General features: G+C 45.1%; 2 protein-coding genes across 3 annotated transcripts; one reads left to right on the top strand and one right to left on the bottom strand.

Moving 5' to 3' along the window:
• The first annotated feature begins 11,680 nt into the window (after positions 1 to 11,680).
• Positions 11,681 to 22,282, top strand: ADPGK (ADP dependent glucokinase). Of its 2 annotated transcripts, none has more exons than XM_059823850.1 (7): positions 11,681 to 11,895; positions 15,013 to 15,238; positions 16,520 to 16,582; positions 16,851 to 16,971; positions 18,817 to 19,013; positions 19,859 to 19,957; positions 20,967 to 22,282. In XM_059823850.1, exons 1-7 carry the CDS (start codon positions 11,681 to 11,683, stop codon positions 21,513 to 21,515), a joined length of 1,470 nt encoding a protein of 489 aa, XP_059679833.1. In that variant the 3' UTR covers positions 21,516 to 22,282. The 2 variants fall into 2 exon arrangements, with proteins under 2 accessions (XP_059679833.1, XP_059679832.1); XM_059823849.1 differs by having other exon boundaries at positions 20,964 to 22,282.
• An 8,687-nt stretch (positions 22,283 to 30,969) lies between these two features.
• On the bottom strand, positions 30,970 to 70,058 carry BBS4 (Bardet-Biedl syndrome 4). Its single transcript, XM_059823986.1, is given in 16 exon segments — positions 30,970 to 31,202; positions 32,611 to 32,818; positions 33,199 to 33,340; positions 37,107 to 37,176; positions 37,650 to 37,821; positions 37,953 to 38,105; positions 39,347 to 39,415; positions 40,917 to 40,971; positions 42,789 to 42,916; positions 44,755 to 44,808; positions 46,706 to 46,778; positions 47,404 to 47,515; positions 48,312 to 48,375; positions 52,426 to 52,505; positions 69,888 to 69,956; positions 69,959 to 70,058. Coding segments are annotated over 16 exon segments (1,701 nt in total). The 3' UTR covers positions 30,970 to 31,050.
• Positions 70,059 to 71,522: the final 1,464 nt, after the last annotated feature.

The following is a 71,522-nucleotide window of genomic DNA, read 5'->3' as shown; positions in this document are numbered from 1 at the left end:
CACAATTGCCAAACATTCCTGTGCTATTTAGAGGTATCTTTGCTCTGCTGATAGCAGTGACATGAACAGGAAAGCCACTGCTCTCCTGCCACTCCATTTATTGGCAACAGATGACACTGTCACCTCTCAGTTCGTACGGTTGTACTATGCATTGAGAGGTAAGACCTGCTGTGGTCCAGGTGCATCACGTTGATGTAAACGTCTCCGTAACAGTTGTCTCTTTGGTAAGGCTAACTAAAGGCTTGCAAATATTTGAAAGTTTTGAAAGGAATCTGGAGTTTACACATCCTAATGGTCTCTGAACCGGCTTATTATCAGCAGGCAGGCAGCACACACCTTTCCAGGGCCAAGTCCCAACCTCAGGAAGCCCGCATGCTATTACAGCAAACTAGAATTTCATTTTAAGTTTATTCCCCCAGCTCTTGTTAGCAGAGTAATGAGTTTGTGATTATGATCTGCAGCAGTTTCTGTCTTGAAGACGTCTCTGCAGCTGTCTGCAGAATGTCATTGGGTACCACGCCGACTCCTGCGCGTCCTATTAACGTGGCTTGCTGCGGCGCTGATATACTGAATAATCTGAATGGGAGATCCTTCCCTTGGCGTGAAGGATAGCGTCACTCCCCTCATTTTACAAAATGGTCAAGGGGAGAATTCCTGCAGGCTTCTGCTGGCCTGGGAAATGAACCTAAACCCCTGCTCAAAGAGATTCAAGTTTAGCTCCTGTTCATAGCGTTTGCCAAACAGGATGTGCAGCACCAGCCAGCCCTGTCTGAAGCAGGGCAGAACCTAAGCCTGCCTGTCCCTGTTACTCTCCTACCTGTTACCCGTGAGCAGCACAGGGCTCACAACTGTTACTCGCTGCTCCGCGAGGCAAAAGTTGCTATTTCAGTCGAAACGTTGAAGGCTGATGAGAATCTGACAGTCCGTGTTCAAACCGCAGTAGAGTGCCAGCTGGGAAGTGGGTGGAAATGAATCTTTTGTCAAATAGTTAAACTCCATTTTCTCAAAATTAATTAATTCACAAAGAACATATCCCTTCATGGATTTCACAGTTGAAAACAAAGCCAGTCTTGCCTCCCCCTACATTATCTGTCAGTCATACCACAAAGAACAGAAGAGCTCACTCAAGTTGTTCCTCGTGTGATCAAATCATGGCGGAAAGAAGAAAAGTCCCTGTGTTGGCTTTCGGTTTACCTGAGGTTCTGAGCTGCCCGACACCTATTTTTCTGCAGTTACACCCAAACATCTGATTCTGCCTTTTGCTTGGAGCTGATCTACAGGGCTGTGACCTCAGCCTCCAGGGAGTAGCCAGAAGCCCCACCACAGGCTCACTTGCCTGGCAGTCAAGGCACAGCCCAGTTCTATTTTCAGACTGAATTTACCTCCGTTTGTATTAAATGCCAGGTGTCTGTTTGGTATCTCTGCCGCGGTGGCGACTCTCAGATCACATTTGGTTTCCCACGGACAAGATCCAAGGAGTGACGGATGGCTGGAAAGGTGCCCGGCTGAAAGCTCAAGAGCCTAACAGTGAGAAGCATCTCAGCACCTGTGTCTCCAGCTGAACCCGACGGAGACAGTAACATGCACCGCCACTGAAAACCCAGCTGTCCGCAGGCTCCTGCTCCTCATCGGGTAGCACGGCCTCAGTCAGGCTCATCTGCTTTGATAATCTCTAAGTCTGGCCATCAGGTGCTTTGTGGATAGCCGTGCCCTTTCCCAGCTGAGTGTCCTGTGCAGCTGCCCAGACCTGTCTTTCTCACCTTTGGCTGCCAGCTAAGTGCTAAATCGGTAGCAGTCTACAAAAAGTTATCAGCTCCTTTCCTGTAAGGGAGCTCTGTTTGGGAAAGGTTTTCTCATACACCTCCCTGTTTGGCACCTCAGGACTTCACTTGAAGTATAACCACGCTCAGTAACACCTCTCCTCTCCAGAGCAGAACATATGACAGTCTCGGCACGTCCGACTACAGACCCACGCAGCCCATTATCTCATCTCTGACAGCAGTGAATAGCGTGATGCCTGGGAAAGAAAGACCAAGCCGTCATTCACTGGTCACCCTCTGGACACGGAGGACTTCATAGCCCGCTGCGGCATTGCTCCAGAGCATCTCTGCTCAAGGCCGAAGCATTTCTGTTTATTCAACTTCTCCTTGTACAGAAGCTGGTCCAGATCGACAATCATCCCCATTGCTCTTCCCTGGACATTTTTTATACCTTACAGTTTTTGAGGTTGACGGGCGACCGAAACTGCTCTCGTAAGCCTGTGTTTGGCTAAAGCAAGTGTTCTGTCAAAGAGGGTGTAGCAGGTTACTTTCTCAGGAGCAAGTCACTGAAAAGTCTAAGCGTTTCCTTCAGAGATGAATGACCTCCTGTAGGTGGCAGATGGAGCAGTCACTCACTGTCGAGGTCGTCTTCTGCGTGCGTGATGTTTCAGCTAGAGGCAAAGCGGGGAAGAATAAAGTGACGCGATAATCTACCTTGGCCACTGCTGAGAAGGGAAATTTCACAGCAGTCATTTCTGAAATCCAGAAAGCAACAGAGGTAGAAAAGGATCAGTTTGCTTTCTTCCATGCTTTTGAAAAGATGAAGGAGGAAGAGTCTTTCTCAGTATGTCCATCACGGAGAGGCTTTTAGTGCATTCTCTCCTCTCTTTAGCCCGTTTGGCTACGGGACCTTGTCTTCCAGAGCACTGCATTGCGGGCCATCAGTGCTATGGGTAGAACAGCGATTTCTACAAGGGAGATGTGCTTTGCTCCAAGGCAGTGAGAACAACCACCCAACCACCCAAATTAACCTGAAGATACTGCAGGAAAGCATTCAATCCTGCAGCATTAACGAGGCATAATCTCTGAGCTCATAGAATGAAGACGGCATAAATCACACGCAGACTTTCAAAAGGAAGTCTCTGGAGCCTGATTTGGTTGGTCACCCGTACGACCACAAAGCAATTTCCCTGGGAATCTACCTGGTTTTCAGTTCAATCTCTTTTGGTTAGCTACCTCTCCTTGTCATACACATCGCCTAGCCTAGAGGCAACACATCCTCACAAGACTTACAGGTGCCACAAAACTACAAAGGAAAAAGGAATTTCATGCTCATAGAGCCTCAGCAATATCTATACGCTCACATAAGTAAAAACAGAGCTCAAATAATATTTATAACAGGACAGACGGTGTTCTGGATTTCTGTGATTTCCAGTGTTTTACAGTTTTATTTCCAGAGCATAAGTGATTTCCTTTGAAATCTTGTTCAAGCTCTTCCCCACACAGTCAGTTTCACCACCCCCTTGCTTCTCCACCTCCTCTTTGTTTTAGAAAACATTTTCTGGGTGTTCTGACTGTGCATCACTTTTCTTGGCCAGCAGAAGGTTCTACTTCTCTGCTCATTGTCTCTTTGTGGAAAAGGTTAGAGACCTCTTCTGCCAATTAAGACAAATCTGGGTCCATGTGCAGTCACAATTACTACCACAGGCTTCATTTTATACCAAATACTCCACGCCTCACACCTCCTGTCATTCACACAGGAGGAAAATACTAGGGACAACTTTGCCAAAGTTCTGTGGCTAAAACCTCTGTAGACGGATCTACGGAAGACAGCTTTGCTAGGCACCACTACTTATGCGTTGTGTCGGTTAATATATGACATGGGGATGCATGCGAGTAGTTTACAATACGAACTACACAAATAATTCCAGCAGTCTCACTGGTGAAATTCTGAAACAACTGCCTCTCAGTAAGCCAATACACCAATTTATTGCAAAATCTGATTCAGGCCTTCGGTTAGCATGTTAAGATGTGCCTCGCTTACAAGATTGCGTAAGACACATCCTATCAGTCAGCAGATCAGCCATCCGTGAGAAAGCAGAACCGTACGCCCGATTGCTGCAGCCTTGAGTTCCTGTTCTTTAAGTCGCAGCATAGTCTGCGCTCGCCTTACTGGAAGGTGCTAACGAAGAGACAGGGCTCAGGAGGGCGGAGCAAAGGTGGCCCTGGGGCTGTTCTGATTAAGCAGACTCTGCGGTAACGGCCCACCCAGGGACACGCCATAAGGCAAGATCTACAAGGATGAGCAGCACACAGCTGATGTAGCCATCACCTTACGTTGCCCCCACCCAACACTATTCTTCCACAGTTGCGTGTGTGATTGGAATGGCAAAATGGCAGCCGAGCCAGCAGGAGAGAACTGCTCCCAACAAAGACACAACCTGTGCCCAAGAGCCCAAACTGTGGCTATTCCAGACATGCACAGGATACACACTGAATAAGAAACAGGGGAAAAAAAGGCTATTTTCATACAATACTAGTAAGAGTGTATTTTTGCTGGTAAAACTGCGTGGCTCTCAGCCAGACATTATGCCTCTTCCCTCCCTCATGCTCACAGAAATCTGACCTAAGGCTATCCTGCCCGTTGGCAAAGTACCCTCAACAGGCCCTCACGTACAGCACTGCAAGCACACGGACCTGAAGGACAGCAAATACTTTGGCTTCTCGATTCTAGTCTCTCCAGACCTGCCTAAATCTTTCTTCCACAGTCTTCTGCCACAGCAAGGGCTTCAATTACAGCCTAAAGAGATCAGAGATCCAGCTTGCAGGAGTTTTCTTGAATGGGCACAGAAATAAGTGTGGCACTTCTGACATAAAATTTTGCTGATGGGGTTGTACTACGCCAATTTGTTAGTTTGGGGTACATGATGATGTAGCGATGACGTTTTAGCAACGCCCTTTGTATCACAGTAGTGAGGTCAGATTCGATAGACACCGAATGTTTCAAGACACATTCACTACCAATGACACCGGCACTGCTGTTAATGTGAACGGAAATTACAGCCTACATAATAAAGAACCCAAAGTATATATTACGAGATGCAATCCACATTAACACTCACCAATGAGTATGTTAAGTTGGACGGAGTTAGGGGACTAAAGAATATTTTGAGAGTTTTGTTTTCAGAGTTCCTTTCCAAAGATAAGATTGGGCATCTGTCATTCGTCTTCTACCTTGCCAAAGAAGTTGAGAATACAGAAAAGCACTTAAAGCATTGCCCTGTCTATATGCACTGCTCATATAAGATATAGAACCATCCTTTCTTCTGGACAGTATACAACGCCACCTGTAATACTGTGGAAGAATTGCTGGAGGTAACTTAGGAATTAAATTTATATTAAAGGTACAGCATTGAATCCATCCCACAGGAGTTCCCTAGGCAACCTGAGATGTTGGCAACACCAGGGGAGCTTGGTGCGCTGACTCTTAAGAGAAACTACACGGAGGGTGGAGCGGAGTGAAGACACCGCAGCCAGGCTCTGTGATAAGACGGGAACTGGAAGGTACTATGGAACTGACAAGCTGCATATTTACCACCCTGAGCTGCATATTTACCACCCTGAGCCAACAGTCTGTCATTTTTTGACAAAACACTAGCCTTTGGGTGAACTTTGCTCATTATAATCTCATTATAATACCAGAAAACACACCTCCATCCCAAAGCTACCCACCTCCAAGGTGTGACCACTGAGCTTGCACTCTGGATTTTTCTTAGTCTATACCTTTAAAAGTAAACCGAGAAACTTGTACACCAATTATAAACAGAGGTATGTATGACTAGAGTCACTCAAGCTCCACCTATAAGGACAAATAATATAAAAATGGCTTAAGAGAGGAGGGATGCCAGGGAAGATACCATTGCAGACCACCTCTCACACCTGGGATCAGTCAACGGGCTGAGCCTCTCTTCCCCGCCACAGGGATGCCTTTGGGTAAGATTCGAACACTTGGTTATACCGAGTGCTTCCCCGGGAAATTTAGAAATCTCTATAGAGTTGCTTTATAACCTAACATGTTTGTATCCAGGCTATATTACTCATATTCTTGGTATGTGCACATGCTTTGCAAGCAGTAATTTTATCACCGGCAATCCAAAAGAACTTGTGTATCTGTTGCTTCAATAAACTGCACTATTCACTAATCTAGCCGTGAGAGTTCTCATTGAACGCCACCAAATCCCTTAAGTGTGGCCATGCTAGTTCATGGAACGCGACTAGACTGAAAGTGTATGGCGGTACGAGTCTATCCGTAATCGTGACGGTTCAATACATTGAACACGACCGGAATTGTAACACAGAGAATTGGGCATCACTCAGAATCTAAGCCCAGTGGCCCTCAGCCCCTCTGATATCTGAGGACAAGCTGGAACACAAGGGGGTTTATTTTCTGCCAAATTGCCTTGCCCTTTAACGCGACAAATACACCTAATAACTCTCACGTGACTGTTTACAGGGCCAAACCCGACAGATGAATAGGGGTTTAGCTGGCCTGTTGTTCTGCAGCTCTCAGCACCTGCCAGTGTTGCAGTTGGTGCAGCCGCACTTGGGAGTCTCACAGGGGCAAGAATGGAAATGCCATCAAGACATCTTGCCAAAGTTTTCTCACTTCTTTCTCGACAATAATTTCCTAACCCGCCTTCTTCCCACAGAGTTTTTAGCTCTCCCGTTTCTGTTGGTCTGAACCATTTGCTCCAGAAACAAGGCGATTGTTCCTGAGCTCAGGCAGTCACTGCCACGAACTCTAATTGCTCAGGGTGTTCACCAGCACACGCGGTGGCACACGCTTGCTCCAGTTCCTGTGTATTCTGCTGAAAGCCAGGCTGATCACCGTGGGGTGGGAGCCCTCAGCGCTGCAAAATCCAGCAATTTGGCTCAAATTGAAAGAAAGGCATAATTTTGGATCTGGATGTTCCCAGCTCCAGCCCTGGTGTCTCAGCCAAGATGGAAGCCCTTCCACCCCCCACTGCTGAGTTCTCAAGAAAATGGAAGATGGCAAGGCCTCCAAGGAAGGCAGATTTATAATCATGAGACAGGGTGGGCGAGAAAAGAGATTCTCTGCACAGAAACCCTCACTTCTGCAACAGCAAATCCCTCTCATGTGGTGGTTCAGATTTTGCAGAACATCCAAACAACTGGCATCTGACAGCTTCATACTAGGCATTTCCTCCAAACTCTAATTCTGGGTATAGACTCCGCTGATACTAATTAAGTAATTTAAACTGGGACTTGCATCTTTCCTGTGCGATTCTACTTCTGAAGCACTGCACTATCGAGCAGTGTTTTGCAACTGCCAAGACATGAAAGTGTGTTTGTTATTAACACATCACTATATAATTAGGGGACTTAGCAGGGGGCTGGATATTCACATGTTCTTTTTCCTCTGCTGCTGACAGTGCCAGATGAAAATCTCTAGGTATCCCGTTAGGTGACAAGCAAAAATGAGTTCTGCGGCCAAAACTAAGCAATTTGGCAAAATTTAGTAGAGGGATGGAGTTTTCTGCTCAAAAAGGGCCCAGAATTGGAACAGCAGGAGGTGTTACAGATCAAGATTGAGATGCGCTGGCCGAGCTGAGTGGGTGTCTTACAGAGCAGAGCAGCAGTGGGTGCTGAAGTCCAGGATTGAGATATGTTGGCAGAGCTCAGATGGGGAATGTTGCCCAGTTTCTGAGAACAACACAGAGTCTGTGTTTTAATTAGAGTTCCTCTGCTCATCTGCATGGCTCAGCACAAACTTGCATCTTCTGAATTTTCCAAGCCTTTATTAGGATCCATCCAAAAGGCCTATTTTCTACTTTTTTCTACTCCTCCCCCAGCAAAGACATGCCAGTAGCGACCACTCGCACCCAGGTATTCTGCTGTTGGCTCTCATTAAATGTCACATGTCGAGCATCAGAAACGTACGCACTAATTTCATGTTTATAGACTGATAGTGGTTCCTACAGTTTCCAATTCAGATTAAACAAGGCCTGTAATAAAGACAGGAGGCTGTGGGATTTCAGGGAGAGGTCTGATAGCAGAGAAGGCATAATGACACGTAGACGAGTGAGTTGGACACACAAAACCTGAATAATTGACTTCATGAAGCCTGGGGAACGCAGAGAGAAGCAGTAATAGGATGGGAGTGTTGGATAGGACAGGAGGTAACAGGATTGCAGGCACCTTGCAATGCAAATCCTGCCCTGAGTACTGCCTAAAGTTTATTAGGTACAGCTAAAGATTCCATCCCAGGCATCACAGATTCGCATGACCGATTCCAGCAATAGTAAAGGAGTTTATAGTTCGAGAAAAACTCCTCCTCTTTCCCCATTGTGCACGGGCCTACAGTTTAAGCTGGCCAAAGTAGGTCAAAGGGAATGAGTTCATTTGAACATGTAAATTCAACTTAACAAGGAGTGAAGACAATTGCTTCAAGCTTGGGAGTTGAAACTGAGAAAAACAGGCCTTCGTAGCTCCTTTGGGAAGCTCTGGCTTTCACGCCTCCTTGCTATTTCCTCCCCTTGCCCGTCTTCGTCCCCTTTCCTCTCGCCTCCTGCCTAACAAGCACCTGGCAAACCCACCATTTCTCAAAACCGAGCCTGTGCTGCGGGAAGCTAACGCAGTAAGGTCATTAAAAAGCTCACGTGTAAAGGTTTGTGAGCTCTGAGTGGCTGCTGAGAGCATGTGCTACATGTGCAACTCTCCATAGCTAATTTTCAAACAAGCAAGAAAACGCATCTTTTGTCTGCCTCTTGCAGACAAAGTCTCTTTTCCTCTTTTCCCTTTTTTTTGCTAAAGGGAACAAGTTCCGTTTCCAATAACTGAAGACTGATTAAATCTCCTGTCCCTCCACCACCACCCCCAGTCACAAGCAGCTCATACCATGAAACAGTGTCAAGAAAAGGATTTCTTATACAAAGAACTTCATATAACCAGGGAGAAGAAACAAAGGAAAATTGTTGACATTAAGTTTTGATTTAACTCTTTCCATTCTAAAATCCACTAACCCTTACCTTCCTCTTCCTATGCTTTTATTAAAAGTATTCCAGCGAAAACCCTTTAAATCAGTGTGTCGTATCTTTGAAATAACACATAGCACTGAACCAGAAGTAATCAGCTTGATATTTCCATAATTCAACAGGTATTTAATTAATACCTTTTACTCAGCCTGAGTCAACGCCTATGAATCCAACAGCCCTGTGCCCCTCTCTGTTACCTTTAACTAAAATTTGTGGGGCGCGAGGTGGCTCAAGGGAAGGAAATAAGGAGCCGAATTTCAGCTCTCAGCTGACCATTTCACCTCTAATTTGGCTGTTTGAGGCAAATCTAGATCTGCAGTGGCTTAGAACAAACGTCAACCAAGAAATCGCTGTTTAGCTCTGTAACCGAACAGGTTCTCCGAGAGAACCTCTTTTCTTTTTCTAAACCTTTTACTTTTGTTGGCAGGAATGAAGAACATAAAACAAATCTTTCAATTACCTTTGCAGTCTCATTCAAGTCAACTGACAAAACTGTTCATGGAGATTGAACACCAGCAGTTTACGGAGACGAAATAGCAGTGGTTCCTCCTGAGCAGCTTCGCTTTTGTTGATGTGAAAACTGTACCTGTTCTGGGAGTAAAAAAAGACAACTTCAGTCTTCAGAGCTACAACGCAGAACATTGCATGAGCATCAGATGAAAAACTAATCACCCCAAAATGGAGTCGTGGCTGATTCCCCCAAGTATTAATGTATTAGATAGGTTATCTGCTTGCAGCTTAACCCTCTGATGACACAGTACTAATAATGGGGTCCCTGAGCTGTGACAACGCTATGGGTTGCGGCTGCCTTATGGGCACGTCTAATTATGATGTTCTGTGACAAGGCTATAAATACACACGCTCCCACAGGTGAAGACCTGATTGTAGCGAGCAGCAAGGGGTTCTGGCAGGGTATTTGCTCTTTCTCGCGCAGCATAGCATTGCCTGCTTGAACCGGAGGGCTGTTTATAACTGCAAGAGCCTCACAGGCCTATACCCCGGGGAGTTCAAGCGTATGGAACAAGCAAGATTTCATAATCACATATAGATCAAACGTTAGCGGGAAAAGTGCCGAAGGGAAAAAGAGTAAATTTGTTCAAATGAAAAAGTTTACCGACAAAACCCAAAGACTACCTGAGCAAAGGAAAAAGGGGATTACACATTAACAGACCAACTCTGGTGGGCTGAACGTAGGCCTGAGAGGAGATGAAGATAATCACTTTTTTACAGGGCACTTACGCAGGCAGTTATTTGAGGAGAAAGAACCGTTTGAAGGATTTCTTGAAGAATAGGGAAGGTGGCGAGGCCTCTAGTTTATTTTCGGGATTCTGTTCTTAAAGATCGTTACAATATCGTAACGCTTTAGGCTTATAAAAACAGTCAGTGCCCCTGCACACCACCTGCTGCCAGGTGAGGAGGCTTTTTTCTCACTCTTTCCTTCCCTAGCACTTCTGGCACCCATCGTCTGCCTGTCCTGACCACCTTTGCACCCTTGGTCTTCACTTGCTCCTAGGAACAGCTCCACACGAACAAAATACATAAATAAATAAATGAGAAAGTCCTTTTTGATAAGGACTAGCAAGAAAGGGAATCTGATGAGCAGCCAAATGACCCGAGAGCCAGTCACGAATTCATGATAACGGCTGCTGTAGATGAGCTATTGCCTGAATACCGATTCTTGCATCCTAAAAAGAAAAAAATCAATAAACAGCCTTCTGCTATCCCAGCTCCTTTACTGTTTGTTTTGTCGGAGTCAAAGGAGATGACAATCACTCACAACACAGAGCTGAATAAGAAAATTATCAGCTGCCTCAGCCAACGCACTGCGGCACGCAGTTGTCAAACTCTTGCAAATTTTGTCGCAAGTCTTAGAGCTAATGTTTCTATGATTTCTAAAGAAGCCCAGAAAAACTCCCCTTCATTAAAAAGGGGAAACCTCCCTTTTGACTTGCTACAGCACCTCTGTGATGGGATGAAACAGACAACAAAGGACGTTCTCTCCCACTGCTCCCAGCACAGGCTGCCTCAGGAAGAGCGTGGGCAGAGACGGGATGAGGTAACTCACCCTGGAGAAGGCATGAAAGAGGCTGAGACCAGAAGCTACGCTACAAAGGAACAGAATACACACTAGGGCCAGGGATTAGCTTCAGGTCAGCGACTGGTTTGCTGGACAGGAGCCGCTTAGACAGAAGCACTGAGCAGGGGGCTGGGCAGCCGCAGTGACAGGCTCGGGGCACACAAGAGTGGAAATAAAACACGCAGACCCACAAAGGTCCTGGGCACCCAAGGACCAAACAGGGGCACCGTGAGGAAGAAACAAGGGAGGGGAGGGTGAAGCAGTACCACGTACAGAGGAGTGTGCGGGGCCGATGCCCGCAGCGGGGCTTCAGCTCAGCGCTGGTAACACAGCGAGGGCCAGGCCCCGAAGCAGGCCCAGCCGGCAGCAGCAGCAGGGCTGCGCTCGCCGCAGTCTTCTCGCCCCAGCACCGGCTCCCCGCTGCCCGAGGGCCCGGCTCTCCCGGGCCGGACTGTCTCCCGGGGGCCCCGGAGCACGGCGAGGCCCGTGAGGGAGCCGCTCCCCCCCGCCATTTCCCCTCTCGAGGCGCCGCCGCCCTCGCGCAGCCGCCGCCTCCGCCTTATTCCCGTAGCTCAGTTACGCAGGCGGCGCCGCCGTACCGCCCGGAGGTACGTAGGTTGCGCTGTGGGCGAGGCCGCGCCGTTCGCGTAGGGCCCGCCTCGATTCCCGAAGCGGCTTTACGACAGCTGGCGCCCGGCGGGGGCGGGGCGCTACGGAGGCGGCGTAAGGAAGCCCCCGCCGCTCGCGTCCCTCCTCAGACGTGGCGGGGGAGGCGCGGCCGCGCCGCGATGTGGCAGAGGGCGGTGTGCGTGGGCCTGCTGGCCCTGGCGCTGGGCTACCTCTGCCTGCTGGGCCCCGAGCTGCCCCCCTCGGCGCTGCGGCACCTCTCCGCCTCGCTGCTGGGCGGCCTGCGCCGCGCCCGCTCCCTCGAGGGCCGCATGGTGGCGGCCTGGCAGGCGGCCATCGTCCGCCCGGCCCGGGGATGGGCGCGCGTCGCCGTCGGGTAGGTGCCGGCAGCGCGCGGCGGGGCAGGGGGGCGGGGAAGAGCGCCCCTGGCGGCGGGGCGGGCAGCGGCGGGGGGGAAGAGCGCCCCTAGCGGCGGGGCGGGCAGCGGCGGGCGGGAAGAGCGCCCCTGGCGGTGGGGCGGGCAGCGGCGGGGGGGAGTAGCACCCCTGGCGGCGGGGCGGGGGAGGCGCGGGTGGGCGCCCCTTCCCCTGGGCCGGGCTGTGTGTCTATATATCTATAGGTGTGCCTGTGCGTATCTATGGGGGCCTCACCTGCCGGGAGGAGCGCTCCCGCCGGCAGCCCTCGGCCTCAGCGCAGCCCCCCCTGAGTTACGCCGAGGTCCCGAGTTACGGGGGGTGGGGGTCCCGCTGCCCAGCGGCGGCGGGGAGAGACCTCTGCTCCTCTGGAGGGGCGGCTGCGGGCGGGCAGGAGGAGAGGCTCGTCGTGGAGCGCCAGGTGGTGCCGCGCTGTGAGACCTGGCGTCGTGGCTGCTGGGCGCTCGCCGGAGCTCCTGCCCGTTCGTTACGCCTCCCTCTTCGTTTTCCAGGCCTGTAGTTTTCCAGGCGAGGAGGTTTCCTGAGAGAGCCGCTGGCGAGCGTGGCAGCTCCCTGCTGCGTTGCTTAACCGGAGGTGGACCCCGGCTGGGGGGGATTAACGCTCCAGAAAAGTCCCGTGTTGGTGATTTAAGTGCGCTGCACGGTTCAGACGCGGTTGGCAAGCCTGGCTCCGGAGACCTTATCCCCGGCTTGCTTCCCTGTAAAACAAACTTATATACGGAGCCTGAGGGCCGTGGAGCTGCTGGCCCATCCCCAGGAAGGTGGCAATCGGGGAGCGCAGCCCGGCGATAAATAGGTACGGGAGACGCGTTTATAAAGCGGGGACGCCAGCGAAGCCTTCACGATAGGGGAGGACTAACGGAGCCAAGGCGGAGATGCAAAGGACAGAGGTGAGGGAGAGGAGAGGAGAAGGCAAGAGACGCTGAAGACACCTTTGCGTGCACAGGGAAATCCAACCTGTGCGTGCACAGGGAAATCCAACACCCTTTCTCTTTTTAAACTGGAAAGAAGGCGAGGGGAAAGTTCAGGAATATCACACTGATCTTAAATGCTGGTTTTAAGTCTGACCATTAATCTTGCCGTTATATATATAGCGCTTGACTCACTTTCTTTTAAATATAAGGACATGACAGGATAACTTGACTTTGACTAGACGATTCGGCCTTCAAGCGTTGGAAGGAGTTATTCCGCCTCAATGGCCATGTAGTCGATACGGTGTTAGCTGGAGTCCGTCTTGCTCTTCCATTACGGTTGATGCAGACTTTCTCCCGTGAATACCTGACAAAAGCGGTTTTCCAGTGCCTTATTTAGTCCTCTTTTGCCACGCCTTCACTGGAAGAGAGCCGGGTATCTTCGGTTTATTCCTTGCTTTCTTCTTTGCTTTAAAGCAACTGAATATATATATATATAATATATACACACACAAAGTTCAACAGCAAAAGCAGTTCGTTAGTAGCATATCTCTGCCGTTAAGGGAGTTTATTAAAACCATGAAGTGTGTTAGGAGAGGAATGGCAGAGAGGGAGAAGAAAGACAGTTGGCAGATGATTAGAGGTGTCTCACTTGAAAGAACTGTGACTCGGTTTAGTCCCCTTGCATCTTTAATGACTCATTAAAATAGAAAATTGCTGACCTTTTGCCGCAGTGAGTTTGGGGTGAAAACGCTGCTTGAGTTTCTTGTTGCTTTGGTTTTCTTTTCTCTGCTGTGCAAAGGGATTTGTCTCTCCGTAGTGTAGGAGACGATGCACAATACAGAGGACTTCCAAGCTGGTTACCTCGTGTACTGAAAAGCCTCGGGGTTTTTAATGTCCTTTATTTTGTGTGATGCAGCCTTCACGTGTTGCGGCCCAAATCACGCGTGAAAGGTCGCTGACAAGGAGGAATACTAAATGGCTCTGCATTTCACGCAGACATGTACACAGGCGTTGGCATTTGGAGTGTCATGTGGATAGACACGGAGTAAGTCAGAGATCCTGCAAAGGTTTTATAGATTGTTTGGATCCCTGTCAGGGAGGCGTGGGGCAGAGGAACAGAAATTGCACTTGACAGCAGTTCCAGAAGACGCTTTAGTAATTGCTGATATCATCTCAATAAATATTTGGTATATATTGGTATCGCTGTTAAAGCAAGGAGTAGAAACAAGGGCAGGTGTTCATCAACTTTCTTCCTGGGGGCCTGGTTCCAGCCCAGAAGCTTTCCTGTTCTCTAGTCTGAATTAGACTCTGTTTAAAGTGATGTCATTGATAAGAAATGAGCACTGGAAGGTTTGAGCCGCAGGTTAGACTTCACATAAAGCCTAGATCTGCTGAAATGGTTCTTATCGCTTCCTAACTACTGCAGAATTTCTCCTGTTTCCGCTATTTGAGAGAAGGCGGCATGCTGTTTCTGGGAATTTGGGATGGTCCTTTTGAAATTGCAGTTTTCAAATACTTCAACTGGCAGATCGCTCTCTTGACTTCTTACAAACAGAACCAACCTGTGTGGGGTGTTTGCCTGTGTGGTTTTGGTTATTAACAATAACCAAAAGTTATTGTTGTCGTAGTAGGAGTAGTTGAAACTCCAGAGGCTGATCTAGTAGACTTACATACTTTCAGTTTTGTTTTTATCGGTTTTGAATTGCATGTACATTTTAAACCCGAAATACGTACTTTTTTTAAAGCTTCTTTATTTTAAGTATTAAAAAATCTATTCTTATTGTGCCTATTCTTTTTTTGAGCAAGCCTAAGGCAGCTAATGGAGTACAACACATACTGCAACCGCGTTTGGACCACGCAGCTTACTCTTTCTCGTTTTAATTCAGCAGAATGTTAGAAATCCCTCTGTCCTCTGCAGTGCTGGAGCGCAATAAAAGCATGTCAAAAGGAGAACGCTTTAGTAGAGAATTCCAGGAAATTCATATGCCTTTGTGGGTTTTTTCATTTCGTTGGCTTTTTTTCCCCCCTCAGCATGAGAGCTGCGAACAGCAATCACTGGCTGGGAAGTGATCTCGTCGTATTGTCTCGCAAGTGCCCTAAGGTACGTGTGGTTTTCCCAGTACGCGTTTTCCTTCTCTCTTCCAGCGTCAACGCCTGCGTAGACGTGGTTCTGTCCGGTGTGAAGTTGTTGGAGGCGCTCGGTCTTGAACCTGGAGATGGAAAAAATCACGCGGTACTGAACTCTGGGCAGGACCTGAAAGAAGCATTCGCTCACTTCATGGAAAAAGGGGCAGCGGCCGAGCGCTTCTTCAGCGACGCCGCGTCTTTCCATCACATTGCACGGACAGCCTCCGAGCACCCTGGTGCACAGGTATGTCTTCCACCTGAAGATAAGCTTTGAGAAGCGTGTTTCTTATTTTCCGCGTCGTTGGTGACTTTCGTTCTCTCTGTAGTGAGAGCGCAACTCGTTCAGGAAAGAAACTTCGGGTATAGCTTGAGTGTGTTAATGACTTGCTACAGAACTCTGCACCTGCTGCAAATAGCGGGGTTTTACATGGTCTATCCCCTGCTTACCTTCCCAAAACGGCAACGTCAGTCCAAGATGCCTCTGTGAGAATACTGTTGTATGGGAGCCAGATGGGGCTGGTGCTGTAGAAGAGGCTCTAACATCTTGTAATGAGGCAGGAATTGAGGAACTAGATCCAAGCATTAGGAGTTGTAAACACTCCCATCAGCTTCAGCTACTTAACGCAGGATTTAAATTCTCTCTAGGAGTGATGAAAAGGAATAAATATTTTTCCTGAAGCCTCCCTTTCCAAAAGCAAGGTTTTGCTGCTCTAATTTATACCGGGTCTTTTGAATCTTGAGACCTTGCTTGGCAGTTAGCTAATTTCTACAAACCGCTTAATGCCGCCTTCTAGGCAGTTCGCCGGCCGCTTTTGAAAATGAGGAAGACCTCTAAATGTTTTCTGTTGGTCAAGACTCTCCTATGTTGACTTGTTTCTCACCACGTTTGCTACATTGGCCTTTTGGAATCACCTGATTATTAGCTGTATCCTTCTACTGCCTGTTTTCTGTCACCTCTGAGTGCCTGTGATCCTCGTGACAATCTATATTCTTTGGTTTCAAAGCTCACATCAGAGTTTTCTTTCTTGAAAGTTTGACCTTTCTTACCTGAAACAACTTTCACGGTTCCGCTCACTTCATGTGGGCGCAGGTAGCAGGTTTAACCTCGATTTCAAACTGGGTTTGAAATTGTTGCATTGTTGTTGCATTTGTATTGCTGCAGTTTTTAAATGATTGCTTGGCAGCCTTGCTAATAAAACACAAGTTACCAACTGCCACAGAAAAGTTGCCTGGAAGTAAGGGCTGTTTGTTATGAATGGATTGATTTGTATAGGGCTGCGAATTACCTGAAGGTGAGTATTTAGATTTTAAAAAGTCATAGAACACTTAACTTGTTGAGATTTGATGGAGAATTGTAAAGAATTGTAAAATCGTTTTGCCATCAGCCCCAATAAGCTTTATTAACCTCTGTGATGCTAGACCCTTTTCTAAAAAGCTAAAATCTCTAGCCTGTACTGAGGACTAAGCACGTATAAAGCCATCAAAGCAAGGGAATGCCCATACCTGCCTCTTATTTGTTTTACAGCTTTATGTAGGAGGAAATGCCGCTCTCATTGGTCAGAAGCTTGCAACAAATCCAGACCTGAAGGTACGCGTTCCAAAAGTTTCATGCTACTTGCTTGACTTTAATGAGGGTCACATTACTTCCCTGTAGATTTTGAGGGTCTTGCAGTTATTTCTTAGGTTATGGTGGAACACATGGTTGGCTTTACAAGTTGAAAAGCATAGCTGGTTTTCTAAAATTGAATTAATTTATTATTTTTTTAAAATCAGTTGTCTAGGTGATGCTTAAATGCACTGAAATGGTGGCAAGGGACATGGCCAGGGATCCTTGATTGTTTTTTCTCGTTTTCTAGATCCTCCTTTGTGGCCCAGTTGGTCCTAAACTCCATGAACTACTTGATGACAATGTGGTTGTGCCACCTGAGTCCATGCAGGAAAGAGATGAATTCCATCTTATCTTGGAGTATCAAGCAGGTACCTTGCCAAAGGCTGGATGTTGGATGGGAACCCCGAACATCACTAACATAGGCCTGGTTTTAAAGTTGTTTGGTTTTTTTTGAATCGGTTGATTCCAGAAGGACTGTGTAAGTTATCAGTACCGGCAGCTGCCACTGGGCTAATGCGGTAATTCCTTGTGCTTCAGGGAGCTGTGAACAGACATCTAAAAGTCTTTTGAAACTTTTTTCCTTTGTAATATGGTTACTGTCAATACTGACTCATGCCGCTGTCTTGCCATCCCCTTGGTTCTCTACGCTTGTACGCTATAACCTGTAGAAACCAAGTGGGCTTTTCATGGTGTCAGGATGCATAGCCTAAGCAGCCCTGGTGGGTGTCATTCTAAAGCTGTATGAACACTAAAATAGTCTGGTAATTTTCTCTGAAAACAGAAAGGTATCATTTAACCACGTGCAGATGAAATTCAGGGTAACCCTAATGTAGTGGCTGAAACAAACATATGTGTATTTTCTTGCTGTTTTCAACCTGAATCATTCCACTGGTCCTGTCTCAATATAAAGCTTCAGAAAGAGTTACATTGGTGTGATGGAAGAGGGAGTATTTGGCAAGGAGGGAAGGCAAGAACCACCTTAATTAAACTTTTCCAGCAGCAAAACTAATGTGGAGCAGCACCCAAAGCATGTGCTGTGATGGACTTCTGGCTGAAACAAGGTTACTATAACTGACAAGTGCTGTTACACGGTGGCACTTACAAAATTACACTAATCTCTAAGTAAATCTTAATTCTTCTTGCTCCTGGAAGCATCTTTGGTAGATGATACATTAGTATATGCTGTCTCCTTCTCTCAGCATCTCTGTTCTCAGGTGAGAACTGCCCTCCTGACGCAACTCTGGGGATCTTTGTCCTAGACAGAACTTTGCCATAAGTCTTATCTTAAGAGGAGGCAGCACTGACGGCTGTCGATGCTGTTTTAGTGGCTTTTCCGTAAATGCGGGTCCTATTCTCCATAGTATAACCAGTACAGAGTCTGGGAGAGCTGAGTGAACAAGTACGCAGGCTGGTTCTAAGATGGAGATTCTGCCTATAATAGCCTCAAAAATGCTTGTGTCTCAAGAGTTTTCTGTTCAGGCTGCCCTTTGTGACCTGTGTTTATTTATTCCCTTACATTTCTTTCTGTCCAGTTATCGTAACTGGCACAAGGAACTTCCTTGCTGCCTGAAGAAAGGTGTGTGTACAGCCTCCTCTCTAAGCTCGCTCTCGTTACCCTGTTTTCTCATGGTTCAGTGTCCCGGAGGTGGAGCCTATTTAATTTGTGATCTTATCCAGGAATAAAACCATTTACACATAACAGCACTGATGCAACTCTATTCCGCAGATCATTTCTGGGAGTTGCGCAGTCAGGAACAGTAAGAGCCGTGAGACTTTTCAGGGTGTACCTTCACGATACAGCTGGAGTCAAGCTAACAGGTGGTCGTTGCCAGAAGGGGAAGGTGTCCCGTCTCTTCGCACATCCCGCACACTCCAAATGTTTGGCTTGAGCTGGCTGTGACGCTCTCCTAATTGCATGATAGACTAGTACAACCGATTAAAACATCACAGAGCTTGCAAAACCAACCAAACAAGTATTGAATTTTCCTTCTGAGCAGACAAGCATCTAAATGAGGCAGAGGGAGTGAATGAAGAGGATGAACGAGAAAAAGAGCAAGACTTCTCTTGTGGCTGGCAGTAGCTGTTAATGGGGCACAGTCACATTGTGAAACCACGCTTTCGGATTCCAGCAGGACATCCCAAAACAATCTCCAGATGCGTGGTTTGATTTGCTTCTCTTCTGAGTTAACTCGCTTCTGTTTGTTTCACCCTAGGTGAAGAGTGGGGACAAGTGAGAGCGCCCAATGCCAACCGCTTTATCTTCTCCCATGACCTATCAAATGGCGCCTTGAATATGCTGGAAGTGTTTGTGTCCAGCTTGGATGAATTTCAGCCAGATCTTGTGGTACTTTCCGGACTTCACATGATGGAAGGCCAGAGCAAGGAGATGCGGCACAGACGGCTCATGGAGGTAAGATACTTGAAGACCAGCGTCTCCTTAATTTCCATTCCAACAAATGCTTCGTGGAAAAGTCTTGGTTTCCCAGGTTTGAACTTGTAATTAGGCTGTGTCTTCAGATCTCCCACAAGTCTTTTCAGTATTGCACGCTAAAAGAAGAATGTGAACTGTAGGAATGGCAAAAGTCTACGCCCGTAACAGTAATGTGGCTTAGATTCAGTGGGTTGTCTAGGGAGAAAAAGGCATGGTCTGGTTGTCTGGCTGGAGTACATTGTCATAGTTACTGGAGCTTATCTGGTGGCTAAATTACACTTTTTCTATCCCAGATACTAAGATGATCAAGGTTATAATCAAGACTTGCATTCTTTAAGCAGCACCTGTGTTAGATAATCCAAGAGGCAGCTTTCTCATCTGAGCCCAAAGGAGCTACACCAAGTTTTCTTTTTATTTACAGATCATTGCCTGTCTTACAGCTGAGTGCCCCTCCTGACGTAATGCGCTAGCCTTTTTTTTTTTACCTTTTTCTCTGTTCCAGGATCAGCTGTTCTGCAGCTGCTTTGGATTTGTGAGGTTTCTGAATTAGTCCATTAGAAAAGTGCTGAGTTGGGTGCAGGTTAGGGTTAGATACAGTTTTGCCGCTCTGGGATTCTGAAAACTAGAAGTTGTTTTTATTTCTTCCCCTTAGCAGTACGTTCCGGCCCTTGTCAGACATCTCATTTGGAATTGTGTTTAAATCCACACACGAGAAGATTAAAGGATGTGTATCTCCAAGTCAAAACCCCGTTGTTCTTTCTGCTTCTTAATGAATATGTGTTTTAGGGTATTGGGTTTTTTTTAATTTTCCTGTACCCCTGTAGGCTGTGGCATCCATCTCTGATATCCCTACCGACATCCCCATACACCTGGAGTTGGCCAGTATGACTGATCAAGATTTTATGAGCAACATTATGCATCAGGTAACGAAAATGCAAAGGCATGCTCTTCTTACCGGTTTCCTTTTCTTCAGTATCACAATGCACAGACTGGTAGATGAATATAGAAATGACAACTTAAAATTAGGGCTATCCCTTTGAAGATAAATTGAGAACCTGGGTTTAATGTCTGCTATTGCATTCTGAATGCGTCTGTTTTCTCTGCTGAGCTTACCAGAGTCTCGTCTGTGCAGCGAAGGAGAACTGTAACGACTTAGCAGAGGACAGATTTGTTTTCTTCAGCTGAGAGAGAGTATTCCTTTTAGAAAGGCCTCTCTGGGAAGTTTCATTTAGGAGGTATCTTACAATGCTCTCAGTTGATCATCAGACCGTTTTCACCAAGGAGGAAGGTTTTTTTTGCAGATCTGAGTTTATTCAGCAAGTGTATTCAGTAAAAATACCGTGCAACACAGCTGGGCTCTATTCTCTGATATAAAGATTTTTCACAATCACGGGGGGAAGGTGACCCAGGAGAATACTCACAACTCCACAAACGCAAGTAACTTTTTGATTTAGGTTTAGCAGGCCTGCAGATTTCTAGAAAAAAAGAGGATTTGAATTTGAGCTGAGTTTATAATTTAAAAAAACCTCTATTTCTTTGCAGAATTTCTTTCCTGCCGATCCTGATAGTTTCTTGTTTAGCTTGACACAGCTCTAACCTCAGTGTTATGAGGGTTTGATGTGGATTTGATGTTTCGTTACTCATCAATGTCAAAGTGTGCATCTAGAAAACTAATTGCACAAAATGAGCATGGGCCCTTGGCATGAAATGTTTTCTTGGCTAAGTAATTCTTGCAAACTTGTTGAACTGGGGAAGGTCGTGTGGCAGCTTTGGCCTGCATCTCTCCGGGAAAGTGGGTGCTCTCTTCTGCTGAGCACGCTGGCGACAGAGCCAGTAACACAGTGTTGTCACAACAATGCCCTAAATGAGAAAGACCGAAGTCTGAGTCTCTCTCTGAAGGAAAAAGTGTTGTTCCCGTGTTTCTGTTAGCAGGTCTTTCCCCTGGTGAACTCCATTGGGCTGAACGAACAGGAGCTGCTGTTCCTCACGCAGTCTGCCTCTGGTCCCCACGCCTCCCTTGCTTCCTGGAGCGGAGTTCCCGACGTGGGCGTAGTCAGCGACATCCTCTTCTGGATCCTGAAGGAGCACGGGAAGACCGCGGAGCGGGCCTCTGATCTCACGCGGATCCACTTCCACACCCTGGCCTATCACATCCTTGTCACAGTGGATGGGTACTGGGGCAACCAGGTTGCCGCTGTGGCTGCCGGAGCTAGAGCAGCAGGGACTCAGGCCTGCGCGACCGAAACCATCGACACCAGCAAAGTCTTTCTTAAAGCTCCTTTGGAGTTTGTGACCTCCCAGATAGAGGCGCCTGCCAAAATCTCTTTAAATCCAGATGAGCCAGTGGTGCACTGGCACAGAGAAGGCATCTCGTTCCATTTCACTCCCGTTTTGGTGTGTAAAGACCCCGTCCGGACCGTGGGACTTGGGGATGCTATTTCAGCTGAAGGACTGCTATACTCCGAAGCATATCCTCAATAGATGACTAAGACCCTCCTTTTTCTCCGATACTGTACGGTGTCTGAGGAACCGTGGTGTCCTCGTTAGGATTTCAGCCAGTGATGGTATAGGAACAGAATCAGGGTGAGGTGTGTTTTCTGTAACTGAAAAAGAGCCAAAGAATAATTCCAGGTATAAGCTGTCAGATACATTCCAGTCACTTGGCAGCGACTCGAATGCTTCACGTTTAGGTGCAGACATTTTAGTATTTAATGTGAAAATTGGCTTTGCTTTGTCTTAAGCGTGCTGTGAGGGAAAGGAGTATCAAAATCCCTGTTTGGCATAGGTTTGCTGTTTGTAACTCTGAATGGGTCTTGCCTGTCAGTGCTGGGAAGTACGGCAGCCAGGAGGATTTCCTGCGTGTGGATCCCGGGGAGAGCACGGCAGTGCTCGTCCCGGTCTTGCCTCTGATAAATTAAAAATAAAAGGCTCTTGCGTGATCTCCTCACAGCACACTGCTAAGTGGCAAGAGCAAACCTTCCGCTTGCTTGGTGTGATGATGAAATCTTTTACTGATGAAATTATTACCTCTCGGCCTCGGTGCCCCCGGCATTGGAGGGAGTCAGAGTCCCGAAATGTGATGCACACCGTACCTGCTCCTTAAATGCACAGAGAAAACCTGACTCAAGGCTACGTAGATTATTTTGAGGATCTGTTGTCTCTGTGACTAAAGGTATTCAACTGAGCCCTAGTAGCCCGCGCTTAGTTTTTGGGCAACTAGAAGTGAAGATAATCAGGGTTTATTATTAGGGGAGACAGCTTTATTTTCTTGCCAGGTAAACCACAAAATGTTACCTGTGTTTGCTGTACACTAAATACCAGGAGTTCCAGCCAGGGGGGCTCACAACTGGTGTTCTTTGCTAACAGTGAGTGCTTAGATCTGGTATTTTACAGAAAAGCTATTGAGTGCTGGAGACTAATTTTTTTGTTTGAGAATGGCTGTGCAATTTTCTTCCGTTGCCCTGCCCTCCACTCAGAAGGGTTAATTTATTAGGGGAAGGTCCCTCCAGAGGCTCAAAAGCTGCAACAGCGTTCTCCAGGTAAGACTGAAGTGAGGAGGGCTTTGTTACGGTTTGGGTTTGTTTTTTTTTCTTTGACTAGAACACCGATAGTTTCTTTGCTCTGGACAGCCTTTGGAATTAAAAAAATAGAGCCATGCGTCCTTGTTAAATATTTCTTATATTTTTTCCTCTTCATAGTCGCCCGCTATGGATTACATAGCACCAGCATTTTTTTGGTCTCTTTCCAGCATGGTTTTGTCTCTGTCTGCTTCCAGGAACGTCAAGCGTATATGCATAGCTTATCATACACATTTTCTTCAGTATAACTGAATTAAATGCAATCAGCATGTCTATGCAAGCCTGTGCTGTAGCAGAATTTGTAGGAGGTCGCTTTAGGTCAGTCTTTGCGTCCGAACGGAGGGGAGGAGAGTCCGTATCACTTAGGCTGGAGTGATCCGTTTCAGTAACGCTGTCGTATTGCCGTCGCTGATGTTCTCCTGTTGGAAAATGCCGTCATGAATGCTCTCTAAGGATAAAAATTGACAGCTGTTGTAACTTGTACTGCCTTAGCACCCAGTGCTGTCAATGTATATTTAACTTCTGCTTTCCCTTTTCCCTCCTGTGTTGTACTGGAGGAGAAATACAGTCAGTGCTATGCTTTCCTGCAGCTTACCCCATCCTGATCTTCCGTTGAGTCTCAACATTTATCTCGGTGCGGGATCTTCTTAAGACTGAAAGTATTTCTATCCAGATATTTTTTTTTTATTATTATTGTTATTGATAAATTGTAGCATGGGACTTGGAGTTCTGCTTTAGTCCTCCTACAGAAAAAAATAAAGAAATTCTCCTTTCATCCGTCTAAAAGGTCTGAGGCCATTAGCGGGGTTACTTTGCAACCTTTGATCGTAGCTTTCTGGCACCCCACCCTTAGGACCACCAAAGGCCACGCATCCTGCCCGCTGGAGAACTGTTCCTTTGCTTACGCCAGGTCCCGCTTTCCTGACGTTGGGCCAAACTGTATGGATTCTCGAGTTGGAAACGAAACAAAACTAAATACACACAAGCTGTCAGCGGCAACGGTCCTGCTGCTGTATTTCACTTTTCTCTGCCAAAAACATTTGCAGGGATGTGAGGCTGATTGGGCTGGCATTGCTTTATGGCCATTTAAAATCACGTAACTGCACTAACAGAACTTGTCCGAGGGTATGTTACGCTTGGATTTATCAGGAGTGTTACAAGCTAAATTATCTCTTTTTTTTTTTTTTTAACCTACTTTGAATAAATAACTGCTGTAAACAAGTATGAAAAAGGGGTTTATTGCTTAGAATTCATGTGGGCCTAAAAGCTAAACTATTATTAACTCCTCCTTCCTGCTACTCCTTTCTCACTAGGTAACGTTTCTTCTCTGGCCCTTGTCGGGGCGCTGTGAATGCCTCTACTGTGAGTCACTTCTCAAATGACGGTAGCTCGCAATGGCTAGACTGCTGCTCCGGCTACGTACCCGCTTTGATCCGGCACAGAGAGCTCGCCTGGTCACCAAATCCATTTACCGAGGATAATTCCTAACAAGCGTGACCTGTTAATCCGATATGCCGTTGGCATCCCTGATTAAGTTTTGAAACAATCTATATGATAATAAAACTGAATTGACCGGCGGGACCCAGCAGCCTGTCTTCACTTTGCGTTTCCCATGCTGTGAACGCGAGGCGCTTAACTTCCTTCTGCCGTCCCAACTTAATTACAATAAGGGTTGCGGAGCCTCTTGAAATCCTTCTCCTGCAGGTGTAGGCTGTCTCACAGCTCTGCACAGCTACAACAAAGCAAGGCTGCTTTGCCTTTGACAGGCCTTGCTGAACAGCAGGAATGGAAATAGCTAGTGGGGGTTTTTTGGTCTGTATAGGGGAAAAAAAACCTAGTGAAATTCCTAGTGATTGTGCGTTTTGTTGTTTGGTTGGTTCGTTTTTTTTCTGTAAAATACAAAAGTCCTTGGCAGGTGAGAGATTTTTTGAACAAATTTAATGGATTCTAAAAATCCAGATCTCTCTTTGCCATGAAGAAACAGGAAAGTTGCAAAAATACCAAAGCTTCAAAACCAGGCTTGAAATTATGTCGGCTTTCCCTTGATCCTGTCTGTCTCTAGAAATTCTCTTTGTTCTCGTGTGTTACTCGCACATTGAAATCGCGTGATAGATGACTCAAACCTCAGCTAGCCTCGTACTCTCCAACAGAAGGGTTTCCACTGGAAATGTTTATTCGTGCATAGTTTGCTGCAGATGCAATAGATGAGCTCATCGTTGTGACAGTAAGCTAGCGGCTCTCTAGACGATAAAACTTCCGCACGTTGATATTATTTCCATTTCTGTGTGCCTGTAGCCAGCGCAGCCAGTTTTTTGGGGCTTTTTTCTTACCTTTGATCAAAAACAAGGCATGGTTTATATCTTTTCTGGGTATGTTGCCTACCGGAGGTCGGGTGGTGGGCTATTTGAGGTGCGTGAATCACAGGAGGCTGGCAGGCTTTGAAGCGACACGTTCCTTCTCTGGTGTGCCCATGGTGATGTGCGATTGCTGCCTGGCAATGGAAGAGCCAATCCCAAATCCAACCCTTTCCAATTCAAAGGATCTTTACTTTTTCCTTTTTTCTTTTTTTTTTTTACTTTTCTCCAGGGGAGTTTCGCAGCATTGCTAAGGAATTACTTGCTTTTCTTTACTTCTGTGTTTCCTGGTTATCTCCTGTTGTGGTATGTGAGATGCGGTTAAGTTTGCTCCCTTCTCATGAGTTCTTTTTTACAGAAATGGTGCTGAAATTTTCTTCCTTAGCCTTTTTGCATCGCCTCTAGCAAAGACCTCGTCAACTGCTTCACCCCTCGCTAGGTGTTGCTTTAGAGCTCAACTCCACTTCTCGGCTACTGGAATCCAAAGCTTGCATTGCAGCAGAGCGCTAGATCCATTTCCAAAACCCAATGGAAAACTGTCAGCAGTGTGTGTGTGTGTATTTGCCAACAGGTATCATCTTCTGCCCAAGTTTATTTTAAGACGAATTAGCCTAAGGTAGGCATTGCTTTTTGTAGCCCTCTCTGTAGTACACCTCCCAACGACAATAACAGAACTATAAAGGAGATTTTAAACTGTGAAATCCACTGACGCTAGTTGTGGTTGGGGTTTTTTTCTTATTCTGTGATGACGTACTGAATTATCAGGAATTATGTGCCACGGGGTGACCTTTCCAGCCATGGCCTGAGAAAAAAAGTTAAAATGAATACTGGGATAGTTTTTTGCGACCATGGTACAAGGCAACAGAACTCTTGCCAGTTACCCTAACAGTTGTTTACACCTCTGTGCTGTTGGGCTCTTTTTCGGAGCCTGCAGCTTAGGTGAAAGCCGATGCTGTTGTCAACGAGCGAGCAGCTAAACCGTCTCTGCCTTGAGATTTGGCGCTGGCTGCCGATACACGTGCTTGGAGGAGCCTGTGCTGAAGCAGTGCTGTCGAGTACTTCTGTCGCACAGTGTGCTGCGTTGCTATTTCTGGTGTAAGGAAACTCATCGAGTTTTTGAGTACATTTGGCAGAACGGTATAAAAATGGAGGAAAGTACTGAATTTACATTTTTATGGCTTTAGTTGGTTTTTTCGTATGTATGTCCTGCATTAAATCAGTATTTGAATGTGAATGTTTGTTTCAAGCCATATTAATTACGATCTTCTGTAGTGCAAGTCATGTTTCGGTAAAAGCACACAGTTAAATTTTAAACCTGTGATCATACCAAAGGGATAGTTTCATGTTAAAAAAAAAAATTACATGTCTATAGACTCATTGGTTAAAACCAGCTAAAACAGATGCCACAACAAAGACTGTCACATTCTTCATTCAAGCACTAACGAGGTTACTAGAGAGAGAAATGGGAATATTAAAGGTTGTCTTTGCTCATTGTTTTGAAGGTTGGAGTGATTAAGGGGCAGAGGAAACCTATTTGCAGGAAGTTCTTTTGCCTAGCATAGCCCTTGGCCTGCTTTCGTCGCTCCTGTCTGCTTTCTGCTTCAGCAATGCCCAGTCTGATTAAACTCTTCAGTAAAACTTGATCTTAGAGCCAGAAATTATTGTTCTCCTGTCTGCTCAGAGATGTCGGATGAAGTTCTCTTCTGTAACAGATGGAGCAGTTTCTTGCATAATATCTCAGGTGGATCCTAAGCGCCGACCAGGCTGAATTCTCAGGGAGTTACTGATCCAAACCCTTGTGGGAGGACGTTCTTTCAGCAAAGGAAACAAATGCAGGTTGAAAATAGCACGCGTGGCCATTACCTTCTGTGCCGGAAGCTCGGAAGGACGTCTGTTCCAAACAGCTCACTGTCGCTTTGAAAACTGAGCCTGGTACCAGCCTTCGCTGAGAAGATCTCGTAGCAGCTGAAGAATACAAATGCTGGCAGCTAAGGGGGAATGATCTCATTAAAATGCAAGTGGGGGAAACAAAAAAATACCCTGAAAACCTCCCCTATGAATTTCTCAGGAAAGCTGCTCCTTAGTCAGCGCAGCCTGGGTAAAACTGGGTTCAAGTCTCACCTGTATCTTTCATTAAAAAACACTGATTTTTCTGTGCAGTTTGGTTTAAGAGAGTGGTAAAGCTTTCCTTGTAGCAGAACTGTGTTTTCTATTATACAAAACAGTCTTGGCAGACAAACTACTTGTAATATATGCTTTTTTTGTAGTGCATTTATGTGTGGAGCTTATTATTTTAGTAAAGTTTTGGTTTTCTTCATTCAGCACTGAGGCTTGTCTGTCCCTGTAGAAGAGGCTTTGCCAACTGAAACCCACTTCCCAACGGGGAAGTCTAAATTTTTAACATCTTATGCAAGAACGGGATGTTGAGTAGGACCCAAGGTCCACCTTGCTCAATATTGCCTGTCAGTGACCACAGCTGGGCAAGATCGCGTGCAGGAGTGGGACAAGTACACCCTAATACTGCCCGTACCATAAATCAGCATCCACATGTCTCAGGGACCTCAAAACCAGAGTCGTCCGGGTTGAATACATGTTGCTGGATGGATAGATCATTACTCTTGGCTGAAACAAGGTCTTGCTGCCCAGGCATTGCTGTTTGAGTGTCTTCTAGTTTCTCTCCTGTGAGGAAGTCAAGCTGCAGTCTGCCTTGTAAGCAGGCTGATCTAACCTGGTTAATGATACACATTTTTCTAAAAAGGGAAAAAAAAAAATCCTAAAGCAGATGGTTTCTACTTCCCTAGAAATTAAGCTCATTATTGTTTTCCATCTTAAATTTTCAATTATGGGGGGCGGAAAGAGAAGATTAGAATTATGGCTGGTGCCAGAAACAGGTTTTGGAACATAAGGTGTGATTTCCAAAATCCCTAAATGACTTAGTACAGTCCTGCTGAAAAATCCCTTGCTTAATTTCAATTGAAAGAACAGTCCGGCCTCATTCTCATCATTAGATAACACGAAAAAAAAAGCTCTCCATAAAGATACTATGAATTTACTGTATGCAAATGCCATCATCACAATCCCCAGAGGGAGGAGAGGGAACAGGACAAGGAATTGCAGTTCTATTTATTATCCAACTGTAATTACATTATTTAAAAATGCTTCCTCAGAAATACACAAAGCTTCCTTCTGCTCTGGTCAAATCCAGAAAGTAACAAGGCGCTACTGCTGCTTTTCATGGGAGGATTGGTTAATTGTCTGCTTAAGTTTTTCACCAAAATATCTGTTTATTTTAAATACCTTTACAGTACCTCCAAACGTCATATACCCTATGTACTGACGTGTAACATTTGCCTTATAAAAGCACCCTAACAGCCAGATCGTTCCTTGTGTCTCCGGTGGGCTCTAAGTTGACAACAGCGGTGGGACGAGGGCTGCTCCCACCTACTGAATATAGCAAAGGCGTTTCATAATGCTACGGGCTAAGGTCACTCTTCTTTTTTACAGCAAGCGGAAGGCAGGGGAAAGCAGCTAGTAAAATCAAAACAAAGGTTCGTGAGCAGATGGAGGGGAAACCTTCCTGTATCAGCAATGCCGGTGCTCACCTACCTGCAACCATGCTGTTCTGGGCACTGTTCCTCGTGTTGGAACTTCCATGGCTCGAAAGCCTTTGTGATAAGACTTAACGATTACAGCAATCAATCGCTATCGGAAAAAAATGTCTTGAACTTAAGTTTTGGGGGCGAGGTAAAGAGTTCCCACAGCCTGCCTACCCTTGCTCTGCAATCTTAACCTCTTCTTCACAGGCACTCTGTTACGCTGCAGAAGCTTTCAGTGTAAGAAGTTTAATGTGAATAAAAAGCGCTGCACTGTACCTGATTTACACTGCTTCTTGTCTGGTTTGTTTAAATTTGCCAATGCTCCACAAAAGACCTGCTGTTCCCTTCAACTCTTAGCATGAGGGAAACCTTACAGGAGTGCTACCCAGAGGCTGTACAGATACAAAACCCATCAATAGAGGACAGCTGGGAAAAAAGCCACATTTGAGAGAAGCAGGCAGTTTCGGCAATCAAAACAGAGGAGAAAGTGAAGGGTTCCTACTCTTCTAGTGTTCTCCGGGGAGCAGGATAGCACTTCAGTTCCTGGTTACGCTCTAAAGATTCATTAATGTCATTCTGGATAATAGCAGCTAACCACAAAGCACAACTGAAGGATGTAGTATAGGATACTCTGTTAGTGTATCCAGAGCCTTGGTCATGTTGCTTTTACGTTGTTGCTACAGTGAAGTTTTCATGACTAACCTTGCTCCCTTGGACTTGTTAATTATGGAGTGATACAACGCAACAGCGCGGAACTAAAAGCAGGAAATACATTTTAAAAAGCTGGGTAGCTTGACCAGCAAATACACTGAGCCCTGAAGCTTCAGTTTCGTCGGGGAAGCGCTACACATTCTGTTTGGAAAACTCGGATTTGGAAAGTCCCGCAGCAACGTTAGCTTTGCGTACTTCTTGGTACACGGAAGAGAGGATGAGAAAAACTATACTTGACCCAGTTACTGGTTCTTTATGTGAAGTATGATGGTTCCACCCTTAGTTCCCAAAAGCGGTTGTTTTGAGGACCTGTATCAAGCTCCGGATAAACCCCAGAGGCAACAAACCGATAGCAGCTGAGAAAAGGAAGGTTAAGATTTTGCCGTTGAAGGATAGAAACATTTTCAAAGCTTCTCTAATATCACATGGGCATTAAAATTCCTTGCTCCGCTCACCAATGGGCTGCTTTGCCACCTTGCAGCTAGCTTAAATGATTTCTCCTAAAACGCAACTGTAAGGAGGGCACAACTAAATTATTCACAGCATGGCTGCTGTTGTACTAGAACAATTTAAATTTAGCATTGAAGCTGACAGTATCATCTTCTCTGAAAAGGCTTGCTCTTTTTTTTCCTGGAAACCAATCTTTCCCCCCATGCTGGGCAATACAAATTCTTAAGGAAGAACTCACATGAGCACAGAGCTTCACTGAGGCTCATTTACCCTGTTTCTCAGCAAACCATTAGGAATTCGGCAGACTTTTTTGCTGCTGCAGCTAGCCTGCTTCCAGAATAGCCAGCCTCTGAGCGCCTGCCTTCCTGCGGGCCAGCTTTGCAATTTTCTTAGCTACCACATAGAAGCTTATGCTTAAAAATAGGTTGGATTCCAGAAATCCAAAGAGTGATCCCGGGATCAGAAGGCAAACAAGCCTAAAGAAGCCGGCTCAGTCAGCTGGCCAACACACGTGCCGTTAGACCAGCGCAGCAGGTCTGCTTCGGCCATCCATCCTCCACCCGGCTGGGTGTCAACGGAGCGATCGCCTCAGGACAGCGCAGCTCACCTTCGCTACGCAGCTCCCTCGTGTTTCACAACCGCCACCGCTAAGGCCAGCGTGTGCTTTAAAGTGCCTCTCGTACCCGGTGACCATGACAGTGCCCTGCTCAGGAATAACAGCTCCCAGCTGTTCCGGCTTCCTTTCTTCAGCCTTGAGAAAGCAAAGTCTTGCCCTTGTGAAACGGGGAGTGACAAGCCCCTGTTTCACAGTAAGCCAGGCTCTGCTAGTCCTGAGCTCTGCTCTTCCCCCCTCTCCGAGCGTATTAGCACTGACCTTACTACAGCCTGTGTAGGGCTTCCTCAGCCGCTTACAAGTTCACCCACCGGAAGGCTCTGACCCTCTTTGGGGTTCAGGATGCTAAGTCACTACTGCGGGCTTCTCTAAGCATATCGGAAGCCTCAGCACCCTTCTGGAGGACTTACACCCAAACACTGAAGACAGCCAAGCCTGTGGAGAGATGGATCTCCATCCTCCAGTCTCTTGCAGTAAGCTGTGACCACACTAACAGTAGCTACGCAGGAACCTCTTCCGATTACTGCAACGATTCCTTGGGACAAGGTAGAGACCGCGTGCTAAAATCATTAACAGAAAACAGCTGCATTTAGACTAACTGACAGTGGGGTGAAGCCACTGTGGGTCGGGGGAGAGGGCAAGTCCCTTTCCCCACAAGTCAGCAGGCAGCACTGGAGATGTCCCTGCACCTGCCTGTCCCAACCAGAGTCCACTCTAGTCCGCTGCCTGCCGGCTCTTGCGCTTTTCTTTCCTCTGTTCCTCAGCCCCAGTTGGTGCTGAGGTCTCCTCGGGGCTGGTTTCTGAGCCCGGTTCTGGTTCCAGAGGCAGCGAGGGAGGCTTTGTAAGCGCCGCTGATGCTCCAGCACCTGGGGAGTGAACACAGTTATAGTTACTGTATGACTAAGTGTGTTTTGTCTATTCTTTTGGCCCTTCCAGGCAGCAGGGACATGCAGAACAATCACAGCTATTAACTACTCTCAGAGTTTCTCTGTCTAGCATTGGCTTATCGATAGGACTCAACTCTTTTGTGAGTTATCCAGTCAGAGACCTTACAGTACCCGCAGTTCTGCGGAAGGGAAGCTAAGGTACAGGATCTCATTCAGCTGGACTGCTGTCAGAAGTCAGTACGAACTTAGGAATTAACTCATGCTTTGGAAGAGGAAATAGTTCCACTGAAGCTGGTTTATATTCAAGCTGGAGCAAAAACCACAGTATTGTTTTCAGTCCAGTTTTGGCAAACTCAAGGAGAGTTTCCAGGCAGTTAATGTAGCTACTCACAGAATAAAATCAAAACAGGACACTTCCATGCCAAAGTTGTTTCTACACTTACATTGAGGCTGACAACTGATGTTATGAACCAGCTCCCTTCTCTGATGCGGATGATAAAGTCCTTCAGGTAAACCCCAAACTCCTGTATGTTTTATTTTTCAGCCTTCCTGACTACGTCTTCCCCGCATGGAAAGTTTATTCCGTGCGTGAGAAATGGAACAGGTCCTTAGGGGTGCCAAAGAAAGAGGCCTGGATTACACAACCTCTCTCCTGCTTCAGTCCACAGGAAACAAGACTAAGAGTGACAGAAAGTCACCACCATGAGCGATATTTCTAGCGCATTCCTCCTCAGAAGCCAAGGGGTGAGAGGAGGTCAGGCTATGAACGGTGGCTCAGGAGATGCTCCTACCCAGCCCCAGCAAGAAGCAGCACGTACAGATACACTGGCCTAAGCCTTCTAAGGCTGATGCTGTCTCCTGAGCAGCTTTCAGTCCAGCGTCCCGCACTAAAAGGTAATCCAGCAACATTTGCAAGGGAGGGACCTGGCTGGACAGCTTCAAAGCAGTCCAGTTGCAGTTATTTTTGTAACAGAAATGATAAAGCGCTTCAGAAAATTGTCCATCATTTCCCTTCTCCCCAGCAGCCTGTCCGTGCATGTGGGCTCCTGGGCTCTTCCAAAGGAAGACAAGAGGTCCGGTTTCTGAAACCACCTCCTTTCCAGAGCAAGATCTCAATCCCGTGCTAATGGAGTCTTGCCCATCGTGGCTCAGACAGGAAGGGAAACTTTACTGGCAAAAGCAGGATAGTATAATGCACACAGAGAGCATGTTCCTTCCGTACTTCCTTAACTCAGAAATCTGGGCAAGTTACTACCAAATATTGACATCACTACTGTGTAAGTCAATAGCTTCCTAATCACGTGCTGTAACTCTGTACTCAAAGGAAGAGAGATTTCTCTTCTCCCCTCCCGCAGTTCTACGCTAAAGAGAAGCAAAAGAGAAGTACCTGGGGGAAGCTGCATGGTTTTCCCATACCCTGCAGCTGAGGACATGGCTTGACCCAGGGCCTGGTTAGAGCCCAAAGGCTGCTGAGTGCTGGAGGATTTCCCTGACGAAGCAGCTCTCTTGGATTTAGAGTCTTTAGAAGGCTTCGTCCAGACCAGGCTCTCCCCCACCTGCAGGGCAGCTCCCATCTTCTGGGCAACCTCCACCATCTTCTCAAGAAGCAAAAAGAGAAGATCATTGTAAACAGGAATACTTCAGACAATAATGAAGTCAACACCACCACAAAAGAAAACCAAAAATGAGAGCTGTGCAGAGCTGGCTACTGCCTTGGTGCTCGAGGGAAACATCTCTGCTAATTCATTCCCTTAATTAAGAGGGAATCTTGTCTTGCTGTGTATTGATTGAAGAACTGGGCTTCAAAGAGCAGAAATGAAGCAAGCAGCTCTCAGCAGGCAACCGCTCTACTCGGAAAAATCTCGTAAGCAGAATTTCTTCCTAATAATTGGACTCCAAAGTCACATTTCCTCCTCATTTGTTGCCAGTCTTAGCGCGGCTACTTAGTTCCCGCTGACAACTGTTAGGCACATACCTCAGGGTCAAAGTCAAGAGTACTGCTCTCCTTCACTGCATTGACCTTCTTCTCCATCTCCTGGTACTGGCAGAGGGCTCCCTTCTTGTCACCCTGGTTATACAGCAGGACAGCATAGTTCAGGTTGACGAGGGGGTTGCACCTGCAGCAAACACGGAGGATGCATCGCATTCACTGCGGGAACACTCATCCTGACTCGAATAACGCTAAGATGTGCCCAAGCAGCAGAGCTGGGGACACCTTACTGTCTGGCGCAGCCAAGCCGTGGGGTACTCTGACCCCGAAGCAATGAGGAGCTGCACAACCAGAGTCCTTTGAGAACACGATAGAGTCCCACGTGCTCGGTGAGAGACCCGGTGCCCGGGCTCAGCAAAGCATCCCAATGTCAATGACAATATCAACGACTCTGGTGATTGCCTCACCCCCTGCACGGCTCTTCTCTGCAACAGCCAGTTCTTTGCACTTGGGGACCATCTCAGGACGGTCTTTAGTAAGTGCCTGGTCCCCCAGCCCCGTGCTCCTGGGGCAGGTAGAGCAGTGACGGCGGCTTTCATCGTACTGTGAAAGCTGATCTCTGCTCTGACTTATCTCAGGCTCTCACGGCTCTCCCAATCTGTAGGAGAGCCGCTTGTCGTGGGACCGGGCAGTGGAACAGACTCATGCTTATTGGTTGTATTTTACAACCCAACATGCTACAGAACATGCTGTTTACACTTCATTTTCCTCACCTCTTCTCTTTCATTCACCCAGTAAAAGCATACATAGTTGTATGTACTGTTATAGCGAAACAGTAGGCGATACCTATTAACGAAGGACTCGAAGAGGAGACCAGCACTGCAGGTAACGCTGTTATCCTGCGCAGTCCTGCCTCCCTTCCCGCTGCAGAACAGCATGTGAAGATTTCAAAAAGGCAGAATTGCTCCATATATTCTCATGTTCCACAGGATCCGTTTTCTTCACTAGGATACGTTAACCCCACACAGCAACTTTTATAGTCGCAACAGCCTAGCCAGGAGCGTGAGCAAACTAAACCGGAGGGGAGGAGTGAGCTGACTCCCTTGGCTCTGTAATGGGAAAGTGAAGCTCTCGCAGTCCTGATCCTTCCTTAATTGCCTGTCAAGCCACACTCAACAAACCGCTCTGACCATTCTTTAGCAGTCTGAATTTCACCCTTATTTTGGAGAAGCAAAATGCATGTGTATTATCTGACAAAGAAATGAAACGCAAGAGGGGCACCGGCCCCAGCGTGGAAGCTCCTGCAGACGCTCGGCTCATCCAGGCTGCGGGATGAGACCTGGAAGAGCAGAGGCTGCATTTGGCCAGAACAGGGGATGTGCTGTTGAGGGGTGCATGGAGGAGCACTGCCTGACCGCAGCTCGCTGCAGAGGAGCCGCATACATGTATCACACGCGCACAGGTCAGCGAGGGGTGCGTTGTACAGTTCGCTCAATGAATGTGAGCAAGGGACTGGTGCCCTCTCCTGGAGCCTGGCAGGGATAACTGGAGCCAGCCAAGGACTCCAGCACCCACGCCTGGGGGGCCAAGAGCGCATCCTTTGTGAAAAGTGCAGAAGGGAAGGCTTCTGCTAACACCGTTCAATAAAAAAGAAGTGTCATCCGCAAGCCATGACTATCCATCCTCGGTAAGTCATATGACAGCACTGCAAGAAAGACTATTAGAAAAATTCTGATAGCGTTTAAAACCATTGGTTTTCCTTTAACTGAGAAACTGGAACACTGACCCTGCCACAGAGAAAAACCCTCCTCACTGTCTTTGCCAAAGTAAAGGAAGAAATGGATGAAAAAATAGATATCAAAACCCCATCACTTCGGGGGGGGAAAAAAAAGCCAAAAAAGAAAATACAAAAAACCAAATGCACACAACAAAACACTGAAAACAGAGACCAGACAGATCTACGAACAGCCAGTTTTAAAATTAATTGAAGCTTATCAAGCTAATTCACCTTCAAGAGCTGAGAAGCAATATGACAGTTAAAGAAATCAGTAGCTAAATAACCACAGAAAGAAAGGCCAGCTCTGAGCTGGAACCAGTACTAAGAAGAAACACCTTTTTTAAAGGTTTTTCCAAGATGCTTTCCATTCCAGACCCAGCAGGGCACCTAGGCCAAATGTCACAGCACTGCTATAAAAGGATTTATGGCAACGGAAACAAACACGGCTATCTTCATCCCAGCCAAACAGTTCATAATATACCAGCAAAGAAAGCCTGTGGGGACATGGATTCAGCCACACAATAACTGTCTAAAATACACGGCATGTCAGCTGAACAAGCCCAACGAAGTCTGGATATTCCTCCCAGCAGTCCCTGGCAGTTGGCATTCATTTTTGCTTTGATGAGGTTTTATTTTCCCAGTAAGACTATATAGCTGTAGCATCATAATGGTGCCAAATATTTAGGCAAAGTTGTAAAGCTAAATTTCTATTCCTTCTCTTTGATCAAAGCACGCAAATTCATGACTAAGCAGTCTGAACAATTTTTAAGGTCCTGTACTGCCTGGCTAGGCACGGAAGGCTGATTAGGAAAGCCAGGCAAAGGAGTCGACGGGACTTAGTCAGCGACGTCGGTAGGAAAGACCACTGCATAATCGCAAACCGCCCTCGCACAGCAATACGTTTACAAGTCTTTCACCGTAGTTTGCACAGGTTCCGGTCTTCTGAGGAGGTTGCACAGACCTACCGATGTTTGAAACAGATGGAGAAGTAATATTTAAACCTGCCTTGTAATTCTGTTGATGCATTAAGTATGAAGAACTTCAGTGCCAGATGTGTGCAGGGGTAACTGATTCCAGAGCTCTGGCATGCGTGCAAGCCATGTAATTCCCAGTAAACATCTGAGAGGGTTTACAGCACATCTTCGCAAAAAGAACTGCACTACAGCGTCAAACACTATTTTTTGAAACTTGCTGCCTTTTATAACAGGTTTAGGAGCTTCCAGAATTCCCAGAATTAAGCCTGGCCAGTGCACCTAGGTTAGAGAGGACAGAGGAAGAGGGACCAACATCTTCTCGTGCCGCCTTGCGACGGCCACTGCAGATGGAAAGAGTGGTTTTGCCACAGCTCTGTCGCCAGCATACAGACCCCTGGGCTCAGGAGCACTGTGCTGGCTGCTGTAAGTATGCAAATATTCACAGTAAACTGAGAAGAATCACTGTCTAATCACCTACTAGTTAAAACTTGGACAGTAAAAAAGAAAGGTAAAGAAAAGCAGACCCGGGGAGCCAAAACTATTCATAAATTCGAGACAAATTTGGTTTTCTGACTGAAAGGATGAAATACTGCAAGGTTCATTTTAACATTTCTGCAACCAAGGGTTCTGATTTCAAGAGCCAGATTGCAAAAACAGACATTGTTAACAAAATGGAGAAGAAAGGGCTACACTGCTTCCCTTTTATATGCTTTATACTAGCTTCTTGCCCACCTTCTCCCAGCTAAAATCTTCCCTCTGCCCAGTTCAGAACAGGCTTTATCCCAAGCCTCCCATTGCTCTGCAAAATGCTCAAACTTTGGGTTACAAAATATTCTGGGATGACCGGTTTTCTTCTAACAAATCTGCTCTGCTGCGCATAAATATTCACTGGGAAGCGGCCTGGAATCCAAAATCATCAACACTGACTCGCTAACTAAACAGCAAAATAAAAAACAGCTTTGGGTTGGACTGAAATAAAATTTCCCTTTCATTTTTCAGAGCTGACCTGGATTTTAAAAAAAATAAATAAATTAAAAAGGAGGTTTTAAAACACTGACTTGCACAGCTGCAGGAATAAAAACGTCTCCCTATCGCAACCCATTTAGGGTCAAAGTAGACAGAGGGACAAAGCACACAAAGGAAACCAGTGAGGGAGGCACAGCGATGCCATCAAACAACTGACAGCTATGATTGAGACTTACTTGTCCAGTGCCACAGCTTGCTCATATGAACGTTTTGCATTCTCAATGTCTTCAAGGTTTGTCAGAGCAACTGTACCAAAGCAAAATGTACACACACAAGTTGATGCTTCACAAGGATTTCATTTTTAGGACAATTCTGAATGCCGTTACACGGTAAAATAAATAGGTGCTAGCAGGGTTGTCCGGACTGCTGCCAGGATAAATCCCACTAATGTCACTTCTGACAAATATTTGTCTCGCTTGATCCCAAAAATGTCCAGTGCTGGAAATCCACACCCACTCCTTAGGCCACCCAAACCCTTACAAGTAGAAAGTCTTTTCTCATGTTTAACCTGGATCTGACTGCAATTTAATCTTCCTGTTCACCACAGAGAGAGAACAGACTATTCAAACTTCATACCTGTCAGTGACCTATTGGGAAACAGCTTCTTAGTGTAGCCTTTACCCAATACTTGTTTACTTCAGCCCAAAGTTTCTGTCTCTACAACGTTGCATCCCCTAAGCTGGATATCCGCCGGAGCTGGATAACGGAGCGTTGCATACCTGCAAGGAGCATATACAGCTCTCCCATCTTGGGCTGGAAGTTGATGGCAGCGCTGAGGAAGTGGAAAGCAGATGCGTACTGCTGCATCGTGAGGTGGACTAACCCCAAATTGTACAAGATCTTCCAGTCAAAGGGAGCCAAGTAGTTTGCCCGCTTCAGGCAGCTGATAGCCTTTCAAAAAAGGAATAAGCGTGCTGTAACGCAGCCCACCCAGAACAGACCTCCTGTCTCTGCCACAAAAGGAATCTTGTTCTTGCATGAAGCTAGCTACAGACGAAAAAGAAAGGAAACCAGATACTTACTGCTACATATTTCTTCTTCCCGAAGAAACACATGCCAATGTTGTTCCACAGTGGGGGGCTTTCAGGCACAGTGCTGGCTACCACCCTGTATTTGGAGAGGGCAACGTCAAAATCTCCATGGGCCTGCATCATGCTGCCAGCCGCCAAGGTAGCCTTTGAGAGAAGACAAGTGACCAGCTGAGGAACTGCGTTTCCCCAAATACAGCAAGAAGACAACAGGACAAAATTAATAAACTAAAGCCATCTCAAGAGCAACCCAACATTTAACTTTTTCAGGTGTTTTCTTCTAGGGGCTACCAAGACCAACAGCGGGGAGCCGGTGGGGACTCTAGAATCTCCCAACATACAGCAGAAGGGTAAAGAAGGGATTCCTGCACCATCCCGATCATAACTGTCTCGGAAATAATGCAACGTGACAAGTATTTAGGGTATGTTTTGGGGTGACGGTAGTATGTCCTAGGGTCTGAGTCTCCGAGAAGATCTATGCCCTAATAGTTTCTTTTTACCAACAGGCACAGATAGAAATGGTTCTGGTGCAAGTTAACGGGAGAGTAAAACCTACGCAAGCAAGACATACGCAGCAAAGCTCGCCTAGTTCACACTGACTGGTTGATGCCGCAAATTAATGGAAATATGCATGGGGAAAAAAACCCAAGTGATTGCAACACGCTATATTTAAACCACACCAGTTAAGTCCTTTATAATATTTCACAGTGACAAGTAAAACGTCTAGGTGTAACGGTGTTTTCACAATAACATTCGGCTTGTATTCATCTATCATTTGTCAGCCCCACATTTCAATACTCTACATCGTTAACATCGCCCAGAAGGAAAAAGAGGCAGAGAGAAAGGAAGTAACATGGCTAAAAAGGGGAGGCAGTTTCACAGTCGGGAATGAAACCTAGATGCCAAGCTCGGCCTTCCAGAGCAGAGCCAAGGAAAAGCCACGTTTGTATACAACAGTTGGAAGCACAGACAGAGTTGTTAGCAGATGGGGGAATAATGTAACGGAATATCACTCGTATCCATGCTCCGTGCCTAGGAGTCACAGGGACCCAGGAACAGCTCTTGGGATTTTTCAAACAATACCTAGAACATTTTCCTTGCAAAGTCAATTCCATTTGTTTTCATTTGTTTGTGACTTAAAAACCAAAGGGATCGATTTAACATCTCATATTCTGCCTCCTTCCCTTTCCCAACCTCCGCACACACCCAACTCCCTACCCAGGAAAACGTCCCAGAAATGCATTTCGGAGAAAGCTTTCTGGGCACGATCCTTTTCAGCCTCTCCAGGCTCAGACCCTGGATATAGATGGCAAAGCTCTGATACTGGAATTAGCTTTAAGAGGTGTCCCATCATCATTCAGCTGCTTCGTTTCCACTCCTCATGATACCTTGTAGTTGCCTGGGTCGTAAGTAAGGGCGTTTCCAAGGTGTTCAAAAGCCTTCTGGTAATCCCCAAGCTGGGAAAAGAAGTAAATAAGCATCAGAAATTCAGGAAGGAGGGGGGGTTAAGAAGGAGGAGACATACTCTTTGGGCACCAGAATTTCTGGTTCAGTTGAAACCGCTGTTCAGAAAAGTTAATTGCTCCCATTACACACACATGGTCTTGTTTGATAATTTAAAAAACAGATTCTAAAAATTTATTTTGCTGGGCTGGATTCACTGTTCTGACCAAAACAAAGTTTTCTGTATAGTTTGTGCTCTGACTTTTCTATACAGGAGCGAGCTCTGGGTTGATACTCCTCTGCTCCTTCCTCTCTTCCAGAAAAGAGGCTACAAATTGCTACTCTGCGCATCCTCGATTCCCTCATCACAACTTCCTCACTCCCCAGGACACTCTTTTCATGGGAAAAAGTCTCCCCTTTGTCTTCTAATGGACTGCAAGTGTTAGGGGGCACGACTATGTCCATACATCAACACATGACTGCTTAGAATCCCTTAAATCCTATCGTTTTCAATTGCGTTATGCCAGAACTGTACCAGTCCAAACAGGATAAAATTCTGGATACCGGTGTCCTTCTTTGGTCACAAAAATTGATGAGAAGCCCATCCGTCACTTCAGCAATTACACTGATGCATCAGAGTCCAGCGCCTACTGTAATTAATAGCAAGTGGGAAAGCTGCAGAAGCATTTTTGAAACTCCTGAAGGTGAGTACGTATCCAGAGAGCCGTGACAAACTGAACAAATGAATCGCAGCACAGAGACCTGGGGGCTAAATTCATAGGGCGAATGGTATACTCGCACTAATTCTATCTTACAGATCCCCCTTCCCACATCAGATTCCCTTCTAAATCTACACATACCCACTTAAGACATCCAAGGCTCCTATTGAATTTCCCTATCTCTAAAGCAAGGCAATGTTTTTCAAGATCTACATTTTATTCTCAAGCATCTAAACAATTAGGGCAATGCTTAGGGATCTTTCCAAATCAGCACTTGGTGCAAGTTTTCTAGCCCATCAATCCTTTCAGGCACTACTGTCTGTTCTTCTTTGCTTGTTCACTCTTTGGGAGGCTTACTTCTGGAATAATCAGACTGTCCTTCCCATCCGTTTTACAGACCCAAGTGATAAGCATGCCTTTGTTATTTAAATCGATTCCGATTTTCTTCTACGGTGCATTAACACTAACAATTTCATGGCTGCTTTTGTGGGAGAATAACTTGCTAGACTCCTGCTCCAGAAGCAATGTAACGACTAGTCATGTTCTGTTGTACTTGGAGGATTTATAACAGAATTAGGGCAGTCGCCAAACAGAATTCCCGCTCTGGCTCAGGTCCAGGAAATCAACTTGCTTTTAGCAGCAAAAGGAAAAAAGAAGATACAGAAAAACAAGCTCTGTCATGTTAAATGCGGTCTTTAGAGAAACATGTGCAGATAGAAATTAAGTCTATAAAAAAAAAACCCTTGGTCATTTTGAAACTAATTAAGTTCATGTAATAGCTAACAGTCTTCAGTACCTGCAAGTAAAGTAACCCCAGTGTTGTAAGGAGGTCTGTATTTTCTGGAGAAAACCTGTAATACAAAAACCAGAGAGCTGCATTGTTTATTAGCCCTTCTAGAACACGGTAAAAACAGAACATGGAATGCTACATCATACTAGTATCACTCCAGGAAATTAACTGCTATTATTAAATGCAAATATTAGAACAATTGCCATCATGGGGACTTCCTTTGAATAATACTACACCTTAGCTTTCAAAATGTCTCCTAGATACAAATGAGAAGTCAACATAGCTCTGTGAAATAGATCTGGATGCATAATAAGATCATGTGGTTTTGTTAAGCTTCCAAGTGATTCTCCATCAGTGACCTGGAAATAGAGAATGGGATTTTCCATCGTCTCTCATAAACCAGCCTGTAAATCCATCCCAAGCCTCTTGGGCCAGGCAGGACAGGCAATCCTCAGCATTTCTGATGGATCCTACACACACTCATTGTCAGACTTTTAATTTACTCTCTAAAAAGATTGCAAACCTGGTTTCACAGACCAACTGTGGACCGCTCACCACGGCTCCGTGCTACGCTGCAGCCCCCAGACCAGAGTGCTCAGACAGGCGCTACCTGTTAAGGTATCCCTGGCCACATGCACCACTCCATTCGACACCGAGAAACTTGAAAAACTACGTCCCAAGGGCTTTCAATCACTGTATGCAACCCCCAATCCTTCACTGCTAGTATGAGGTTCACACAGCCACGTTGTGAACCCTTTTAAAAGCATTCCCATTCCCAGTAGCTTTTGAAGACATAAACAGGATGAAAACAACAATAAAAAAGAAAAAGCAGAAAGAGACGCTGTATTTGTGGCCTCACTCACCTTAACAGAGTGAGCAGTTTTCAATTCCCTGCTATCGAGACTTAAGAAATCTAATATGCACACTCACAGCGGCACCTTTAAACTTCCACCACCACAAAACTGCCTGATGGTACATAAACACAGAGCAACGACGACTATCCTGGAGCTGGTAACGGCAGGCAAAATGTAATAGGTGGATGAGAACAAAAAAAAAGCCAAAAACAGGAGTGAGGAAGAAGGGAGGGCAGGGGAGCACCGGAATAAGATATATAAACCTGGTAAGATGCTTAGCAAGGATTATTTACGTAATAAACATTCTAGATTAGTCCAAATGTCTACCCAACCCAATACACTGTCAGACAGCAGCCAAAAGCAGACGTGTAAGGAAACAGGATATGAAAAGAGCCGCTACAAACTGTAGAACCTCCAGTGGCTTCTGACACGCTCCTGTTTTCCTTTAGTCTTTGTCTCCATTACAAAACTACATTTTAAAAGCATTGGTAAATCAGATGCTCAGGAATGCCCTAAAACAAGATCGATCGGTACTGAGAAACGGTGACGGGGTGGGAGAAACTCACTGTGCACCAACCCATCTCTAGTCTGCCTACTCACACGCTTTCAAACACAAATCGCTCCCACTGAAAACAGCATGTGAAGCCCAGCAACTGAGTTTTGACAGACGATCAGGGTTAGAGAGACACCCGGGGTTAGATCTTTTTGGTAGATAAAGCTTTGGGATTTATGAAGTCAGTTTTGGATAGGTTTGCTCCCAGGCATCTCTGTCCATTTGTTTTTCCACTTTTATTTGGCAGAGCTTCAAACAGCTACCTTCTTCCCTGACACACTGTCAGCAGGAGGAGGACTACAGCTGAGAGCAGAGACAGCTGAAGAGCTTGAAAGTGCCAGCTTTGCACAGAGACACTATAATTACCATTAGTTTTTTAATCGTGTCCTCAATTCAGATCTGGGACACCAATCAAATTTCTCCTGGCAGAGGATGGGACATGGGCAGATAGAAAAAGGGATATATTCTTACTCTACGGCTTTCTTATAGACTTCAATGGCTTTATCCATCTCCCCCTCCAATAGGTGAATTTTCCCCAGCATCATGTAAGTCAGATCATGTCTGTTGAGGTCCAGGGCATTGTTTAGCTGGTCTCGCGCCTAAACACACAACCACAGAGAAGAAAAAAAAATAAGCAGTGATTACAGAAACCTCAGTGAAGCAACAGCCCAAGAGCAATCCACAGCAGCTAGCGAAAGGGAACAGCTAACACCCCCTGAGCTCGGAGAACCCTGCGAGCAAAACCCGGCCCAGCTAATTGTTGAAACGAGTTCTGCATCAGGAGCCACGTGCTTTTAGAGACAGAAAAAGGCAAGGTGGCATGCTTCAAGCCAAGCCAAGAGGCAACAACCTCCCACGGAGGACAGCAGCACGGGCCTGTCCCTGTATTTGAATTTGTTTGGTTTGAGGGAATCTCCAGATTTGTTAGGTTAACAGGTACGTTACTGTTTATTCTTTATTCTAAAATGCTTATTCCAGCAATGAGCACGGATTGCCAAGTAAACAAGAGGAGTGAATCAGCTCTTGTCAGGCACGCATCGATCCCCTCCAAGAGGAGACACTTGGAAGCACGTCTTCCTCTTACTTCCTCAGCCCTAGCCAGCAGGACAGCAAAGTACGTTTGCTGCCTCTGAACAGTGATATATTAGAAAGAGAAATGCTGACACAGTAATGAAATTCTGCAATACGGGATATTTGTTACCAGCAAGTACTGAAGAGACAGTCATCCCCGAGGGCTTCGTTATATTTTAGACGTCCTCACGGAAGTATTGCTGCCCAGGGTGACCAGTACAGCTCAGACTTACGGAAAAGCTAAGAAGTCAGCAGCTTCCAGTTTGGAAGGCGTTACTGCAGACAACAAGTCCCAAGCATAAACCTGTACTCCAGAGCTTCTTGCTTTACAGCGACGCCTCAAACAGCGAACGCAGCAGGGGTTTGCTGCAAGGGCCGTAGCACCCCACCAGAAAGAGCAGCAGGGAACAGTTGGTCCAAACTGGGAACAAAAGTTTTCTAAATGCTGGTTTTTTCCCTTATAAAGTAACCCCACGGGATCAGAGACAGCTCAGTGCTCACCACGAGCACCTAGGGGAGGGTTAAGTGAAGAGCTGGATACGGCGTGCTCAGACCTGGGCAAAAAAAACTCCATCTCAAGCTTCCAAGAAGTTCTTTATTGGCTACAAAGCTAATAAAGTTAGTGCTGCCCACACTGCAGCTATCCTCTTTTGCGACTTTTGCTCCAGGCTTGGTGCAAAAGGAGCTTCAGACACAGGAGCAAATCTTTTCCGTGGAAGGAAAAAGGTGCTTGCTGCACCTCCAGCAAACCAACCCCGTCACTCTTCTCGCCGAATCCTGCCAGACCCAAGAGGCAGCAAGTTGTCCTTCAGAAGCTCTCTGCACAAGGTGCAGCACTTTGAGCTGTATGCTGGGGAAACGGTTTGGGGTCTTCGCCATCACAATTCTCTTTCTTCAAGAAGATGGAACTGGCATGCTCTACGGATTGCTGCTCCTCACAAAACCAGCAGTGTTCATGGTTCTGGTTTTACAAGGCTCAGAAAAAGAAGCAGCTCTTGTTGGAGCACAGCTGGTTTTCTGTCTAGTTTGAGGCGGCTCTTTGCGGTTTCTCAAACATTCCCTTTAAAACCAGAAATGCTCTCTGAAAAACCCTAGTTTAGAAAAAGCCTCCTGGCCAGCAACAAGGCTAACCTCAGTTTCACTCTTACCCAACTTCACTAACTTAGAGCTGACTCAAAGTAATTCAACATGCAAATGAAAACAGAGACAGCTCACAAACTTTTGCTCCCAGAAACAAACGCTGAAGCAAAAAACTTCCTTAATACCTATCACTGCAAATGACCCACTTCAAACTACCAGAGAGAGTGAAATTTCTGGGAACCCTGCTTCCCATTTGTCATGTAGGTAAGACGAGCATTTGCATTACCTTGTTGAAGTGTTTCAGGTACATGTAGCACACACCCAGGTTGTGGCTGATCTCCTGTAAAAAAAAAAAAAAAAAGACACAACAAAACCCCCAAACCCAAATCAGCATGAGGTTTGAGACACACGCTATGTAATCTGTCAGCGATAACAGTCATCACTTACCTGGATGGGGAGACCCTTCTGCCCACCCACACCCTTCTGGCTTTGTAGATCAAGTAAACCTATAAATTCAAGTTGCTTCAGGAACCTACAGAGCTTAAGTGTGATTGCACGCAAAAGACTACAGGCCACCAAGACAAAAACACAGAAATGACGACAGTCTCTTTGGAGAAGAAGGAACAAAGACTGGTTTCTTCACGGCGATGTGATTCAATTCCCAGGGAGAGCTCTGAAGCTAGGTAAGTTGCCCTTCTGGGTGGCTCTCAATCTAGCTGTACAGTCACTAGGATATGCACAATGCTGCACCCAGCTGAACAAAATTTGACAATGTGCCCAATTTTCCAAAATAGAAGTCGAGCACCAGAAGGGCCGATATCCCTCTGGCATCTTAAACACATCTGCAACAGAGTAGGAAGATCACTTCGGCATCCTAAACACTCCAGCGACACTGTAGGGAACAATCATGCCTCTAAGTCATCACCCATAGTTTAACAGACAAGGTACTTGCCACTTTCCCCACCCTGGCACATCTCGGGGACCTGAAAAGCAAGGTCCACGAGTTCCTCGTTTCTATTCTGGTGAGCATTTCACTGCTTCATCAGTTTAGAGAGCCTTGACCTTTAAAAGAAAACTCTCTTATTTCCCCATTAACCCTCTTAGAACGATATTTTCCTCCACACAGTCTCTCCAACTGTGGAGAACGGTAATGAATCAGGAGCTCCCGGTTACTGCGGCTTGCAGAATGAGACAGCGCAAGGGAAGAGCACAGGCTGGCTCTGCTTCCAGTGCTGAACCAGGTGTGGGAAATAACTAATCAAAATGCCCACTAAAGTCCGCCCGCTGTGGTTGTAAATAGGGTTACAGTCATGCCAAGCACCTACTGCAGGTAGCTTGGTTAGCTAAGGGAATGCAGACTTGAAAGAAGACCCACGGTTTAAAAGGTTTCTGAGTTGCCTGACACAGGATAAGTTGAATAATACCAAACGTATCCTTGTAAGGATGGATTTTAAGTAAGCCTGGATTTTAAACACACCGAGCACCAAAAGTACGGCTAAAGTCAGCACGTGCCTGATGTCTTAGGGAATGAGATCACATGTAGAAAGTCTATCTTAGAAACAACACTTCCCCAGGCAAAACAGTCACCTGCAGAAGGCTGCCCACAACCAACCGCGAGCCACGTCCCCTCTCCTCTCACCCACTGTCACATCGTGCGCTTTGCAATGCTCTTCCTTCAATTTTTGTCGTCTTATATAGAAAGCCTATTTAATTATTGCTCCTGTAGCTACCAGCCTACGTTTTGCCAAAGCAGGTAATGCTTGGTAGGTAACAAGTAACCCTCTCGGCTAGTTTGAGGGTTATCTTTTTCAATGGTGTTTTGCATTACAAAAGCTTTCCCAATTACTCAAGCAAGTTTTAACGATAACTGAGGGTTTCCAAACAGGGAGCTACTTCCTATACTTTCCTTAATGCATATATATATATGGCTATGTTAATACTGATACTTTGCAAAGCTCAAACATGTTGCTCGATTCTCTGTGCCCCGAGACAAGGTGTGGGATTTTGCAGGCAGAAATGACGCCTTGCTCCTGTGATCCAAACCAGACGCTGCAGAGGCTCATCCGTGCTCGTGAGCCTGTGCTAAAAGGCAATGCCTCGCAGCCCTGCAGCTCCTCCTCTGCTCAGACTGCAGGCAGCGTGAGCTCACCTCTGCTTGGAACGAGTTTGCAGGTGTCTTCATAAAACTCCAGAAACATCTGCATACTACAATATCTGCAACTCGCTGAAACACTTACCCAGTCCTTTTCATCGAGTTTAGCTGCTTCGTTGTACACTTCAATGGCTGCCTTGTGTTTCCCCAAAAGAAACCTGCGAAAGCATTTCCATTTTTATTTTTTCTTGCTCTGAAACCCTGCTGCGCAACCACTCTCACCTTTGCCAGTGAGAAATGATGCTATTTGCTAGTTCTCCAGAGACCTGCGTGACAAGCCCTGAGAAGTTTACAATCTCAGCGATATTACAATCTCAGATTGCAGTGCTCCCTTTCAGGGCCAAGGTCATCAATCCTGTGAGATGCTGAGGCACTCCCTGACGTTACTGGAGATGCGAGGAATGAATTCACAGGCTCTGCAGTCTGCCTTTGTCTCAAAGGAAAAAGACAGGACATCTAACCAGAGACTCGGAGGCAGAAAGGGGTCTGTAGGGCAAGTTTACACAGCTCAGGTCAGCACCCTTAGCTCTGGAGCTAGAAATCAGTGTGTTACCTCTCTTGCTTAAAGCACAAAGAAAAAGAAAACACAATGGCAGCCAGGCAGATAACAGAGATTCTGCTTTTAAGGGTAGCCCACGCTTCTGGAAGCCAACTCAAGTGTTGATAAGGAGGAAGCATGTTTGGAATTAAGCAGCCTAGGATTTCACTTGATGCCTGGGAGAAAAACAAAACACGGAATGTCCTGGGTGGCACATCAAAGAGAAACAATAAAACACCACTCACAGCGATCGTGCCACCTGCTTGAGGTTGTCAGCGCTTCGAGGGTTCAGAATGGAACATGTCTGAAAAAGTTCAAGAGATTCTTGAATTTTCCCCTCCAAGCGAAATATCAAAGCTGTAAGACAACATATACCAGGCAAATTAGTCCATTATCTGCAGGAAAAACGTGCCTCTCCGACAGCGGGGAAAGGAAGGGGGAGTACAGATATATTATAGCAACACTCATTTGGTCTTTCCCCCTGAAAGGCAGAAGCTGTGTCTGAGAGCAGAATGACAACGCATGCAAAGGACTCGTGCTTGCTTGGAAAAATTTCTGGCTTTCAGAATAAAGGCAGCTTTAAACCCTGGCAAATTGCTCGTTAAGGTGCAGCCCGGATTTCTCCCCCCGCCCCAACTTCTACAGGCTGCAATATGTCCTCGGCCAACAAATCCCAGCTCTCCCTCACCCTAGTCGTCTGCCAGCATGACACACAGCACTTTGAATTGCAACACCAAGTTCTGGAGGATGTTTTTTAGGGGACAGAGGGCAGGAGAGGAAGAGGAAGAGCATCCTTAAAGCAAACAGTAAGACAACAATCACCTGGGGTACGCAGCTCTAACAGAAGACGTGCATCTGTAACACAATCAAACACACAACCCAAGCACACACCAACAGATTGAAGGCCAAGAGCCCATAGTCCAATGGGAAACTCATCGATACGGAGAAAACAGAAAATCCAATCTGCCCATCCATGTGAAAATCCCAAACTTCAAAACTAGACCTAGCAAGTGGAAAAAAAGCCAAATATTTTTTACATATGAATTTTATATATTTCTATCACCTGTTCCCCTTCTCATTGTTCACTGGATCTCAAATCAGAAGTAAGTTGCTTTAGCAAAATTAAGACTTTCAGAGGCCTCCTGCGACATACCTTGAACGTAGACTGCGTATTCGCACAGCCCATGAGACTCCTGGAGCTGCTCTTTGATGACAGCCTGAAATGACAAAGTGCAGAGAGTACGTACCAAACGCAGCCTCCCTCACCAAAAAGCCCGTTAGCCCGTTACCCCACTACTAAACTGCAGCATGGAGGCTCTCAGAAGAATATAAACCCTACAAGTATTTTAATAAAGGCAATCCCTGTGAAAGAAAGTTGATTTCTGACTGACCAAATACCTCCTGCAACCTTGATTTGGAGAATTTTTTGTACGTGCTACATATAACTGTGCTGTATCTGTGCTTATTGCAGAATGCCCTAAAATAACTTGAATTTAAACATCATGCAACATGTTGATGGACACAGTTCTTCCTTACGTGACGGTAACAGTGGTATCACAAAGGACATGAGAACTACAAAAAATGCGTTTAATCAGAATTTGTGCTTAGAAAAGTCAGTATTAATACAGAATTTGTAGCTAGTTGCTGCAATACGCTATATTAAAACGCTATAGAAGTGGTAAACTGTCAATATTTTAACAAAGCTAATGACAGAAATTCAGTTTCAGTTACAGAAACCACAACCCCACGTATAATAAAGGCACTGGACTGCGGCTGGGACAACTACAAGAGCGCACAGAAGAGTGCAAGCTCGTCTCCGTGTGTGAAGAGCACTGTGCCAGGAATACTGTAGCCCTTTTAGCATTTTTCCGTTTATTCCTATTACCAAAGATAATTAGATATTACCTGGGGAAAATACCATAAGGAATCTCTGAAAGCATTCTCTGCTGATAAGGGTATCTACTCGACGCCCTTTGTGAAGAAATAAATTGAACTGGAGCAACTGCAGCTGAGTCAATGAAAGCCAAATGAACGAGTACATGGGAAAAGGAAGGGGGAAAAAAACCTGATGAAAATGTAAATTCCTGCTGGATGCATTCATTTGGGATGCGGGTGCAGTTTGCCCATATTCCATAGTCACACATGATCCAAAATTATAAAACTGGTTAAAAAGAGTGGCCTTTGGGAGGATGAGCGCTGTGCCTACGAACCAAGCACACCGTTTCTGCTCCAAGACTCCTCTTTTGCTCGGAAGTGGAAGAGACAAAGGGGCGAAAGAAAGATTTCTGGGCTAGCAATAACCCGGTGCTCATCTGGCGCTTCTGTCAAGTGTCTGAGCAGCACCAGCATCCCCTGCCTCCGAGACGAATATAAATGAAGGACCTGAAAACAAGGAGGAAAATTGAACCTCAAATATAGCACATAGAAGGAAAGCAGGTGAAGGCAAGGAGAGTTATTGTTGAGAATCCTCACTCATAAAAAGAAAACTAAAGAGAGGAAGGAAAAGGAAGAGCAAGTCTGGGCTGCTCTTCTGCTAATATCTCAACAAGAGCCCCTCCACAAGCTACATTTTAGTCTTTACAAAGCACGTTATTATAGGGCAATTCGGATATAAACAAGCATTTTCTGAAGACAGATACCCTACATTGCTCCACGTACATAAAACCAGTGTCTCAGAGCAAAAGAGGGCAATAGAGAGCTATCTTTTAGAGAGATCTGATTAATTCTATAAGCCCTAAAAAAATCCCACAGCAAAAGGCCTTGAGCTGAGAAATATGATCTGTATTCCCAGCTTTTCCTCCCAAGTTTATTTAACTCACCGACAGAATTTAGACATACTGGCAGGAGACCAACCAGCATGAGAGGTTTTAATTAATTTAAAGCATCTGGTAATTTTAATAATTCCTTCCTCGCACATAACAGAAGCAGAAGATTTCTGTCGTGAAAAACGGTTAGAGGGCAGGACTGGAGTTGATGCTGCAAGCAGAAAACACAGTTTATTAGCTTTGCACGCGAGAGCTGAGTGATGATCACTGCTTAGCAGGGCTTGTCCCTCCTCTCCCCCCACTCCTCTCTGCCTGCGCGATCGCAGGGGATGCTGCAGCCGCAGGCTCCGGGGGGATGTTTGCCTCGCGTCTTGCTGGGTAGGGGGGAGAGGGGAATCAAAGAGCCGGCGTTATTCATCTCTCGCTGTAACGAGCAGCAAAATTTGTCAAAAGCCTGGCAACACCAAAATAGACGCAGGAGTGGCACTGTTAAGGGTTAAAATCAATTTAATACCTTCACTTCGGGGAGCTAATGCTGGTAAACAAACATTTTTTTCTTGGCCTTTGAAAAATATGGGGGAAATGTGGGAAAGAGGGTCTAGCAAGATTCAGACCAAAATTAATAGCATCGCAGGTCACTTGTTTCTTAGCTGAGTCTTCAAAGAAAATTAATGGACTTTAACGAATGCCCAAATTATACTGAAATCAAGGAGTTAACAGCAATTTAAGCCCTTGGGGATACTGTCAATACCTCTTTCATTTTTCACAGAATCACTAAGGTTGGAAAAGACCTGTAAGATCATCAAGTCCAACCATCAACCCAACCCCACCATGCCCAGTAAACCGTGTCCTGCAGTGCCACGTCCACACGTTCCTTGAACACCTCCAGCGAGGATGACTCCACCACCTCCCTGGGCAGCCTCTTCCAGTGTCTCACCACTCTCTCAGTAAAGGTATTTGAAGATATTAGCTCCAAACAGCACATTTGGGAATGTCTATGCTTATCGCATATAAGGGCAAGCACCTGGGGCGTCCAGGTTAGATCCGTAACCCCGTGTAACACCAGCGGAGAGGGACGGAGACTACCAGAGGGCAGCTCAGCCCACCTGAGATCTGAATTGCCTTTTGGACATGCCTATCACCCCTCAGCGACTGAAGAAGCATCCCGGCATGCCGAGGTTCTTAACTATTTTTTGGACAAATCCAGGCCTCTGAGCACACCCCTCCATCACGTCTGGGTGAAAGGACGGAAGATCATTTAACCAACTAGGGTCTGGTGCCAAACTCTCCCAACGTTACTGCAAAAGCCTCTTTCGTGAGCCCCGAGGAAAGGTTTTGCTGCCTTTTACTTTGACAGCTACTGCAAAGCTGGCCTGCCAAGCAGAAGAGTATTAGCTGTCTTTTCTCGATTTTTTTCCCCTTATTTTCCTTGCTTCCGTGACTGATGAAGATGTGGAGAAGTCAATGTTGCCATTATATTATCCGCTTGGTTATTTTCTCCGTTTTCCTGAGCCGTGCATCTATTCTGCACTCTGTGATTCTACATCCCATCCCAGCAACAGTAAAAGTAGACAGAGATCAAAAAAATGCAGTCATATCAACAGAAAAGGGAAACAATTTTCTATTTAGATTGCTAGCCCAACTTTTGTTTATATCTGTTTGAATCAAGATCTGAGAGGAAATCACTCTGCTGATGATACAACCCTCCGGCTCCGTTAATTCAAAGCTAAATGAATTTCCTCCAGCCTACCACTTTCCTAAGCACCCCCAGGAGTTCTCCAGCAGAGAGAGACAAGTCCTGACCAAGCCTGGGGTTTCAGAAGCAAAAAAAGGCTTTTGAGATCGTCTTTGCACATGACAGAAGCAGAAAGGCAACTCTTACTCCCCTCCTCCTGCCCACTGGCACATCATCTTCAATAGCTGGTGTTCTTTTTATCAGGAAAACACACCGTTTAATAATAGTTTTGCCATCCCTTAGTCCACTTCCTATTATAATCCCAAACAAACAACCGCTTCTAAGCTCCACACCAAACCCAGGAGAAATTAAAGGGCGCAACGTATCATGTGTAAAATGAAAGAATTTTGTTCAAGGGTAACCAAGATCTATTTTTTTCAGACTTGGTAGTAACGTTTTACTCAGTTGAAGTGTTTTTCATAGCGTCTCTGTAGTACCATTGAGAGACCTGCCCTATGGAACTGTGTTATTATCAGTTTGGAAGACCCTATTCATCACTTGGAACAAGAGAGGGTTGCAATTCTTTTCATTTTTCCACTCCCAAAGACATACTAAGCTCCCAGATCGCTCCAGAGAGCTGCACGCATGAATCCTGAAGGTAGCCAGCAATTTGAGAACATTAAAGTTATTTTACTTCTATTTTCTCCTGGTCCTCTTATTCCGAAAAAAGTCAGGAAAGAGGGTGGTTTGAAAGCTGGTATGAAAACTATCGTTCCGTAACGTTAGTAAAATATTTCCTAATGCAAAGTCTCAAACACAGCTCTTACCTTGCACTCTTCGTAGTCTCTGCGAACATACAGCAGATAGATCAACCAGTTTTTCCTCTCCAGGACTGGTAACTCCGGCGCTGTAAATGTAAAATATTAACAAAATACAGGAAATCAGACTGATCAGCAGCGAAACTGGGCACAGCGCAGAGATATTCTGAACTGCAAGCACAACTAATTGAAGGACTGCAATTGCACCGGGCAGAGCAATTAATCATTCGACTTGAAGTCGCACGCACTTGAGTGCGGACACACAACCAGTGTCCAGTCCCGTTTCACTTCTCGAACCGACGGATAAAACACATTGTTCAAGACAGACTTTAAATAAGACCTCTTAGCAGAAAACCACTGCCTCAAAGCTGGAGCAAACAGCTCCAAGCACCAACTACGCACACATTTTAATTCAACACCGGTGCTGGTCTGATGAAATTGGTTCTTCCAAATATGCAAGAAGCAGCTTGGGAGAAAGGAGTTGAATTCTCATTTTGGAACTAGGGCAGAAGAATCAAAGGTCTTTAAAATAAATTTCTGGGAGTGAATGAGAAGAAATGGGCAATACAGACAAAAGGAGATTTTGGAGATGTTGCCGGTCTGAAGGTGTGAATAATTTAAAGAGGTCAAACTTAGTTCTTTGAAACTGTGAAGGGACTATGAAACATCACAGGTCTGAGATACTGTGAAGCTACTGGCAGAAAAACGTATTTGATGCAGTGGAGGAGAAAAACTTGTGCTCCGGCATTTCGATCATAAGGAGCTTGCAGCCGTAATTATGGCAAATCACGAATGGATGTTGCTTAGTGATATTCACGTTGGGTTTAAAAGTTTAACACACTGCTGTGCATTTCATTAAGGCTTGAAATGTATTGCTTGTTACTCCTTTCTACAGTTCAGATGCTGGTAGCTGAGAGGTAACCATAGCAACTGGCAAAAAAACTGTATGTTTGCAAGTCAATATTATGACAGAAGTGCAGAAGCAAAGCAAGGCGAGGACTGTCGCAGGAGCCGGGGCAGCGGCGAGGGCGATACAGCACGAGGCCACCTTCTCCCAGCCCCACGGAGCACGGCATGGACCCACGCTACTGACGGGGATGCAGGCTCAGCTTCCAGCAACCCAGAGGAGAAGGTATCGTTTGAAGCGGTCCGCAGTCCCCTCTGCCAGCCAGCAGCAGGGGTCAAGATCAGATGTAAGAAAGGAGAAACTCTGCAGCTGGAAGGACTGAATCACGTCGGGAGACGTTATCGGTGCAAAGTGTTATTATCTTTTAGAAACGCTGAGCTTTGATCACGCGAGGACTGCACCTGCGGCTAGTAGCAAACACATCTCTCAAGCATACCAGGCTCTCCCCCACAATTCACACCAAGTCTAGTATCACCGAGAGCACTTAAAAACAACTAGAATTTCTTCAGCTGTTGAAGCTGGCAAAAATTTTGCAAAGCCATTCTGGTTTTGTTGGTGGTCTTTTTTCTTAAATTCCAGAATATCCAGCCAGATTGATACTAGAGCTGAGATTTAAGCGTGCACACCAGCAATTTAAGGTCAAATATCTTATAAAGGAGGTTCAACTACCCTAAAACCAAACCACCGTCCAAAGAAAAAAATAATCCGAACAAGCTAAGCTTACAGAAATGCAGAGATCAGGGATCCAAACGTTATCAAATTCTGCTCTGCTGTGTAATATCTGGATCTTTGCAAGTAAGGCATCTTGATATGCATGTTCCCAGATCAGATTAATTGATTTCTGATGACTTTCTGTTTTCCATCCATCCTTCTTACAGGGAAACCATGAAAGGAAGCGTTAAGAGGCTGCCTAAATAGCTACAAATTGTTTGAAAAAACACTATTTTGTAAACAGCCTGGAGGGCTGCTGTCCCGAAGCCCGTTGAGGGGTTACCTAATTCATTAACAGATTTGTAACGACTTCCTTGTGTAAGTTATTATGGGTGCCAGGGTTTGACAGAACTTTCTTTTCCGAGAAACACAGCCCTTGGGGATGCTAGAAATGCACTGCAGAAAGCGGCCGGACTCATGTGCTCTTCTTGCGTAGCATCTCCTGATGCCACCATCCGACACAAAATACCGAACCAGCCACGTGTCTGATACACCTGGGCGCTTCCTACCTTCTTTTGTGAGTATGGATTTAAGAGCAGACATTGCAAACTCTATTCAACCATAAAAATTTCAGTTACAGTCAAAACTAAAGTATACTTTGCCATTTTGTGCCTACTAATAGAGCTTAAAATTACAAAATCCCGCATCATTACATACAATGAAAACTGTTTTAAATAGGGATTAATCAGAAGACCCTCCAGACATACTCCACCTGGTCTCCAAACATCTGTAGCGCACGCCTTACTGGGAGGTTAAAAAGACATAGCACCATTAAATGTTAAAATACAGAGAAAAGCTAGTTGGCTGGGGCGTGTTGCCAGCTGAGATGGGAAAGACTAAATCATGTCAGAGCCTCCACAAATGTTTTGGGCTAAGCTAAGAGGACAGGACATCAACGAGCGGATGGAAGATCAGTTGTTTTATTCCTGAAGGAAAGAGCTTTTTCACACTTTTAAGACCAGAGGGACGTTCTGCTCCACTCCCACGCTACGGAAACGCCTGCTGAGAACAGGGTTGGGAAGGAAGGAACGCTGAACGTCAGAGCGAGGGCTGAGGAGAGTATCAAGCTGCAAAAGAAAAGGGTAAACCAGACACCGCCTGCCTTCTGGGTCCAAGACTGCAAAAATCCAGAGGAGTTACCTGAAAGGGCTGGGCTGGAGAGAAAACACAGAAATCAAAACACACCGTGAGACACAGAAGTGAACGGCGTTCACATCGGCGGAGATAAAAGAGTTTTGTTTCCCCCGGTGATACGCTGAGCTAAGGATAACTATGCAGAATTGGGAAAACACATGGAGTTTTTACGCTCCTAAAACTCATTTGGAAATAGCAACACACCTGATTGAGGAGACGTTACTCTCCTTTGTTCTCTTCTTTTTCCCTAAGACAAGCAAATTGAAAAAAGACAAACAATTCTGATGTCCTTCGAAAAAGATGTCTAGATTAATTCATAGATATGAGTGAATCTTATATCTGAATATAAAAAAACCACAAAGATTCCCAGAACAAAGTTGATAGACTCCCTGAATTTATCCCAGAAAGAAAACGGGAACAGTTTGACCTCTTTGCTGAAGAAACCCAACATAAACACCATGAACCAAATCTGGTGTGGAACACCCAGAGGGCAGAGAAGAGAGGAAGGACATAGACATTGTGAGGAAATTAATAAAGTTGACACAGGAACAGGTCTGATCCCCAAAAAAATGGCTGTGGGAAGTAAAGGATTATTACCAGGCTCTATACTCTATTCAGATGCAGAAAGAAGTAATGCAAATTATTTATACACCTCTCCACAGCCACAACCATCTTCATCTGCATTTCTGTTTTTCCACAAAAGCAGCGAGATACCCACTTCTGGTGCATTTATCTCCCTTAGGTTTGCTCCCCCGGCCTGCTGATAAGGACTGTCCCAGCGCAAAGTGTCACTGCATTTTTCTGTAAAAAAGGGAAATACAAATCCCTGGCTATTTGGGACTAACTCCAGAGAAAGGGAATAAAATAACTCCAGAGAAAGGGAATAAAACATTCTGTGCCTTCTGAAAGGACCCGATTCAATCATTGCTGGTCCTAATAGCCATGTATTTTTTCCAAGTTTAATAATTACCCACAGACTACCTAAAAAAAAATAAAAACCCACACAGATGCTGTGTGTCACTCAGTTCTTGCTGCATCAGCATCGGCGACGTATGGCTGGATCCGGCCACGGGGGCTGCTACGAGGGCCAGAAGAACAGAAAGAAGCACCGGCAGCACGCCTCAGTCTTCTCGAGTACAAGGATGATCGGGAACAGCGGAGGCTCCATATGGCATACAATGGTTTGCAGTCGCCCGCTAATTAGAGCTGGGAACACATACTGCCGCAACCGCTCAGAAGGTTTCCGCACGGGGAAAGGCGGCCGAATTTGGCCTCTCCAGGAGGAGCTGAGCACATTCATCAAGTTCCTCAGGCTGTCTACATTGCAATTTCCCACCTTTTTCAATATAGAGACCTTCATATGTAGCTAATGCGGATCATATCAAAACGCGCTTTTCTTTGTCACCTTTCGCAGAGCCCTCGCAAATAATCCAGGCACTGCAGGGATGCAGGGACTACAGGTTAGAAAATAATAGTTTATACTGTTCTAGCAGTGAAGGAGAAAAAAAAAGCCATTATTTTCTGTAAATCAATCTGCTCAAGGGCCAGCCCAAGAAAACGCAATTATCCAAAAACTTGGTGTCTACAGTGAAAAGAGTTTTTAACTTGCATAATTATCTTTTGGCCTCTCTTTTCTGGGATTACAAAAGTCTAGTCTCATTAAGCAACTGCGACAGGGAGCCAGGCACCAAATATATGATTAAATACCTCAGCCGAGAGACATGCCAGTTTCTTTGAAGTGTTTTGATTGAATTCAAAAGGGAATCCATCTGATTCCCCGCTTTCTCGGTGGCCAGTGATTGATTGCACAACCCACTTCCAGCAATGTGATTTTTCTTTTCTGACAATGCTCCTTTAAGGAAACCACTGGAGCGGAAATCCCGACAGAATCGGAGTAAGATCGTCAGGTTTGTATCTGTGCTGCGCTATCATCACTCTTCACTTTATTCATCCTCTTATAGATTTTCTCAAAGGACTGGGAAAAAAAAAAAAAGTAGTCAGGGTTATTCCCCTTTGTGTAAAACTCCCTAGGAAATTGTTTTGTGCTCGCATCTTCATATTGGGTAATTATAGCTTAGATATAGAATAGGATCATAGAATCATTTAGGTTGGAAAAGGTTGATATGAACTATCAAACAGTGGGGTTTAGATTTAATAAAAGGGTTTTGAAATTGCTATAAAGACAGAGGAGGAAAAAAAAAAAGCCCCAGAAGGCTCCTATCCCGTTTCAGGGGGGAAACAATTGCTAAAGCACCAGCCGTCCTCTTAAAGAAATTGCCGGGCGCAAAAAAGACCACTTTTATTGTGGGCACAGCCAGAGTAAAATGGATTTCAACACAACTGCGCGACTGTAGCCATCAGGCAGCTTTTCACCTTATTTTCTCCAGCGTGCAAACTGTCGGCTGCCTGGAGCACCCTAGCACCCTTTCCCGTGAAAAGCACAGATGCACTATGGCTCTCTGAGGTGGAGAAGGAGCTCAAGAACACATTTTAGTCTCATAGAACTAAAAAAACCAAATCAGAGCCCAGCTCTTCATCCACCCTGGCTTATCAGTAAGAGTGGGAGCCCCAGTTCACTCGCCAGCCCTCCAGCTTTGCAACCCAACCTGCAGCGAACTGAGCAAGAGCAGCAAGAAGAGCCTGGAGGAGAAGTAGAGAAGCAAAAGACTCAAGAAGACACAAAAAAGACCCTGTTACCAGACCAAAATCCATAATAACCTAAACCACACATAACACACAGCACAAGGAGAAGACAGAAAATCTTCAGAAAAGTAATTAAATGAAAGTGTTTTTCATTTTTTTTATTCTGCAGTAGCCTCAGGAGCCATGGTCTGGATCCATTGCGGTAGGTACCACGTACATGGGTAAGAATATCCAAAAGGCCTAATTTGGATCCTGACTCAACTGTCCCTTTCCAAATGCTGATTAAAAATCGCATGTTGTAAAACGGCATTCAAGCACACGGGTATTTTCAAAATTAAAAAACACAGAGGCAATGACTCAAGCCTCTATTGTAATATTTTGCTATTAAGAGAGCTGCACCAAAGAAGAATCTGGTTAAGTGCATCTTGCTCGGAAGAAATCAAAGCGGGAAGCTTTGCTGCAGCGAAGCCACGAGGGAGCGAGGTTATCATCTCCCATCATCGAGCAAGGCTCGCTCTAACGCACAGAAGCAGGACTGATCTTTTCAATCTGAGATTCATTTCTCATTTTAAAGTAATTCCGGTCATCGGCTTAACAGCAAACTCACAACGGCACAAAGACAATTCACTTGCCGCTGCAGGAGAGCGTCCAATCCGAGAGGCGACACATGAAAGCCTTGCAAGGACCAACATCCACCCCATCCCTCAATTCCCAACTCAGCCTCCCGGAGACGTTTGCTGATGTTATTGCCAGGGTGACAATTATTCCCACTTGCAGAGCTTGGGGAAGGTTTACTGTCGGGCATAGCTGTGGTTACAGTCCGAAATGAAGCTTGGTGCTCTCACAGCCCTGTTAAATAAACAGATAGGGAGGGAAAGGTGAGGATGAAACCAGCCGTGCCTATCTCCTCTTTGCCTTGAGCTTCACAAGCTGCCAATGCAAGGAATTACGCTACCGTTTGTAAAACGGGTGAAAGAGAGGTAACGCGTATCTTCTAAACAAAAATAATATTAAAATAATAAGGCACAAACTCAAATAGCTACTATAAAACAACGTACCACTGCCAGGGAATTGTATTACCCAAAATAAGGTATGAATAACGGATAGAAAGCATTTTTAAGCTCCAATATCAAGGTTTATAGATTTAAAAACAACAGACTGCCTTGGTATCAGAGGAGCATCCTACAAATTCCCAGCTAGGCTGGTGCATAGACAAATTTAACAAGAAATCCTCTTCCTTACTCAGACACTCAAAGGCTTTTATTCAGACTGCAGCAATATAAATACTTTATAGCTTTGAAAGAAAACTAATACAGGAACATCGGTCTTCCTAGGTCCGGATCCATCCTTGGAGTTGAAAACTGCATAAATGGAGACATAATGTATTCAAAATTCAGTAATGATGAAAAAAAATCACCGCCCAGCAGAGGTTGTTTATGTTGTGTTTCATTCATTGCGTGGGAGTATACATGTATGTATATATGTGAGTATACATGTACGTATGTATGTGAGAATACGGGTGTTTGTGTACACAAATCCCTATAAAATGGATATAAACAACAGAAAAAAGGAAAGAGCCCTTTACTGTAGCCGTTCTCTCTGTTTAATCCCCTTTCCCTTGTTTTTCCTTTTGCAAATTGCTGCTCAAACACCTTTAAATCAAACAATAAACCCGTATGGTTCCTCGTTATTTACAGTCAGCTGGCGTTAATAAAACTCATCATATACCATTCTGGTGCTAGCAAGAAAGCCGTAATTCATAGCCGTGATCTTACTATCCTGTATTAATAGCTTCACAATACGCAGAGAAAACTAGAAGGAGGCTGAAAAACAGCAGCGGGTTTCAACAAAAAAGCAACATTTCTGACTCTGCACCTCCCCCTGCAGGAAAATTAGCCAAAGCTAGATAGAAGAGCTGGAAATTGTATCTTAAAGCTGATTTATACACTAGGGCGAAGAAAAAAAAAGGGCATTTTCTGTTGTTCATTTACACCGCATAAATCGTAAAGAGCTGCTAGCTCAGACTTCAGTGGTTTTTCTGATTTAAGACATTTCAAGTTCTGAGTTACTCCAGATAAAAATGGGTTTATTTACAAGACAAGTATCTACGTCGATTATTCAATATACATGTCTTCTAGTATGTGCTGCTCAAGCTTAACCTTAAGATAAAGTGGGAAGATCCGTAAATAAATTCACACTTGTGACCAAGCCAGTGCCACAGCGAGGTTCCCAGTGGTAAAACCAGTCTGTTTACTGGGAAATCTCCATTAGCAGCACGAGGCTGGCGAGATACCACTCTGCAATCCTGCCTCCATTCAATGAGAAAGGGGAGAATTACATACATTAGCACAAGTATGTTACCACACAAAAAATTTGATTCAAGCCTAATATTGCTTGATTCAAGTCCAAAATTTGATTCAAGCAAATAACACCGGGGTGAAATTTAGTAACAAATGACTATTTTAAAAAGGAATTTGAAAAAGTATAATCTTCTTTATTTGCTTAAAAAAAAAAATCAAAACTGAAAGCCTGTTTCCTTTGCACGAGCCAATTTTGACCATCAGCGCTGACTGCTGAGCAGAGACACACGCTCTGAACAGAAGAAAAACAAGGATCTGAAAGAGCTTTTGCTATTTTTGCTTTAAACGCAAGCTAATCTAGAAAAAAATAGGTTGATTCGCACAACAGTTCTCAAATCCCTGAGGATGCAGACTCTACGCTTGGAGATATTCAAGGATCCAACCCATGGCGTAGCATCGTCTCCATTTAAACCTTTTTTTTCCTGCTTGTCGCCTTGTGCTCAGTATCCTGGTAGGCAAGAAGGAGACCGAGCTTCCTCTGAGTGTCTCTTTGCCAATGCTGTTCCTAAATCAAGGAGGCAGAGCACACCATCACAGAGGGCTTCTGAATAAAACGGCTTATAAATAGCACAGGAGGTCTGAGATATTAACTGGTGACTACCCACCGTCTCCTCTCACAGCAAAGCAGGGATGGGAGATATTTTCCCCGCAAACGAAGCAACACTGGCTGCAGGCATTCCCAAAATAACCTGCGTAACCAGCTTCTCATTAATTCCAGTATCAGGAGCATGGTAGTTTCGGGATTTCCAGTCTAATCCTTCCTTTGGCTTAAATTCTTATGCTTAGTCTTTTTCCGTCTACGGCGTGAGGTATTTTACACGGAGATAGAAACTAAAATCATTATAAGGCATTTGTAAGAAAAAGCTTTCCTCTTAAAAAGCAGAATAAAATTACAACAGGGAGAGCTCCACAATCCAGCCCTGACAGTCGTTGAAACTTCCCACTCAATAGGGAGTGGAAGAACCTAGAACCTGTCCTCATTTCATCCACTGCCAAAGAATAATAGTATATTAGAAGCATATTATATTAGAAGAATATATATGTATATAATATAAAAGTTAGTCTTGCAAATGGTTCAACGTTTCCTACTCCGAGACTGTATTTTTTGAATGCCCAAACTTCTTCCAGACTTCTTGCCTCAGGATGAAGTTTTCCACGTCCAGCATCTGTCCCAGGATGAATATTTGCCTGTGCAGCCTTCACGCTTCCCTACTGCACGAATGTCTTAATGATACGTTCTTTAATTACATGAGCACATCTACAGTTACAGGAACACACCAGTATTTTCACCAGGTGCCCTGCCTCCTTCTAATGATGATGAATATAAAAATGAATCAAGGTCAGACAGTGGATGAAATTGTTGAGACATATGAATAAAACAGTGACTAAATCACAGGACTTCTGCAGCTTAAAACGTCCGCGGCAAAGGGGACAGACCTTGGAAGGAGCGAATGAACAGTCTCTTCATTAAGACGCTGTAAAACTGCTCATGAGACAAGAAACCTCACTCCAATTTCTGTTACAAAGCTGGAAAAAGCCCCTAACCAGGCTTGCCAAAGGCAGCCACCACATGCCAATCCGGCTGTACGGATTGAAAGGCATGAGAGCCGGAATTTCCCAGCCAGCACTCGCTCCAGCAAGCAGGATGGGCAGCAGCCGTGCTCCGGACATGGAAGTGTTGTAGCACACGTGCTCAATATCTCTGAAAAAGCAAGACCTCAAGCATCGGGGAACCCCAAATTAGTACCTACATTTGACCTTCACTTCTTCTCACAACTCTTCTTGACAAGCGAGTATTATCTCTCAAGAATCTTTAACGTGTGATACACGGTTTGAGTATGACACAGAAGAACCTTGCAGCATCAGGGAATTTATTTATGGGCTTTGATAGCTGAAGATAAACATGACGACTGGATGTACACTGAATAATGGAGATATCTCGTATTTAAAAAGCCCTCAGTGAGCTGTCCCATCATTCCTGTGCAATGGATGACGTCGGAGAGCTGGGCTAAAGCCAAGGTGTAATTACGTCACTAAAGACTCGAATTCAAGTTGCGCAGACAACGTTAATTCTGACATTCTTGAGCGGGATGCATCTCCCTTAACTTAAGTGTCTGAAAATTAAGACGTCTAAGCTACTTACCCTGAGCTGTCTTTACGGTAGAGGAATACACATCCTCAGGGATTCATCGCATCCCAAGATAGGTGGCTGGGAGAAGTCAGAGGAATGGCATCAGATGGGCTTTCTGCTGACTAAATACAGAGCACAGGTGATCTGCTCAGACTTGCTCTACGTCAGAGAGATCTCAATTCAAAAAGATGAATCCCAACCTTCCTAAATTTGATACTATTTTTATAAAATGATTTTTACATTCACAATAGGAGATGCCAGTTTATCTGCAAGCAGCATGCCAACAGACAAGCGTGAAGCTGAATGCTTTAAAATACGTAAGAAACTTGCCTAGCAGCAAGGACTTCCAAAGGAACTTCAAAAAATAAATTTAGCCATATAAATGTGATCCTTGAGTAATATGTTGCAATCGTACAGTTAGATCCTCTAAAGCTGGGCTATCAAACTTCACCCTCCTCCTGATCCTAATCCAGTGTAATGTATTTCTTAATTATCAAATTATCAAAAGACACTCAGATTATACTTGCTTTCTACAAGAGGTGGCACTTTTATGACACTTTTCATTGCCTAATTAAGTTTGCAACGGGCTTAAGCAGCAGATACAGATTCTCCTCTTTACAGAGAGGAAACGAAGTAGGTTGACAACTGCCGAAAGACATAAAGCCAGAACTGAAACCATGAATCTTCCGATTTAAAAATTAGCACTACAATTTTACAGGGATACCAGTCTTGGCAGAAAAACACACCTGCTATGCTGTCTGCAAAGGATTCCTCGATGCGGTAATCGGAGCTATTAATGCACACACACAAGAGGGCAGAGCTGTGCCAGCACATTCAGACTTAAATATTACCAGTTCTTTGTGCTGCAGGGATTACTGGGCTGTTCTTTTGGGGAGAAGAGGATGAAGTGAAGTACATTATCCAATTTAATTACCCAAAAAATGATAATTCTTTTTTTTTTAATCTCACTATTCAAAACTAACAGCTGTATCAGATCCTGAACAAAATACACAGAGCACTGCTACCCGCTTATCGCAGAGAAATATCAAAGTCTCTTATATAAAACAATGATGTAATTACCAACTAATCTACGTTATTTAGAAACCATTTTCTTCCCACAAGATTGTAGGTTCAAATGGGCTAAAAAAAAATCTGGCTTGCACATGGTCAAATGGAAACGAATCGGTCTGTACAGATACCAGGAACTGCATTCGCTTCCCACCCAACACGACATTTCCACTAACGTCTTTTCTTTTTGACACACTTAAAAGTATTAATTAATTTAACTCAAGGGGGTTGGTTTTTATCTGGATTTCTCAGGCAGTTTCACTCTTACAAGTTCAAAGGCAGCTTTGAAGCTGGCTCAAAGAATGGATTTATATTGATTTAAGGAAATTTATCAGGAATTCAGAAATGATCAGCTCTGCAAGCGCACAGAATCGACTCCTCGGGGTACTGAAAAGTTCCTGCTCTTCAGAGTGCTCCAGCCATTAGAATACTTACAGGATCCCTTAAAATATCTGCAGGAACAGGAGGGATCCCCCTCGGTTCATCTGTGTGAGCAGGAGCCATCCGGAGAGAGAGTGAGATGCATTTTCGTAAAACAGATCATCAGAAGGCACTTAATCTACTTCAGCATAATCTCTAAGTTATTTATTGTCTAACAGTCTCATTTTGAGATCGCTTATCGTCACGAGCACTTCCTAGCCAAAGTCAATACCAGATAAAGTGAGCTTTACCGCCCGTCAAATCAGCACGTGCAATTATTTTTTATTAGAACCCACTGACTACCCCCTTGACGTCAAGGATGAGCACCTCAACGAAAAGGACAGCACTATCAGTATTCGAGCTAAATTCTGACGTGGGATTTAGCTGGACAAGAATAACACACACCACTTGAGAATGTTTCAAAATTCAGTTGAACAAAAGAAAATACCCATGTAAGACGCAAAATACTGCGGCGGCATCATCTACCCAAACCCCGTGTTTCTGCGTGGTAGAAATGTGGTAACTTTGAGCCACAGAGAAGAACACCCTCATTACCGCAGAGTTTAAGAACAGCATACAACCACAGCTTTAAAACACACATTCACATCACGCACTTCTCTATTTCTATTACCTAATTTATCTGCAATAGCCAAATCTAATGGAACTTTGCTGTTACTTACAAAGGGTCACCAAGCACTTGTGTGTGCTGATAAACCTACCTCATCAGCTGTTTTAATCTCGGGTCAGTAACCTACTTTGTCTCTGAAATGGAGAATGTCATAAAAGCAGAGAAAACTTAATTTCTTCCCTTTCAACGACTCGCCATGGCCTTATAAGACATTTTTGCTACTTACGCTTGTAATTATACAAGACAGAAGTGGAACTCACCTAAAAAAAAAATAAGATGAAGACTCACAAGCCTTGAAACATCCAGACACCTGCTTTATTTTACAGAAGTGCTCTTATGTGAAGCGTTGAGTATGTTAAAAAGCCCAACAGGCAGACCTGACCGCAGGGTATGCTGAAATTTCTCCCGATAACATTTCTCCCATACATCTTGCCTGCACCCTTCAGTATTTCAGCACTCAAACAGGCCGAGTAGTACGTTGCAATATATGCGTTTATACAATATTTTTCATTTGATGTCTCCAAATCTTTTGTTAACTGAAAGCCTGCAGCATCTGAACACTGCCATTGAATATGAGACCAATCTTACGGTTGATAAATGGAAAGAAACAAAAGCCGAAGTGCTTTGCCAAAGGTCACAGTTAACCCAAGGCAGAATTCCTTGGTTCAAACCCTAGAAAAAAACGTACCTACAAAGTATCCAAAAAATATCCCAGTGCCCAGGACTGGGGAGAACACCTAATCCCTGCCAATCCTTTTACAATTCACAAGGAGAAGATTTTTGCTTTGAAAAGTATCTACCTGACCCTCCCTTGGGTAAACATAGAGGTGGTCGGTAACAATTCAGAATTCTCCTTCTTCACAGTCTAATGGCTTTCTAGCCCAAGTTCTTCCCAGTGACTCAAGCGAAACCAATTTTATTTTGCTTCAGTGTATTTATTATAGTATATATACTTCAGGATTCAACCCTGTTATTAAAAAGCCATCACTGTATCTCAGAAAATCTGAGGTCTAATATTTGTGCAGAAATCCAAATGCGTTTAAAATTGGTCCATTAGCCCCTGAACTGTTATTAGACTAACATGAGCCCAGAACTTCCTTTTTAAATATTTTTTTCCACGATAGAGGGAAATACATTCAAGATGCGTTCCATAAAAATCAACAATACAAGCTGGTAAAAGCGCTTCTCCGCTACAGTACTATCAGTTACTGTTAAATGACTTGATTGGCCCGCGTGGCAAAAGGAAAGTGGAAAGATGGGAGGCAGCCTATTTCAGTTCAAAACCAGTAAAGCATTCTGGAAAATATCTGATTAATTTAAAATGCAGCAGGGAGATTAAAACCCCATCTCAGCAGGCTGATAGTTACTCTACATGGCTTCAAGGAACAGAGCTCCCTTTATTCTACCCTCAATTGCTTGGGGACAAAATATCAACACGGGGAGAGTTATGGATCTCGATGTAACAACAAAGGGAATTGATTTCCAGGGCAGCTCTCCCCATGGCGGGGTAAAGGACAAAATAATGCATGGTTTTAGCTACTAATGTGTCAGGTGCTGAATAATGGTTGTCACCAAGTGCAGCTACAAGATATTCCAAGGGGTTTGCCTTCTGCTGGTCTCTTTAACTTAGATTGCTACTTTAGAGGTTTCTAACCTGATCACTGTGTACAACGACTTTCCCCACCACCACCGCAGTCTGCTCCGGACCATTTATACACTTGTTGAATGCTCATCATCCTCCCTTTGGGCTGACCTGCCTTCAAGACAGACTCTCTTAAATCCTAACCTTTTGGGCTTTCGCAACCTAAAAGCCACACAACGGATCGGCCCTGACAGCAGCTAACTCAAGAGCAAATTTTGCCTCTTAACTCAAAGTTATTCTTGTTTAAGAGCCATAAACCACTGGTTCTAGGTTTCCATTTTTTCTTGTCCCACGGACAGGATCAAAGGAGCATCCACGGGAGGCAAGCAATGCAACAGCGAGGGGAAGCCGCACGACTCCCGGCTTGCACAGTTCAACAGTACCCAACATATTCTCACCTGCATCACAGGTCAGACCAAAACTGTGGTCTTCTGGTGTTCCTTCTGGTTAAGCAACAAAACTCACGTTTGTATTTTGTCATTCAGATGACTTTTTTTTGCAAATTTGACCTCGCTTTTTCAGAAACGTACGTTTAATACCTTACTCCTACCCAGCAGGCACACAGGCCGGTTGTTACCATCTGAATCCAGACAGCGTGATGATTAAAGTGAGGACTTCAGCGATGACTTGGTCATACTCTACCACATTTGCATACAACTTTGTTTAGTTATTACCATACGTGCTGGTTTTGGGTACAAATTTTATCTACGCCAAACTGTTTATAGGAAACCTTATTACACCATTATGGTCTCTGTATTTCATAGAACTGCTTGCACTAATGGTGTTTCAGTCTCTCTCTTGCGTCCTACTTGAAAATACAATACAAAAGGCAAATTGCTGCAACAGAAAGTTACCATTCAGTGTTTAAAAATGTCAGGTTAAAATAAGTTTAGCAGCACTCTTCTCTTCAACTAGAACTGATGTAGATTTGCCTGGCCCCTTAAAGTTCACCATCATTCTCCTCGGCCAAACTAAAATAGGATGAGAGACTTCATTAAGATAATCTAGAAGAATCCTATTTAAAAAAAAAAAAAAACGTCACGGAAAAAAGACGCTGTTCTTTCCTGCCAAACTCCACAAAAGCATATACAACATCACCTTCGTTCTCTCCCCTCCTCTCTTACGTGCCCCCAGCACCACACCCACGCACAAAGCACACTGTTATATCACTCCCTATTACAAATCTTTTTGCTGCCCTCATTTTCTAGAGATTAACGATCAGGCAGCTTAAATCAGCTTTTGCCCACTGCGCTAAAGGCAACACAGTCAAATGTTAAATGGCAAAGCACAAAGGCTTCCAAAGCATTGCATTTGAGAACTACCTGAGGTGTGCTGGTACTGGAGATGCCTCAATTCACCTTAAGAGACACAAAACAGAATTACAAAAGTCAAAGGCTGGATTATTTTTTTTCTTCACCATAGTTAATTTTGAGTCAAGGGTCCTATCAGTATACAAGGGAGATCCAGAGCCACGAATAACTGGATTTCATTTACTACTTTCTCCCCTCTGGCCCGCAGCTGTGTGAACACCAACGCCAAACGAAGGAGGTGGAAGGAGCATCGGACGGTGACGGAGACAGCCCAATTCTTTCGCGCAGCTTTTGCCCAGCCTCAGACTTGCAGCCTTAAAACCTGAAGGAGCGTCGGTGGCCCTTTTTAAAGAAGCGTCCAGCTCTTTTTCAGGGCTGTTAATGCAAAATGCTGCTGAGGAGGAGACAAAACTCCTCCTCGGCAGCCACGAACAAGCAGCCCTTTAACAATCAGCAGGCGGGATCTGGAGAAGCAGTCCCATTAAGCAAGTTGCAACTGCCACGGCTCGTTCTCCCAAACAAATATTAAACTGCGCACACTTAAAAGCAGGAAGGCACCTGACGAACAGTTTAACAAGCGAGCTGACAGAGGCATGACAGCTTCTATCCAGCACACCTCCACGGCTTGTTTGTAAGGCTGATGGCCCCATTTTTCTTTTCAGTTATTCCGTTCATTCATGAATTATGCAGAGTTGATTTAATAGACCTCAGCCCGCCAGGAAAGAGCGCTGGAGTGATAGTCCATCTCTTGGCAGACACCATCAGCCCGATCCCTTTACAGATGTTTTATTTAGAGAACTGCAAGTGCACGCTGTCCTGTAAAAACAGAGAGAAGATGCAGCCTCCCAACCCACACAGTCAGCGCAAATATCATAGATGGGACATGCATGGCAAGGCAGAAGAAGGTGGGGGAGAGAGAGCGCACCATAATCTTTATAGAAAAGGATGGAGACAAACCATCTCGCTAAGGAGTGAATCAGTGCCTCCATGGAAGCCATGCTAATTGGTTCAAAGTAACAGCTGTCCTTAGTCTAAAAGGGTTGGCAGTCAAGATAAAAGTAAATTTTGGGTTTATTTTTACTTGCATACAGGCCTGAAGCAGTAGAAATCATTTCCTCTCAGCTCTGGGCAACATACAAAAGAGGTTCAGACTTGTGCAAGCCAACGGCTGTAGGTCTACATTAAGCTCCATCTCCAGGATAGCAATATTCTGCTCGAGCGCCGGAATGCTGCTGCCAGGAATCGGGACTACGTGCCGTTAGCCTGACCTCCCCCAAAAAAAAGCAAAGTGGATTTTCCAGCTTCCCAGGGCCTATAGCCAAGATGAAGAACTTCACCTTTAGGCAGAAACTATGAAGTAGTACCCAGCTGCCAAACAAGCTCCTTTTTAATGCCAGCGTTATCATCAAGGCAGTCTCCATCACAAGGAATTTAGCAATACCAGCAGATTTCCTCCCAAATCGTACTCTGACAGGCAATCACACATTCAGGGTAGAAAAAAGTGAAAGTACAGGGCTCTCCAACTGAGCTTCCCTGAATTAAAAGGTAAGGGAAAAGGAGGACTGCTTCTGACTTGCACTGTAGGTATACTGGGGTTCTAGCAACGTCGCAAAGTTCACTCTTAGTTATAATCTGAATCGATGGGGCCCTTTGAACACTCGAGAAAGGGAAATCCACAGAAAAAACCCCAAACCTCACCTTAGGCAGGCGCAAAAGTCTCTACAGTGAAGAGATCCATACTAGGAACGTGAGCACAGTCCTGCAGAGAATGAAACGCTCATCGCACATGCCGGGAGAAGTCACGTCGCAAGAGCGAGGGAAGAGGGGAAAGGAGAGGCTCCAACATCAAATTGTGCTGCAGGCTTTAGCGAACCGCTTACAAAACATCAGGCTTCAGTCAAACATTTTGACCTGATAACTGAAACTGTTCCTGTTCCAGTTCAGAGTCAACCAAGATTTCGAAACAACTCAGACTGCGTTAAGTAACTCTCACTTTCAGTGTGAAAAAAAAAAAAAACAAACCAAACAAACTATAGTTAAAACCAGTTACAACGTGACTGGTTTGATCTCACTTGCGAGTCTCTTTTACTTCAAAACTTAGAAAATGCGACATGAAAAAATCAACAAGAAAAATCAATGTTAGTTTCCCAAGATCATTTCTACAGCAAGACATTAATGTGAAGAACCTAAAATGAACAAACCTCTCATTATTTAAGATGATAAATGAGTATCAAACTCATTAGCAGCCCAACAAGTATGTACACAATAAAATAAACAGTTTCTCAGATTATAAGCAAACATGATGCAGTGTGCAGGCACAGTAAGTCCACCAGAAACAGCACTGAGTTAGTGATCATACAAATCCTAGAAAAAACTACTTGTACTCAGCAGCGTACAGTCTAGATAGTTTCGTCTTTTCCCAGTGGACATTTATTTTTTACTAGACAGCCGCACACACTATGAAAGAAATCTTAAAATCAACCTGCCCGTGAAACACAATCATATCTTCAAACAAACCTTTCTTAGAATGGGATTTTGGAGGTTCTGTAGCTGCGGGCAATGAAGAAACCTGGAAAGACAGAAAAGAGGAGTATTAAATACACCAGGCAAGGTTTCTTGAAGATCTATTCCAGAAAATAATCAGAAAGGACAACTGGCAAATCCCAAAAGAGGGCATGAAAATAGCATCATTGCTGCTAGACAAATTCTGCCCTGCCAAGCGCTGCTCTTCCCTGGCCATAGCTAGAGAGAGGTTTCTGTTTGCCGTGTAGATTAAATAAACCCACTCATTTTACAGTACATTCCTGTTCTGTAGGTTCACTGCTATTTATGAGGATTCTAGAAAGCAATCATTACCTTGTAAAAAACCAAAACTCAAGCATTTGAGATGCTAATTGGAGATCACACAGGAAAACGTCAAAAACATTTATTATAAAACATGTATAAAGGCAATTAGAACAAAGTCGTTCCTGGGGAACCATCCGAGTCCGCAGGCGCCTGAGCGCAGCGGCGTCCCATCGCACAGCGGGCAACACACCTCGACCTGCAAATATTGCCCAGAGCTCACAGACAAGCAGGTCCCCAGCCCGTGGAAAAGAAATGCATTTTATACTTTTTTCTTACTTTGCATTAAAAATCAAGCCTTCACAGAAGAGAAACACGATTACACAGCGAAGCATTTTTATTTTTGACTTCTAGTTTCCTGGGGAAGAGACTTTCCTCACTCCTCTTCCCAGCCACAGCACAGGATTTTATAGACCTGTGTCACGTCCCCTCTCCTTAATAAACAATTTTTTGAAGAGGAGATTCAGTCTGCCCTCATTCCTTGTGATGTTTTGGCAACGTTTTCTAGTTCTACTCTCTTTTTTTACTGGAGGTGGGGAGGATTGGAACTTATAGAGTATCTGAGACACAGGAACACCCCAGATGTATAGGGGAAAGAAAGACTTTGTTTCTTAATTACTTAATTCTTACCAGCTTTGTTTCTTTATGATTTCTAACATTTTATTCACTTTTCTGCTTGCTGTTGGGAAAAGCTGAGTTGATATTTTCACAGAATTACCCAACTCCAAGAACTCACTCCCAAGCAGCAATCACCAGCACAAAGCCCCTCATTTTTTTTATATATATATGCGATTTTTTTCAACCTCTACACATCATTCCAATTCTGAGACCTGTCACTCAGCGCTGTTAAGACTTTCCTGTAGTTTCTCCTATTTCCTCCTCGCCCGAATAACCTCCTAGCCGTCCTTTGCCCAGACCATTTCTGGATACGCTGGACAACACAGGCCTGGCATGGATCCCCTTCATTAGCAATCACCCTCCACCACAAAAAAAAAAAAAAAAAAAATCACAGAATCACTACAGTTGGAAAAGACCTGTAAGATCATCAAGTCCAACCATCAACTAACACCACTAAACCATGTCCCGCAGTGCCACGTCCACACATTCCTTGAACCCCTCCAGCGATGGTGACTCCACCACCTCCCTGGGCAGCCTCTTCCAGAGCTTCACCACTCTCTCAGGAAAGACATTTTTCCTAATATCCAGCCTGAACCTCCCCTGGCACAACTTGAGGCCATTTCCTCTTGTCCTGTCGCTAGTCACTTGGGAGAAGAGACCAACACCCACCTCACCACAACCCCCTTTCAG

Source organism: Gavia stellata, chromosome 13, assembly GCF_030936135.1.
Source record: "Gavia stellata isolate bGavSte3 chromosome 13, bGavSte3.hap2, whole genome shotgun sequence".
In the NCBI taxonomy this organism is placed as follows: domain Eukaryota; kingdom Metazoa; phylum Chordata; class Aves; order Gaviiformes; family Gaviidae; genus Gavia; species Gavia stellata.
The sequence above is the reverse complement of the archived record's forward strand: the minus strand, read 5'-3'. Positions and strand labels throughout refer to the sequence as shown.

Bases quoted from the DNA above. Each gene is read 5' to 3' on its own strand.
- ADPGK (XM_059823849.1), top strand. From the start codon at position 11,681: ATGTGGCAGAGGGCGGTGTGCGTGGGCCTGCTGGCCCTGGCGCTGGGC. The intron at 16,583-16,850 runs GTACGCGTTCCA...CTCGTTTTCTAG, and splicing joins CAACAAATCCAGACCTGAAG to ATCCTCCTTTGTGGCCCAGT. The intron at 19,014-19,858 runs GTAAGATACTTG...GTACCCCTGTAG, and splicing joins GGCACAGACGGCTCATGGAG to GCTGTGGCATCCATCTCTGA.